Source organism: Peromyscus eremicus, chromosome 12, assembly GCF_949786415.1.
Source record: "Peromyscus eremicus chromosome 12, PerEre_H2_v1, whole genome shotgun sequence".
NCBI lineage: Eukaryota > Metazoa > Chordata > Mammalia > Rodentia > Cricetidae > Peromyscus > Peromyscus eremicus.
In genome coordinates, this window is record NC_081428.1 from 28,928,376 (window position 1) to 29,000,464 (window position 72,089).

Sequence of the window (72,089 nt, forward strand, 5' to 3'; positions counted from 1 at the left end):
AAAATCTATCAGAAACATCAGCATTATTAAAAGAACTCATGGCAAATACAGCTTTAAAAAATTAAGAAGAGGGAAATTTGTACCTTCAGAAACTTGCTGGTTGCCTGGGTTTAGAAAAGAGGAATATTGGTCCCAATGAAGCTCACCCAGAAGAACAAGAGTAAAGAAGCAGCTAAACCAACGTTTGTATACTGAGGTCCCATCTTGCAGTCTGGGGATAGTAGGAGAGTAAGGGGGCCTCCAGATTGCTGAGAAATTTGGGATGAAGTTTCAGCAATGTTTTTGGTACACAGGGGAACCTGCTGAAAGCTGCAGGTCTGAAACCCCACTCCAAATAAAACAATTATCTTCTCCTGATGGGAAATTGACTGCTGTGGAATTGCCAGCTGAGCAACTCAAAAACAGAATGTTCCTTAGGAGGTTTTTCTCCTCATCCTCTTTTCTTCCTTTTTGGGCTTGCTGTATACTGAGATAGCTCTTAATAGAGTTTTTATAAGAGATCTGGAACCCATAAAGTACCGTTTAGCAGCAGTACCATTTCTACTTTCTAAATGAAGTACAGAGAAAATTGCTATTCATCTGGTTGGAAGATAATGTAGTAAGTAGTTCAGTTAAGAAATCTCTTCTAGATATAAATTAAGAAATCTCTTCTAAATGTTAAGAAATATCTTCTAGATTGTTGCTAGTGTAAGTTTGTGCTGTTAAGAGATTCTTTCTAAATAAGTACATGTTGTATGTGAGTTTGTGAAATGTTGAATGTAAGTCTAAATTTTTAATGTAAGTTTATAAAATGTAAATATGTATAGTGATGATAGTTTAGATGTTACAGTTTATAAAGCAGTCCTATATAATGTAAGTTTAAATATGTATAGTGATGTAGGGTTGTATAAAGTGTAAAAACAGCCAGGCAGTGGTGGAGCGTGCCTTTAATTCCAGCACTTGGGAGGCAGAGTCAGGAGGACCTCTATGAGTTCGAAGCCAGCCTGGTCTACAGAGTGAGATCCAGCAGGAGAGACACCAAAACTACAGAGAGAAACCCTATCTTGAAAAACCAAAAAAATAAAAGGAGTGTAAATACATATAGTAAATAGTCATGATAGCTGGAAATATGTAATGTTTATACTAGAATTGCATTGATGTTAATGAATCAGAGTTTGGTAAAAAAAAAAAAAAAGCCTTGGGAATCTTTAAATTTGATGTAACTTATCTGATGCAGTTTGCATCAAGAGTTTATTGATTTCAAAAAGGACTTAGCACAGCTAAGTCTGTTATAGACATCTTAAGACCCATTCCAAAAAAGATATGTCATCTCTATCATTCTCTACTCCTGTACTGGGAGGTATGGAGATTGCTGTGGATGGGTGTCAGCTCAATAGGAACCAGGCTCATAGCTGATTTAAGTAAGCTCAGTACTCCCTCCTGCTGGAGGCTGAGAGTCAAAAATTGGCAACTTTCTTCTTGACAACTTCCAGCCTAAGACAGAGTATGCTTGATGGAAAGCATATCTCTATGACGGGTAATGGAAGAAATGGAGAACGACTTAAGATAGACCTCAGTCTATCTGATGGGACCTGAGGAGCTCTTTTAAAAAATTATGAGGTGGGACCTGTGGGAGTCCACAGAGATTTTCTAGTGAGATCTGAGCTTGCTTTACACAGCAGAGCTGCATTAAGGGTTGCTTGACGATGTGCATGGTTATCAGGTATTTGGGATGGTCTGCACTTGGCTGTGCTTCGGGCGGGGGGAGTCTTTTGCTCCACCCCTTTGCATTCCTTTAAAAGCCCTTTAGAAGAGACAGAAGGGGCTGGTGGGTTTTGACTTAGGCCCTCCTGAGGCTATCCTGTGTTTCTGTTTCTCTCCTCTATATTTCTATCTAAATCTCTTATCCCTCACTCCTCTAGAGTCCCTGGGGTAAATAAATGTGGAAGCTGGCCACCCCTACAGTTGACTTCCTGTTTCCTGCAAGATGTAGCTATCTCAGCCCCAACACTACATCTGTTTGCACTCTGCCATGCTCCCTTTCATGATCATAATGGACTGAACCTCTGAAACTGTAAGCAACCCATCCTCAATTAAAATTTATAATAAATAGAATATATAAAAGAGACTATGGTCATGGGGTCACTTAGCAGCAATAATAAACCCTGACTAAGACAGGCAGGCACTTTGGTAAATGAATCATTTCCTCAGCCTTGACATGGTAAATTTTGTAAGCAAGATAACTATGACTAGCTTTAAAAACAAATTTTAGACTTAAAATAATTTTAAAGAGCAACATTTTCAGGTTTGAAATGCAGTTAATCAGCATTAATATTTTTTTTCTGAAAATAAATGTGGTTAAGTTAAACATTATTTATACTTTGAATTTTTACACGAGATGCCACTTTATCATCATGATATATTTGTCATAGAAAATTATGGATTCAATTCACATGATGACGTGAATGAATGAGGAGATCTGTCCAAAGGTTGATGTTTAAAATCATTGAGGAATTTAGCCAGCGATTCTAAAAGCTGCAATTTGAACCTTTCCCAATTTGTTTAAACTACTGTCTAATTATAATTTAATTGTATTTGATTCTCTGCAAAATATAATAGGAAACACATCTGTTGCCACGTAGGTAAAATTATTGTTTACATGTTGCATTGAATAAGGTCTCTAATTTCTGAAATGCACTTAAGGTAGTAAAACTGTCCCTCCTAAATACAGGACTCTAGTCCATTTGTATATATACATTTTGAAATCTTACTTCTGCCTTTTGCCATTATTGGACGTTCTGTTCACTTACAAAATGCCTGAACTCAAAAAGAGACAGCAGTCAAAACATCGTAACTTTAAAGGATTCTAATTGAACAACAGCAGCCTGAGCCCTCTTCCAAATTATCAAGTTTATCAGCCACACTGTCAATAACTTCATTGTGCTCTCTTTTTCAGTTTCTGTACTTGAGAATGAAAGACATTTCTTTGTGTTAAAGCGAGTCGGGGATTATATTCTGTAAGAACCACTATGGGTGATGGACGCCTAAGTGATCTCCTGCTGCTGGCCTTGGACTGTGAAGCAGCTGAGAATACTAATGGCAGCAGAGCAGGAGCAGTTTTGGCTCCTTTAAAACCACACCAGCCTCTATTGATGTACACAGGGATTTGATGGATGCAGTGATCTGTCTGCTTTCTACAAGCAGCACATAAAACTTAGTTTAAACTGTTTATCCTTATAGATTTCATCTGCAACTCAGGATGGACTGTGGCTGAACTGTGCTAATATTGGAATATGACTTTTGAGGCATGCAATTAAACTAGCATACAGCTTCTTTCCTCACTATGTCTTTTTGCTTCCTGTCAGTTCCCATCCCCACTGAATTTACTGAAAGCACAATGAAATTTTAAAAGAGAAAAATGATGCTCAGGGAAGACCTACCTACTGGTTCAAATCAGGGATGAAGGGAGAATCTAGCAGTTTGGGCTGTGGAAGCAACATTTAGGCCCCTCACATAACTGCTGATTTTCACACCACCTTCTCTCGGCGTGTACGTGTCTGGGATATACAGTACCTTGCCGTGACTGTCTCTCCTACAGAGAAAACCTGTTTTAAGATTTCCTTCTCTGCAGAGCCTTCCTCTCCAGAATGCACAAAATGCACTCGTAGTTCCAGACTCAGCATTAATTTCTCCTGTTCTTGGTTACTGAACAATAATGTATTTGGAGTAAATCACTGTAAAGGCAAATAATGTGAAATGTTGGCTCTCATAGTTTCCTGTATCAAATACTGTTTCCTGGCACAATCTAAGACTATTCCTTCCATCATCAAAATAGAAAGAAATGACATTTTCAGATACTAAACACTAAAACCATTAATTCGGGCATGGAATACACTCTAAAACAACAGCATTTATCTTTTGAGCTATGTGACTGACTCCACTTAGCATCAACTGAGTGGCATCATGCCCGCATGGTGTATATCACATATGACTTTATAATGGCTAACTTGATTTTCAACTTGACACATCTGGAAAGGGGGAAATTCAACTGAGGAATTGCCTCCATCAGACTGACCTGTGAGTGTGTATATAAGGCTACATTAGTGAGTGCTAATTGATGTAGGAAGGCTTAGCCCACTTCAGGCAGTATATCCATAGGCAAGTATGCCTGGATTAACTAAGGAAGCTATATAAGTAAGTCATAGAAGCAAATCAATAAGCAGTGTATCTCTGTGGCTTATGCTTCAGACTCCAGAAGGAATGTGTTTTAGCTCCACCTTCACCAGCCTGTCTGTGTCTGTCTGTCTGTAGGGCAGATATGTGACTACATTTGCATGGCCCATGGGCTTTCTGTGGCACCTATAGATATCAGTGTGAATTAGGGTGCCAATTGTTGGTGTGTTCCTGCCTAGCAGACTGTGTGCCAGTGAGTAAGGTGTGTTGCAATACCTTCAACCTCCTGAATTCCTGTGACTCCTCTCCTTTCCTTGTGTGTAGTTAAACTTTACTCTTCAAGAGGACTATCTAAACATGAGTGTATGGTACCCATAGACATTTCATGGGAAGAAGAACCCTCCCCAAGAAGTCTTAAATTGTATCCCTAAAGGACTGATTAAGGAACACTGTGTTCCTGGTAGGTGGTAGTACATTGTATCAGAATGAAGGTGATTCACAAGTTGAATTTTCTTGCCAATTTAAATCAAAGTATTGGTAATTTTCCCTATCCAAATACAATACTGATTAAAGCACCACCTTGTTATAGGTTCCACATTTTTTAAAAATCTCTACTGGGATTATTCCTAACCATTTTCATTTGTATGAGGTGCTGGTAAGTGGTGCCAGTTTTTGAACAACAAAATGATAGATGGAAATTCTAAAGCCTGGGTTGTTTCTCAATTAATCCTGAATCACTAGCCTCATGTGTCATGACAGTGGGGAATGGATGCCTGCAATTTCTCTCTGTTGCCTCTGAAAACCACAAAGGACACGGTCCTTAAACAAATGTCTCAGAGACAGAGAACTATCAATACAAAACTAACTTTAATGCTTGCAGTGAAAATAGTTTTACTTCACCTTAAGCAAACATGGAAAATGATACTAACTGTAATAACCAACAGCATAATGTCATCCATTTGCATAGTACTGTATTTCTGAAAGACTTGTGTGCTTATTCTTACCACAACTCCATGGCATTAATACATTTACAAATAACAAAGGTCACTGGGCTATAGGACAAAGAAAATTTTGTGGAGTTAATATACAGAAACATATTTCCGCATGAACATTTTATCGTCAGATTTCATTTCAACATTTTATTATATTTCATAATATATGAATATATTACTACTTAATGAAAAGGTAAAGATAACACTAGAGAATAGAATTTTCTAAATCCTTCCTCAAGAGTTCATTAGTCTGCTCTATGTGCTCTGTGCCAAGATACTCCAACCTTTAATTAAAACTAGCAATCCCCAGCATCCATTTGGTACCAAAAGCTGCCAATATTGCCACTCTTTGATATCTGTGCCAAAAGGTATCAATGACTGTGGATTTGGACATGTGGCCTCCTGAATTACCATAAACTATTCATGGAGCTCCCATTGTGTTCAATGGCAGAATGTTAAGTCCTACTGAGGAAAATGCACTTCTCCCTGCTAGGAAGGACTCATCAAAACTCATGACCATTCAGTCTTTATTAACATTGAATCTGTAATAGGAAAATAGACTATTAAGGCTAATAAAGGAAGAAGATAATGAAGAAACTAGATATGAAGCAAACGGTTTCATTAGATTTCTTAATGAATTCATTTCATATAAAGAATTTTGTGGTTTTATTAGTAATCTGGTCTTCGTTTATCTGGTTATTCTTTCCTGAAGAATAAAACACATCTCTCCATATATAATAGCAGATGATATATATTTGGTTAATATGACATTTACATTTCTCAAAAATGTATTTGGAATTTTTATTCTTTTTTTCTTTTTTTTAATTAAGAATTTTTTTCATTCATTTTACATACCAATCAATCCCCCTCTTCCCTCCTCCAAACCCCCAGTCTCCACCTCCCAACCCACTTTCCACTCTCCCCAACAAGAAGGCAAGGCCTCCCATGGGGAGACACATCCAGTACAGACAAGTCCAAGCCCTTCTGCCTGCCTCAAGGCTGCACAAGGTTTCCCATCATAGGTAGTGGCCTCCAAAAAGTCCCCTCATGCACCAGGGATGGATTCTGATTCTACTGCCAGGGGTCCCCCAAACAGATCAAGCTACACAATTGACTCACCATGCAGAGGGCCTAGTCCAGTCCCATGCAGGCTCCACAGCCATTGATCCAACTTTCATGAGTTCCCACTAGTTTGGTTTGTTCATCTCTGCAGGTTTCCCCATCATGATCCTGATGCTCTTGCTCATGGAATCCCTCTTCTCTCTCTTTGACTGGACTCCTGGGGCTCTGCCTGGTGTTTGGCTGTGGATCTCTGCATCTGTTTTCAACAGTCATTGGAGGAAAGCTCTGTGATAACAGGTAGGGTACAGACACTAAGAGACCATGGATGCCAGCCTAGACTAATATACCCAGCAAAAGTTTCAATCACCATAGATGGAGTGAACAAGACATTCCAAGACAAAACCAGACTTAAACAATACCTATCCACAAATCCAGCCCTACAGAAAGAACTAGAAGGAAAATTCCAACCTAAGGAAGTCAGATACACCCACAAAAACACAGGCAATAGATAACCCCACAGCAGTAAATCCCAAAGAAGAGAAATACACACACACTATCATTAAAAGATAACAAGAATTAACAATCATTGGTCAATAATATCTCTTAATATCAATGGACGTAATGCACCTATAAAAAGACATAGGCTATCAGAGTGGATACGAAATCAGGACCCATCCTTCTGCTGAATACAAGAAACACACCTCAACTTCAAAGACAGAGTAAAAGGCTGGGAAAAGACTTTCCATTCAAATGGACTTAAGAAGCAAACTGGTGTAGCTGTCCTAATATCTAGCAAAATAGACTTCAAACTAAAATCAACCAAAAGAGATAGAAAAGGATAGTACATACTCATTGCAGGAAAGATCCACCTCGTTTTCAATTTTGAACATTTATGCCCTAAATACAAGGGCACCCACATATGTAAAAGAAACATTACTAAGGGGATTTTTATTCTTCATGTTTATTTAATGCTATAATTGAGTTACTGTATGTATAACAGTTTCCCAGATGAAGGCAAAAGTTGGAGTCTGACAACCTCTCAACACCAAGACAAGATCAGAGGAAACTAAAAAAACTGAATCTTCATTCTCAAATATATGTTATAAAAACATTTTGAAATGCATAGTATTTGACTGTTTTTGCTGTTGGCTCCAGACAATTGTCTATTTATAGAATAATGTAGTAAATGAAGAAAAATAAAGCCAAAACATTTAAAAGATATAATAACCAGGAATGTATAATAATAAACTGGAAAACCAGTAGACATTGCTTATTCTTTTCTTGTACCTCACTCCCAAGAATTACTCTTATTCCCTCTGTCACACAGCCGATAAAACTGACTCATTTTTAAAAATCTGTGAAAATGGCTTGTTTTAGTGGTTTTTGTTGTTGTTGTTTTGTTTTTGTTTTTCAAGACAGGGTTTCTCTGGGTACTTTTGGGGCCTGTCCTAGATCTTTCTCTAGACCAGGCTGGCCTCAAACTCACAAAGATACACGTGGCTCTGCCTCCCGAGTGCTGGGATTAAAGGCGTGTGCCACCACCACTGGCATAGTGTGGTTTTAATTAAGCCATTAATAGATGGGGTTTGTGTGTGTGTGTGTGTGTGTGTGTGTGTTTCTGTGGTAGTGGGCATAACTGGGTGCAGACACATATGGTACAGGAAGTATGTGGAGGTCAGAGGTCAGTGTCAAATTCTCAGATGTCTTCCACCTTTGTTTTAAACAAATATTTCAATTGGCTTAAAGCTTCACCATACAGGCCAGGCTATCTGGCTCAAGAACTTCTAGGGATCTTTAGTTTGTGTCCCATGTTGGTATCACTAATATCATAAGCATGTGTCACCTCATCACGGGTCCCTTGGGATCCAGGCATCTAAAACAGTTGCTGATTCTTGCAGGGCAAATGCTTTACCATCTGAGCCACCTCCCCAGCCCAGTGGAAAAGTTATTTCTCTAAGGTGCATTCTGAGTATGTTCTTAAGTGATTATTAAAATAAATTAAATATGCTGAAATTTTAATTTGCAATGTGTTTATACAGATACCAATTAATTTTTTATTTACTTCATAAAAATCTAAAAGCGAATTTTCCTTTACAAACAAATAAGTGAATGGATAGGTACCCAGTAGCATAACTGAACTTTAGCAAAAACATATTTAAAATATGAGAGGTGTCCTAAATAAGTCACTTTACATATTCAGTTTTAATAGAATCAAGAAATTCTAAAGAAGGTGGGTTAATATAAGAAACAGTAGGATTTTGACATTTTAGTTATGGAAGCAGAGTACTTAACCAATTCAACACAAGGATGATTTTATTTATGGTTTATTTATGGTTAATTATTTATTTATTTATAGAAATTATTTTCCTTTCAGGTTTACTCACTGTCTTATAAAATATATAGTTTATAGGGTGAGGACATTACAATATGAAACAATAGAGATTGTGAAAAACATTTGGCAAAAATATAAACTGTATTCCCAAATTTACAACAATAAATCAAGGATGGAAAGAAGGAGCTAAGATATAGCTACCAATATAAACATACACAAACATACTCTCTCTCTCTTTCTCTCTCTCTCTCTCTCTCTCTCTCTCTCTCTCTCTCTCTCTCTCTCTCTCTCTCACACACACACACACACACACACACACACACGCACAAACACACAAACACATACACACACAAACACACATGCATGCACAAACACACATAAATAAGTTTTCTTGATTTTTCCCCCCTAAGTTTCCTAACCAGGTAAAAATGAGGTGAGAGTTACAATGTATACTCAAAATCTAAGATATAAAATGACATTTGACTGATTTTATCACTTGTCACTTCTCGATCTCTATCTATGATTAAAATATTTACAAACTAAGTTAAGCTGTGTATCCTGTCTAGTCCTTAACTGCCATTGTTGCATTGTTGATTTATGTGTTATATATGACAGTAAAAAGATGCAAATTAGCATAGTTCCAAAATAGCATTCTGTAGTCTGAGGCTAGAAAATAGACACTGACAATTTCATTTCGCCTGCAGTACTTGTTGCTGATCCAATTCATTTATGATGAATCAGAAGAAAATCTCATCACAATCATCCTTTTGGAATCACGTTTCACATGGTTCCTTATAGTATATCTCTTTATTTTCAGCAGTATGAGAAGGAAGAACATGTCAGATATGGTGGTGGAGAATATCTTCATCACATGAATGTGACATCAGTAATTTCCATCAGAATTTCTCTATGCAGAAATAAGTTGCAACATCTCATATGTATACAGGAGACTGAGAAATGAACTTATATACATATTATGTATCTATACTATATTTAATTTTATGTGTAGTAGTATTGTCCTGCAAGCATTATGTATGTGTACCACATGCATTCCTGTTGCCTCTACATGGTGCCAATTAAAGTCAAAAGAGAGAATTGGATCTCCTAGAACTGGAGATACAGATGATCATAAGCCACTATGGTGGTACTAGTAACGAAACCTGTTTCTTCTCCAAAGGCAGGTAATGCTCTTGACTACAAAGTCACCTCTCTTGCTTGCTGATATTAAATAATAAATCTGATTCTGTCAATCCTAAATAGCAAACTCAAAATTTATGCAGAAATTTTTATCAATACCACGGTCAATGAAGATATCAGTTTTGGTGGAACTTTAGAATTTATGTGTCTTAGAGATATTATTTAATTTTAAGAGAAGATGGCAAGAGAAAAATAAATGACACAGCAAGCTAGACAATTATTAAAATAATAATTAAGAGTTATTGAAGGAAATGTCATTAGGAAATTGACCTTATTTTTATTAGTTCTTTGAGAATTTCCTACTTTTTTGGATCATATTTATTCCTCCCCCAACTCTTCTAAGATTCAACACCCTATCCTTCCCGTCACATATTGTGTCCTTTTTTTCCCCCTCATTATGGCCAATTTGTGCTACACAAAAGCTCTTGGTTGTGTGGTCTTTTTTTTTTTTTTTTTTTTTTTTTTTTTTAGAATGAGGTTGATTTATCAAGGCTGCATTCATAGAGAACCAACCCTTTCTCTCCCAGCAGCTTTCATTTAACAATAGCTCCTTGGCTATTGGTGGAATTTTGTACCTAATTCTCCTCTCCATGCAGAGGTTGAATCTTGCTTGGGTTTGGGAGTGTACTGTTTATACTTTTTTAACCACTAGGAGTTCATATGTGCGGTTGCCCTGCTGTGACCGGAAGACACTATTTTCTTGTTGTCATCCTCGGCCTCTGGCTCTTACACATATTCCACCTTCCATTCCACAATGATCCTTGGACCTTTGAAGAGAATATGAGCCACATGTGCTCCATTAAGATTGCACATTCTGAAATTTCTTATCTGTTTCTTGGTCAGTTGTAGGTCTCTGTGTTAGTCATTTACAGCAAATATAACTTTTTCCTGATTAAGGTCAAGAGATGTGTTAATCTATGGGTATAATGCTATGTCATTAGGAATTATTTAATGCTATATCTACTTACTAGAATAATAGTAGTATATTTTCTCCTAAGGTCTCTGACCAATATTTCTTGGTCTAGTAATGGGGCCATGTATGGCCAGTCAATATTGTAGCACACATATATGTAGATTCATATATAAGTAAACTTGATTATGGTTTTCTCCTCTAGTTTTATTCATAAAAATTTCCATAGGTCAATAAAAGACAGTCACTAAAGATAAGCATGCCAACACTAGCTTGATTTCTCGATATTGTATGGCTCAAGTATATGGTGTTAACAATAGAATCATGGATCGAGTTCTACATAGTAGCCAAGAGCGTTGCTAATGGTCTATGATGTTTGGGGTCTTTGAGGACTTACTATATTACAACTCCAAAAGAAGTACTGCATTTATTTATGAGATAGTGCTTTTTTTATTTGATAGATTCTGTGTTTAGTGGAGGCATTATTGTTATAGGGTAACTCAACTGTAACTCGTGTGTGTGTGTGTGTGTGTGTGTGTGTGTGTGTGTGTGTGTGTGTGTATGTGTCTGTGTCTGTGTAGATATATTTTAGAAGTTTCAACAGCAGTACGTTTCCACATTTTTGAAAATTGTTTAGGGTTACCATGGCTTTAAAAGAATTAATTTCATGTCTTCATGGCTGAAAACTGCTTTTTAGGTAGTCAATAGCATTTTTATCCCTGGGAGATGCTAATTCTTCTTCTCCCAGTAGACAATAGTTGTTTTTAGTTTTTTTTTTCTGGTAATGAGACCCCCAAATTTTTCCATCTTCCATGTTAGCTTGCCTGTAAATGTTGACATTGTTCTGCTTATGCAGCCATTTTTAGAAGAAACTATTTCACAGCAAATGTCCTGGTATTCTCTCTCTTACACACTTTGTGCCCCTTTTCCATGATATTCACTGACACATACATACAGGATCTATGGTGTACATGTAAGCACATAAACACTAAAAACAAATACATAAATAAAATCTGCTGGATTCAGGATATATATATATATATATATATATATATATATATATATATATATAGTGTTCATATATACATGCACATATATGCATTTAACAACAATAATAATAAAAAAAAGAGTGAGGGCCATATAATGGTTCTGAGGAAGAGTACATAGGGGATTTGAAAGAAAGAAAAGGGGGGCAGTTTTTAATACTTTTCTAATTTAAAATGTATTAAAACTGTTAAAGGAGTAAGTTCATTAATGAAAATAAATGCTTGAGTTGAGTAGGGAAGAAGTAATTATCTGCTCTCTACAAGAGGGTGGCTTTAGCTTTTGAGTCAAACATAAGCTGAAATTGAGGAAGAAGAAGAAGAAGAAGAAGAAGAAGAAGAAGAAGAAGAAGAAGAAGGGGAAGAAGAAGGGGAAGGAGAGGGAGAGGGAGATGGAGAAGGAGAAGTTGAGGGAGAGGGAGAAGAAGAAGGAGGAGGAAAAGGAGAAGGCGAGGGAGAAGGAGGAGGAAGGAGAAGGAGGAGATGAAGAAGAAGAAGAAGAAGAAGAAGAAGAAGAAGAAGAAGAAGAAGAAGAAGAAGAAGAGGTCTTCAAAATGTAAACCAAAATAGAGCAAAAGTAATTAAATTGATCTTGATAAAACAAGGTGGTGGAGGCTTGAAAGAAAATAACTCCCAAAGGAAGTGAAACTATTAGGAAGTGTGGCTTTACTGGAGTAGGCGTGGCTTTGTTGGAAGAAGTTTGTCACTGTGGGGGTGGGCTTTAAGACTCCTTTGCTTGCTTAGTGTGATACACATCTCACTTCCTGTTGCCTGTGGATCAAGATGTAGATCTCTCAGCTTCTTCTCCAGCACCATGTCTACCTGCATGCCACTATATCCCATCATGATGATAATGGATTAAACCTCTAAAACTGCAAACCACTCCCATTTAATATGTTCCTTTATAAGATTTGCTATGGACTGGCTACAACTAGGCCTCAGCTACAGCTGAGGGCCATGTCAGGTTCTATGGCCCCACTGCAGCTAGGGTCTCTGCTCTTGTTACTGTCGAAGGTGGCCTAAGTTAGGGCCTCTGGGCCATGCTGCCACTGAGGGCAATGGTGACATCCAGACCCTCCTGCTGTTTAAGACAATGTTGAGGTCCATGGTCCTACCGTGGATAGGGGTCTAACCTGAGGCCAGGGTCCTGAATTGCCACTAATGGTCATACGGAGACCCAGCATTGGGTTAGAGTGGCAGTTGAGGTCTGTGTTGGTGTCTGGAGCCAATTAGGCCTTAGTAATCAGGCAAGATGAAATCAGAGGGCTATACTGAGGCTATACTGCCCTTCACTAACCTGAGAAAGCTGGCCTAGCCTCTTGGGGGCTACTACAGAAAGAGACCTGGCCCCTCTACTTGGGACAGAGGGCCCTCACCCCTCACTACAGGCAAGGATGAACTTACCTTAAGGGCATGCAGGTAGAGGAGCTGACTCCACAACCACACTCGAGGCTGGTGGCCTCAATGGCTCAATGTGACCTACCTGGCTAACACCCAGGATCACAACTGAGTCTTGGGTTGACCCACCCTATCATCTACCCCATCTAGGCCCTGTTGGAGCTAGTGAAGGGACTGGTCCAGCAGAATGATACCTGCCAGACCTCCAAGACACAGGATACCCCAGAAGACATCTGGTGAGGATCCAGTGAGGATGGTGTTCCAAAAACCAGAGGTCTTGAACCAGACCAATGACTCATTGCAATGAACAATTGCCAGTCAAGCTTGTGGGACAAATGGGTATACTATAAAACACATCGAAGCCTACAACGCAATCAGGATGGATGAAGAGATGAAGGAGAGTCAGGAGAGAAAGAGAAGCAAAGATTTTTCTGTTTCTGATATTTTTGTTCTGTTATAGTTTATTTTTTTTTTGTTTTTTTGTTTTTGTTCTTGCTTTTCTTTGCTTACTTGCTTACTTTGTTTTGCTTTCTTTAGTAGAAGGGGGATGCAACAGGGATGAGGGGGGATATGGAGGGACCCAGAAAGGAACAGAATTGGGGTACATGATGTGAAACCCCCAAAGATTCGGTAAAGAAGTTTTTTTTTTTTTTTTAAAGAGTTTCTACGGTCATGATATCTCTTCACAGCAATAGAAACTCTACATAAGACAAGGGTTAAAATGGAAATTGGTGATAAAACAGAAAGGTCATCATATAATTTGAAAAGGTCCAATTCACCAAGAAGAGGTAACAGTTTTAATTACATGACACCAGAAACTTAGGTGTAAACAGTATTAGAACTCGCAGATACATGCAGTGAATACTAACATGCAGGAAGAAGCAAGGAGACAACAACAGAACCTTCAGGGATTTTAATGCCCTGTTTTCAGAACTGGATAGTTCAAACAAACAGAAAATACCTCAGGAAAGACTTCACTACAATTGCACTTTTGAGCAAACGGTCATAAAATACAAATGCTCGTATTTCCATATCAATATTAAAGGGCACATTATTCATCAGTATGTACAAAACATGCTGAGGGTTATGCCATACGCTGGGCAGCAAAACAAATCTTTCCAAATTTATAAAAATAATTTATGCAGAGGACCATAGTATTAAAATGGTGATCAAAGAGAAGAGAAAAGTTGAAAACTACAACTATGTAGAAAAAAAGCAATCAATAGATCAATAGAGAAATTTAAAAAGAAGTAAATATAAATGAGGTACGCAGAAACGGGAAGATAACAAAATCACAAAAGATATAGTGAGCGGTTTTAATTGGGAATGTCTTAACAATAAGTAACTAGATTAATAAGAAAATACTCAACTTGAATGTGTATTTCAAGAAACTAGCAAATAATAAAAAATGGCCTTGGAGTTATTAGGAAGCAACAAAAATGATAAAATAGGATAGAGTTGAGTAATATTAGGGAAGCAATAGAAGAGAATAATGAAACTGAAATTACGCTGTTGAAAGGACAAAATTTCAGAAACTCTAATAAGATTAATAATAATAGTGATTATATAAATAAATTTAATCAGCAGTAAAATGAAACATTACAGCTATTAGCCCAGAAATATAAACAAATTTAAAAGGATATATTTAATATTCACATGCCAACAAATTGGATATCTAAGAAGGACTAATCATTAAATTTCTAGAAAAAAAGCAACCAGCCAAGAATTGAGTAATGAAGAAACAGACAAATTGAAAAGATGAATAGTAATTAAGGAATATGAATTAGTAATAAAACACTAATGAATGATAATAACCCAGAATCTGATAGTTTTGTTAGTGATGAATTCTACCAAACTTTTAAATAATTAATATCAATCCTGTTAAAACTTTAGTGAAAACAATGAAGTAGAGTGAACATCTTCCAGCTTATTTTCAGGAAACCAGCGTTACCCTCATTGTAAAGTTAATGAGAACACTGTGAGGAAAAGATCATGCATGGGCTAGTGATCCTGATATATGTAAATAAAGAAGCTTTGAGACTAGAGATCAGAGGATAAAGTGTTTGCTGCACATCCATGACTGCCTGCGTTCAACTCTCCAGTACTGCTGCAAAGTCTGGGCATTGCGTGTTTAATACTGGGATCAGCAAAAGGTAGAAAGAGAGAGAAAGAAAGGAAGAAAGAAAGAAAGGAAGAAAGAAAGAAAGAAAGGAAGGAAGGAAGGAAGGAAGGAAGGAAGGAAGGAAGGAAAGAAGAAGGGAGAGATGGAGGGAAGGAGGGAGGGAGAAACTGAGGGAGGGAGGGACAGAAGGACAAAGGGAGGGTAGGACGGACAAAAAGAAAAATTAAACGGGAGAATGATCGAGGAAGACATCCCAACATAATAAGTTTCTGGCTTCCATACACATAGATATAGAAGAGAACAAGTGTTTCCAAGCATAGATACATACATGCATAAAACACACACACACACACACACACACACACACACACAGAATCATACAAAATAAATAACAAGTAAAGGTAATAGCATTTTCCTTTGAGATTTATTCTTGGAATCTAAGGATGGCTCAAAACAGAAATATACATTAATGTGATAAAAACACATTAAAAATATTAAGGGTAAAATCATAGTCATAAAATTGTCATTTTATGTTTAATACTGGGAAAATTTACACTTCAACAATAAAAATTCTCCACAGATTAAGTATAAGAATAATATACCTTAATATAATTAAAGTTGTAAGTGAGAAGCAGGACCTACCATGGTAATTATATGTTCTAAAGAATTTGCTCTTAGATAAGAAACTGTGCAAGGAAGTCTACCCCATTTCACTGCAATAAAGTAAGTGAAATATTATACAATCAAGCAAAATAATAAATGCACAGTTAATAAATCGATTTTATATAAAAATAGTCTTATATATAAAATAAACTAGGACTGCATTAAATATGCTAAAACTAATATATACTTTTAATAATGTTGAATTGCATAAAATTAACATATGATAATATTAATATTTTATCCACTATTAGGAAAATAAATAAGGCAAACTCATTACCAGTAGCATCAAAAAGAATGATGGAATTTGATAATAGATTTAACTTGGGATATGAAAGTATATAAACCAGAAAATATAAAACTTTGGTGAAATAAATTGAAATCATATAAATGGACATATATTTTTGTCCTTGTTAATTTTTTGTCAACTTGAGACAGCTAGGGTCATCTGGGAAAAGGGAATCTCAGTTGAGCAAATGATGGCATCACATGACCTGAAGGAAGGTATGGGACATTGTCATGGTTTATGATTGTTGTAGAAGGGCCAAACACACTCTGGGCAGTGCCATCTCTGTGTAGCTAGTTCCAGGACATATCAGAAAGAAAACCGAACAAGTCAAGAGGAGCAAGCCACAGCAGTGTCCCTCCATGGTCTCACTCACAACCATCTTTCAGGTCTCGATAATGTGAACCTGTCATTGTTACAACCCTACTCTTTCTACAAACAGATTCTTATAACTGGCCTCATCTTGTTGGAGACAGAGCAAATTCTAGTATCTGTAATTTGTCTGTTCCTAAAATAGCTCATACAGAGATCACTAGAATTTCATTTTTGTTATTTTTAAATGAAGTTTTATGTAACGTGTGGTTTTAAAAAATATTAAAGTCATTTGATTTTTCTTCTGAAATTACACTCAATATCTGAACTAAAGCATTTCTCTTTGTATGATTACTCTTTTTGCCAAAGTATATTGTACTACTCATGCCAAATACTGCAAAAAACCGAGCTTGTATCATAATAGTTATAAAATACAATGTGTCTACTTTGTATTCAAGTGTCCTTACAACTCTGCAAGTCAATATAATGTCCCCAAAGTGAACCCCTAAATTTGAAGTACGAATTACTCCAGCATAGTAAGGTACAGTTTATAAACTGCCCAACAGAAGAGAACTGCCAATCCCAGCACACGTACATTCCCTGAGGAAGTTTACCTTGGGCAGACATCTACCCTTGTTGCTGCTGTTACAGCAACGCTCATCTCTCTGGATCTAGGATTTATAATGATCATGTGACTGGTGTATAAAGCAAAAAGGCACCTTTTCTGTAAGCACAATGTTTCCTTTTTGCTTTATGTTTTATTTTCATCCTCCAATTATTGATCTTTTTTTAATAGGAGCTCAAATCCTTTCACAACATAATCTCTTAGAATGTATTTAATGGAAGGTTGAAGCAGGATTTCCCAACTTTGTGACAAGTTCATTTAGAATGTCTTCAGAGTTGAATAAAAGTGTTTATATACAAAATCTAGCTTCTTATATGGAATTTGTTTGGATACACAGGAAATGAAAGCACCTCTTTTTCTCTCATATAGAGTGTTTCATTTAATATATCTTTTATAATACTAGATAATTTAATAGGTAGCATATAATCTCATATATATTATATGTACTACTCAATTCCCCTAGCACAATCTATTTTGTCATTTAAACTCATCTATTTGATTCACAGGGTGCCGGGGAATCAGGACCTGCTCTGCTCTCTGTGTTTCAAGGCGGGACCTGTGGGCTGGGAGAACTCCCAGAAACAGTACAGGCTGATGTAAACCCCAGGCTCAAATGCTTGGTTAGTGTGGCATAGCAGGGAGATGGGAAAGGGATCCACTCCCAGGAAAACAACAGGAGACAATTTCTGGCACAGTTCTTTCTTAGCTCATTGGTAGATCAAGAGGTAGCACTTGGCATATTCTAAGGTCTTGGAAATATATGGATTGCCAAGGACACACGGCTCTGGCTATGTTGCACTTGGGAAGGTAGCTATACCAGAAAAGAGGGGCAGAGCATACTGGAAAGCCTGGATACCACGCTGGAGCAGTGATTCCTAGGAAAGGACAATTAGTATCTGTAGGCTTCAAGGAAGATGGAAGAAGCTGAGATGTAGTGCCTTTCAAGGGAGTCTAGGTGCCGCAACTCCAGATCTGACATTTCTTTCTCCTTTGCTCATTCCGATATCCAGGCTCTGGCTTCCTACTTGTCTCTTTCAAGCATATTGACCCTTATCACAAAGTATTTACATTTACTGCTTAAATATTGTTTCTCTTTCCCCAATTACAACTAACAAAGCCTATGCATTCTACAGCTCTGGACTATACTTGGTCATGAAGAAGAAATCTTTCTTTGGCCAGTAAGAAGACTTGGTAGGTAAATGGACTCTACACTGAGCCCTAAGGTTTTGAGTTTACTCATGTGGTGGAGAGAACCCACTCTCCTAGTTTCTCCTATCTCCTAGTTTCTAGTATCAGTGTGTGCTCTTTAGTATGTGTACACCTTCCTCCAAACACACAGATAAATAAATAAATATATTTTAAGAGAATTCTTACTTGACTAGCTGTGAAATCACATTCATATCTACTGCCCTTTTCACCTGTTATGCAACACATGTCAACATTTCAGTCAAAGACAGACCACATACATGATGGTATATGCTATATAGGCTACGAGTATAATAGACTGTATCATCAAGATTCCTGTAAGTAAAGTCTGTAGTGTTCCCACAATGATAAAATTAACTAATGGTGCATTTCTCAGAATGGTTCCCTGTCAGAAAGTGACATATGACTGAAATAATATCTATTACATATACTTTTGTGATATCTACTAAATTCCAAATTCCAGAAAGGGAAAAATTGGCAAGTTTTTGAGACTAAAATGCACAGAACCTATTGTAATACCTACCACATAATAAAATTGTAGTATTTATTTCATTTAAATATTAGAATACCATGCAAGAAATTGAGAGCATTTACAAATTAATTTTAATTATTTATGCTTTTATTTTTACTAAATCTTTAATCCAGTTGTAAGGAAAAGGAATAATAAATGAGATGCAACAAATTAGAGACAAATTTGTAATTGGTCCCACATTAGCTCACCTGAAAGTCTTGTACTGCCCTGTTCTGTTCCTCTTACTCTTACTTTGAAGAAAGAAAACAATAAACAGAAATACTGATTTATGGTAATGTGTGACAGGCTAAGTATTCTCTATGTCCTTCCAGCAAATCATATCAGGACCATGGTGACATCCGGGCCTGGGCTGCTACCTAGGACCATGTCCGGGTCCAGAAATCGACCACAGCTGGGGTCTGTAGTGATGTTTGTGGCCCATATTGCCACCAAAGACCACACAGATGCCAGGGATCTGGGCTGCCACCTGCGGCCAGCAGCCATGAGGGTGTCCTGGGTCATGATGCTGCCAGAGCCATGCTTATCTGAGTGGCCTGCACTGTCACCAGAGGCCATGGTGTCCTCCATGCCAGGGCTGCTGCAAAGGGCCCTGTTTGGTTTCACGGTCCTACAGCAGTCAGGGTCTTTGTTGATGTTCATGGCTCCTGTTACCACCGAGGCCTCTGAGGATACACGGGTTTGGTCACAACCTGAGACTATGTTGGTGTGCAAGGACCATGCTGCTGACTGAGTCATACTGATCTGGGTGGCTAGTTCTGTTACCTGGGGCCATGGAGACTTCCAGGCTCTGGACCTCTGCCAAGGGCCATATTTTGTTCTGTGTCTCTGCAGTGGCCGGGGTCTCGGGTGATGAGACCTACTGTTACCACCAAAGGCTGTACAAATGCCTACAGTCTGGCCAGACTGAGAACATGTTGGTGCCTGAGGGCCATGCTGCCATTGGGGTTATGCTGATATGGGTGGCCTGTGGTGTCTCCAGGGCCTTAGTGATATTTGGCTATAGTCAGAAGATTTTCTGTGTCCCACCTGGCCTGAGGTCAGGAAAAATTTGTCACCTACAATCTCACAGCCTTTTATTAAAATAATCACACAGAGACTTAATATTATTTATAACTGCTTGACCATTAACTCAGGCTTATTACTGACTAGCTCTTACACTTAAATTAACCCGTAATTCTTATTTTTGTTTAGCCATGTGGCTTGATACCTTTTCTCAGTTCTGCCTTGTCATCTTGCCTCCTTCTTGTCTGGTGACTCCTGACTTAGCCTCCCTCTTCCCAGAATTCTCCTTGTCTGTTTATCCTGCCTATGCTTCCTGCCTGGCTACTGGCCAATCAGCGTTTTATTTATCAACCAATCAGAGCAGCACACATTCATAGCATACAGAATGATATTCCACAGCATCTGCCCTTGAGCTGCTGCCAGAGGCCATGTCTGGGTCCATGCTGCAACTGGAATATGTGGTGATGTGTGTGGCTCGTGTTAGCACAGGGGTCATTGGGATCATGCTGCACTGGTCATCCTGGCCCATTGTTGGCCCTGAAATGGCTGTCCCTGCCCTTCGCAGGATACAAGGGGTGAGGAAACTGCCCCTTGGGATAGAGCTGTCTCATGCACATTGGAAAGATGGCTGCACACCTTACCACAGGTTACATTGTTTTGTTTTGTTTTTGGTTTTTCTTTTAAATTTGATTTTGGTTTTATTTGGGGGGCTGGGGTTGCAGCAACAGAGGGTGAATGCAGGGGACAGGGAGATAAGTGGGATCAGAATGTATGATGTGGAATCCACAAAGAATCAATAAAAAAATACTGAAAGCTAGAAGAATCAAAGCAGGATGATTTTTTTGATCATTCAGAACTGATATCACTATGAAAATAAATGCACAATAAATCATTGTGCTTCATCCTTCATTCTGTCTCTGTATTTAAATTTTTGTGCTAGAGAAATCCCACAATGATAATTTGTACTTCAAAGACAGCCATGTAGTACTTCTTATTGATTATATTAGGAAACATTAATACAGGTAATAAGGTAGCACAATGACTTTTAATAAAATGCTAATTTGTATTATGCATATATATATAATACAATAATACATATGCGTTATATGTAATATATATATTGTATATGTGAAATTAGTCATAAAACTTTATTCCTTCAGCCCCATCTAAGTCATTAATGCCTAGTGACTAACCTAGAATTACCACATAGATGATTTTAATATCATACTGAAATCCATCAAATTCATTGATATTTTGTTTTATTGAAATCTCTAAGGAGAGGCTAGGTTTTTCTAAAGCTTTTATTACAAGGAATTAAAACAAGTCATTGTGTGTCATATATGCAGTGATATCAAGCCAGAAATTCTACCATTCACATGTCATGATGAAGACACTCATCTTACAGTGAAGAATACCTCATGAACAAGAAGAATGGAAGAGTAAAGGTTGTGTAAGCTGTTCATGTTGTGGTTTAAGACTTTGTGTAAGAGAAGCATCAAAATGGGTAGCATCAATATTTATACCTGCTAAAGTTCCCACTTCATATTAAGCTATCATTTCTCATGGAAAAATAGACTCCTATAAACTAGGGAACATGTTTTCTTCTTCCATTGATCTGGATATCCATGCTCTGCAATCCTTTGCTACAGTCATACAATCTCTAAAAGAGTTATTACATCAGCTCAATTGTTCTCAAATCACTGAATAATTCCTCATTATAACATCAAGAGGGTATATTTTCACTTACAAAATATTTGTTATACAACACAAATTCTACTTGTTGGTACTTAAATGTACATACATATCTTTAATCCAGTCCGACTTGAAGAGAGTTACAAGATTCCTGAGTACAAACTGACTAGTTTTTCATGTGTGGCACACGTTGAAAACTTCTGCTGAAACAGAACAAATATATCTTGATGAATTTGACTGCCACACAAATGAAAACCTATTACTGTAAGTGAATGAAATGTGTTAGAAACATAATCTTCATTTTTGTACCACAGAAGGAATATTATTGCCATCTATACCTAGAAATCCACATAATGGCCACAGTACATTTATTAAAGTCTTAGGAAATCAAATGACAAGGCATGGAAGGAAAAAAATGCTACAAATTATGAATTCATATTCAGCACATATATTTAAATTATTTTGTTTGTGTAATATTAGAATGACTATTATAATAATATAAAGTTCCAATGCTTCTGCTGTCAAGGCAAATTGCTCATACTCCCTGTCAAGTTAAGGCCTGTTGAGATAGTCACTGCTAAATTCTATTTGTAATTTGGTTGAAGTCATTACTGTGATGCTTCAATGCTTACACTTGCTTAAATATAGTTAGTTTAAGTTGAAGCCTCCTGTAACCACTGCTGACAGGAATTGTCATTGTGCTAGTCAACTGCATCCCTGGTTCAAATCCCAACATCAGATTAACCCTGTCTTTCCAAGACCAAAATCAAGACAACCAACTAGCAGCATAGTGAAAGTAGATATGTTTATGTATGTACTCAGTTCCAATTCTTCAGAGGTATGTAATGAAAGGAAGTCCAGAAGGGAAGCCTTAGCAAAAGACATCCATGTATTGTGTTATCAGATGAAACGTTTTCCTTGACATATGATGTAAAAAAAATGAAACATACCTTCCCTTCCTTCTCAGTCCTTTTGAGTGAAAGCATGGTTTGGGGAATATAAGTGTTTGTATCCCAGCAGAGCTTGTTAGAAGCACTAATTATCAGGTCTCATCCACACAGAGAAAGGGAGATTTTACTCTTGTTAGTAGCTCTAAACCAGTGTATGTGGAGAACTCTGGGACGCACTGGTCTAGAATATCATCACACACATGAATAAATATGTAATATACACAATTGTATACTTATTTCAATGAACTTAGGAGTTAGAACTGCATATTCATTCCTAGTTAAAAACTTTTCACTACTACAAAAGTTTGCATGAAGCAAAACTCATGACACATTCACATTAAACCTTAAGAATTTAAAGAGATTATAATCTAGATAGGTCAAACTAATTTAAACTGAATTAAAAAAAAGTTTGATATCTAAACTGTTTCAAGACCAGTGTGCATGTTTCTTTAATGATACCAGAAACCTAAGAATGATGTGCATCAGTCTTGAAATTTCAAAAAAAGTTTTAAAATATACTTAACTTAAATTATACTTAATATATAACATAAAACTATGATTTACAATCCCAGTAAAACTTCACACTACTTAAAATAATTCATTGCACCAAAGCTCCAAGATAAAGAAAAATCCATTTAAAGCAATCAATTTGCTATTTTTAAGACCATGTAGCAAAATATAGTGATAGGCTTCGATTATACAATGCTAAGTAAAATTATAAATCTACAGTGACATATGTGGGTGAATGCTTAATTTCTTCCCTCATGTTACCTCTCAAGTAATTTGCAAATATTAAGGCTAAAAATAGAACTTTTTTCTTAGACATGTCATTTCAATTTAGGCAAAGATAGATGGCAACATCCTAAAAACTCAAAAAAAAGTACATTCTGGCAAATACCTGGATTTGAAGTAGAAGAAAGAAGAGACTATTAATGGGGTGCACAGAGACTAAAAGGAAGCATTAATTGTATAATCAGGTCTATCATTTCTCATAAATTGAGTGAATGAACAATATCAGCTCACTTTGCAGATAAGTCAGAAATTGGCCAGCATACTCCTCATTTTTCTCTCTTTCACTTACATATTTGTCTTCTCCCTAAATCAAATGAATGATCAATATGTGGTAGCTATGAGGTTATTGACTCATTTCTCCTGAATCTCAGAAAGTTAGTCTTCCTGATGCTTCAATTGTATATAACTCTTTCTTAAAATAATACTACCAAAGATGGTAATCTGTCATTTTCAAGTGTATGATAATTCTACTAAAAATAGATTTTAATGAGAGTTAATAGTTCTCTAAATTATAACACACTCTCCTAAGTAATTAAATCCCTAAGATGCTGGAAAACAATGCACTTCTTATTAAATTCATCATTAAATAACTAGCTCTCTCTATTTACATTACTTTCAAAGTTAAGTAGATGGTGTGAACTGCTTGCAAATACATCTAACTTTTAGTCTTGTGGCCAGTGGGATGTATCTTTTGTTTGGGTTTTTTCCTTAAGTCCATCCTGCTTTACCTGCCTTTTAAATCTTTCTTTGTTAAAACACTGATATAGATCACTTTTTGAGTCAAATCAATAAATTATTGAAAACTCATTTTTTTTTAATCTGAGGCAATTTATTTAGTCTTCTATCTCTTTATCTCTTCAGTACCAAGCACCATGGCTTGTGATTGACAGGCTGAATAAAAAGGCTTAGTCATTTTATTTTCAGAACAGGACTGCATAAAATTGTTGACAAAAATAAATTTGCACACTAGACAACCCAGAACCCAGGTCCCATTTTGTTGTATTCTTTTTCCTCTCTCCTGTATCTAAATTTCAGTTCAAGGTAATAAAGTAGAGTAATGTACAAGAAAAGAATATTATATGTGTGTGTGTGTGTGTGTGTGTGTGTGTGTGTGTGTGTGTGTGTGTATGCCATGTATTGAATATAAAAGTTTTCAACACAAAGTAAGAGCAGAAACATATTGCTTCAGGCAAAATCTCATATATGCCAGATTTGCCATGAATTCATTACGTATTCTTTGACTCCATCTCCTGCCTTTGCCTCCTAAAGGCTGAGAATACAGTCCTATACAATCATGATCCATCTATGTGATGCTAGGGATTGAACGCAGGCTTCTTGTATGGTAAGCAAATACCTTAATGACTGAGCTACATCCTCACATCTGAAAGCAGTGATGTATCATTCCTTATCTTCCAGTAGTGTGAAGAAGAACATCGGTGAACAGAAGTGACAGAACATGTGTGGAGGACGTAGAGCAAGTGGAAAACTCCTCCATTGCTGGTAGGAGTGCAAACTTGTGCAACCACTTTGGATATCAATATGGCAGTTTCCCAGAAAACTGGGAATCTACCGCAAGACCCAGCTTTACACTTGGACATATAACCAAAGGATGCCCAATCATACTACAAGGTCACTTGCTCAAATATGTTTATAGCAGCTTTATTTGTAATATCCACAACCTAGAAGCAACCTAGATGTCCCTCAACTGAGGAATGGATAAAGAAAATGTGGTACATTTACAATAGAGTAGTACTCAGTTGTTAAAAAACGACATTATGAAAACTGAAGGTAAATGAATGGAATTAGAAAAACTCATCCTGATTGAGGTAACTTGGACACAGAAAGACAAGCATGGTATGTACTCACTCCTAAAGTGGATATTAGCTGTAGAGTAAAGGATAGCCATGCTACAATCCACAGACCCAGAGAGACTAGGTAACAAGGAGGGTTCATGGGGAGGGGCAGACACCCAGATCTCCCTAGGAAAGGGAAATAAAAGAGATTTTGTGAGTAGACTGCAGGTGGGTGGGGATGAGAACATGAATGGTCAGGTTTCGGGGGGAGTACTTAAAGAGATTACTGGAAAGGGGGGGCATTTCAGGGTCAGATAAAAATTTGACACAAGGGTATCTCTGAGGAATGCACAAGGATGACCCTAGCTAAGACTCCCAGCAATAGCAGATTCATAGTCTGACCTGGCTGTCCACTGTAATCAGATTGGTGCCTAGCCCAATTGTCATCAGAGGCTTCACCTAGCAACTGATAGAAACAGATGCAGACCCACAGCTAAACAGTCGACCAACTCAGAGAATCCTGCAGAAAAAGAGAAAGGATTGTAGGAGCCAGATAGGTCATGGACACCACGAGAAAAACCGGAGAATGGACTAACTAGCTTGAGCTCAGGGGTTCACAGAGATTGAATCCACAACCAGGGAGCCTGCATGGGACTGACCAAGGCACTATACATATATGTTGCAGTTGAGAAGCTTGGTCTTTTTATGAGACTGCCACGGACTGTTTCTGACTCTTTTACTGGATTTTGGGACCCTACTCCTTATGCTGAATTAGTTGCCTTGCCCAGCGTAAATACAGGGGAAGGTGCTTAGTCTTACTGTAACTTGATATGCTATGTTTTTGGGTTTTTTTTTTTTTTTTTTTTTTTTTGGTTTTTCGAGACAGGGTTTCTCTGTGTAGCTTTGCGCCTTTTCCTGGAACTCACTTGGTAGCCCAGGCTGGCCTCGAACTCACAAAGATCCACCTGGCTCTGCCTCCCGAGTGCTGGGATTAAAGGCGTGCGCCACCAACGCCCAGCTATATGCTATGTTTTGTTGATACCCTTGGGAGACCTGTTCTTCCTGAACAGAAACGGAGGTGGAATGGATTGGGTGGTGGGAACAGAAGGTGGGTAGGAGAGGAGAAAAGCTGGGAGGAAAAGAGGGAGGGGAAATGTAAAGAGGAGGAAGGGAGTGTAAAATAAATTAATTAGGGGTTGGGTAGAATGCTTGCCTAGCAAGTGCAAGGCCCTGGGTTCAGTCCTCAGCTCCAAATTAAAAAAAAATTAATTAAAAAAAATTACTAGTTGTAGAAACAAAAATAATAAAAATATTAGTCTACACAAAATCAAAGACACAATGTTTACTACGTATCTAAGTGTGTATATGTGTATATATGCATGTATGTATGAATGTACATAGTTATATATGCATACACATACATGAACATATACAGATATAGTTGTCCATATATCCATGTGTATATACACATACACATATATGATATACCATATGTATAGTTAGTAGTTAAGCCCTTTGATGTAAAACTGTCAAAATCTGATATATGAAATGAAATGTTACTTTTAAACTTTGAGGAAGAAATCTATACTCTTTTACATGGTAAAAATCTGTATTAACATCCATTGGGATGACTTAGATTATCAGAAGTCCTACTTGAGTGGAGGACTGAGAAAGGACCTAAATTTGAATCCAGATGTTGCCTCATACTAAGCAAGATAATATTAATAAGATAAACATAAAGTGAGGGTATCTCCTCTCTCTCTCTCTCTCTCTCTCTCTCTCTCTCTCTCTCTCTCTCTCTCTCTCTCAGCTCTCTTTTAAGTAGTAGATACAGATACAGACATAAGTTATAACAAATACAATACCTATGCAAAAACAACAAAGGACCACTGCCATATCCATATTCTCAATTGCATCTAAACACCTCATCCACTATTTTTTTCTCTCTTCAGAAATTGATATGCAGAAGATAAAGTCTAGATGTTAGGGATTCTTTCCTTTTAAGATTCACTGCTACAACTTAGCATTTCAAAGTGAGGCCTATTTAACAAATCTCCAGTTACCTAAACACAATTAAAACCCATAATCACTGATCAAAAAATTTGCATAGTTTGTTTGAGAACATCACACAAAACATCAGGCCTCTCTAGGAGCATCACCCGCAGAGCTGTTAATGAACATGCCTGGGAGAACATGCTTTGACCTTGTTTCTCTGTGTAGAGGGGAAAGAGTACATCATAAAAAGGACAGTAGGGGAGTGAACCAAGCCAGGACAGATTTAGAAGTGTTACATATAAATGTAGTTTTTCAAAAAGGAGTGGATGATGGCAGGGTCAAATCTCAGAGTTCATAGTTATTGTTCTAGCAAAGAACCTTGAGAACTCTGTCACTGCAGAGATCCAGAGTACATAGCAACAGTTCCCCCTTCCCTCTGTATGTGTGTGTCTGGGGTGGGGGGAGATATCGCCTTCCTCAGATAGCTATATAGTCATGGGCAAGGCTCAGAATTCATGAGTACTACAAAGCTGTGTTTCTTAGCCTAGAACTTGAAAAAACACAGCTGCCGTAGTGTGTTACTAATCAAATACTAATGAAAATGTTGTCCAGAGAAATGGTCTATAATTTATTTCATTGCTCTGATAGAGAGTTTGTGCTAGAAGTACAGATGGTGTCTCGTTTTTGTCAACTGAACACAGCCAGAGTACTTTAGAAGAGGGAGCCTCAATTGACCCACTAGCTAGGACTTTGGGCCTGCTTATGCTGTATTTTCTTGGTTAGTGATTGATGCCAGAGAGTTCAGCTCACTGTGGGCAGTGCCACTCTTTTGAAGTTGTCCTAGGTGTTGTGAACTGATAACCTGTGTGGTAAGAAAAATCAGGTTGAGCAGGCCATGGGGTACATGCCCAAGCCAGTAAACAGCACTCCTTCAAGGCCACTGGCTTCAGTTCCGGTCTCTAAGTCCCATCCTAAATTCCCTCAGTGAATGCCCTGTGGTGTGGAACTGTAAGCTGAAAGAAACCCTTTCCTCCCCAAGTTGCTTTGGTCCTGCTATTCTATCACAACAACAGAAACCTTCAGTAAGACAGAATAGTAAGTGAAAAATTGAGACAGTGAAGATCGCTGTGAAAAAAGACAATTGGGCTGCGGAGATAGCTCAATTGGAAAAGTGCTTGACTTATAAGCATGGAGATCTGAGTTCAATTCCAATAAACAATGTAAACAGAACAAAAAATAAATAAACAGAAAGACTGGTGTACTGGTGTAATTGATGTACTAAGAGTGGCAGAGAAAGATGGAGCCAGGGGCTGCCTGATGAGGCCATCTCACCTAGCAGTGGATCTCCATGTCAGTGAGAGACTCTGACTCAAAAGCAATGACTCCTGATTGTCCTGTGGCCTCATTCATACATGCTCACATCTGGAAACAACACATGTACAGCCTGACATTTACGTATACCCTCACACAATCACACACAAGGAATAAGTGAATAAAATAAACTATAAACTAATAATGCAGCATATGTCTGAAAACATGTATAACACACACACAATAAGGATTTTTTTTTTTTAAGATAACTGTGTATTAGTATACAGACTCAGTTCTCAGGTGATACTTGCTATTTGGTGAAATACCTGTTTCTGAGGCACACATTTTAAAAACATATTCTCTTAACTGTTCTTCATCTGCTATAAATTAATTATCACCATCTTAGTTCAGAGCACTGTGCTTTGAACAAAACTATGGATTTTCTGCCTCATGCTTACCGAATACCAATGATAGTAGACAGGAAAATTTATGCCATGTGTTTCTCTTAATTAAGCTTCCTTGCTTATAAACCATTGCAAGAATTAAAAGGAAATCTCAGTTCTGGAGTCTATAAGTATATCTAACTCATGGTTAAATCATTTTCATTAATCTCAGAAATATGTTTTTTTTTTAAATTTGTAAGTGACTTTTGTTTAAGAGAATGATTAACATGTACAATAGAATTTCCTTGGTATTAATACTCAAACAGGGGCCTGAAGAATTTTGACTAATCTACATATGGAATTTTAGCTTATTGTACCAAAGTTCTGTTCTTGCATTCCACACAATCGTGTGTAATTAATTGTTTCTGTCTCTGAATATTTGAATATTATTATGAATAGATCAACATTATTAAAATTCTAAGTTCTGTTGATTGTTAATTTTATATCATCTTGCTAGGAAATTGAGCAGTATTGGCTACTTAAACTAAATGAACTGCCCCTTGGCCTTAGGTTTCTCTTTCTTTTGTTGAGTTCAGTGCGCTCCCTATGTGGTACCATGAATTTGGTAGATTGGCAGCAAACCCCTACTTGCCACCTTCACTGTGGCTCAGTCAAGTCTTAAGTGGGCCAGAACCACCTTGATTCTGATGGTCAGTGCAAAGCTAAGCTAAGATGAATGTGAGACTTACTGAATGAGTTATCCATTCAATGTCTTCTTTATTACTAGGCAAATCTGTTTGACATGACCTTATTTTATCCTGTAGCTGTGGCAGAAATGAATGCCAGGCTGAAGATTTTACTACAGCCACACATTTTAATGAATGTCTGAAAAATTAAAATTGCCACTTTTTAAAAAAAAAAAAAACATTATAATTGAAACAGAATTGCATCACTTTCTCATCCCCTTTTGCAACCTTCAGCCTGTTCTAGACACTTTTCTCTCACATCTTCTATGCCCCCACTCCCAAGCTGAGAGCCTTTTTTTCTGTTTAATTTCTGCTTACACACACACACACACACACACACACACACACACACACACACACACGTGTATGTACATACATATATAAATACCATTTCAATTATATTTTTAACATTTCAACAGTTAATGGAATAAAATTTCCTTTAAGTGATTATCTTGTGCCTGTGCCGGGCAGTGGTGGCACACGCCTTTAATCCCAGCACTCAGGAGGCAGAGGCAGGCGGATCTCTTTGAGTTTGAGGCCAGCCTGGGCTATAGAGTGAGTTCCAAGAAAGGAGCAAAGTTACACAGAGAAACCCTGTCTCAAAAAACCAAAAAAAAAAAAAAAAAATCTTGTAATGATTGAAAGTTCTTTTGAACATATGTTCTAATTCACCACCAGACTCTACCTGGGACCCCACCTGGCTTGAACCAGTGCATGCCCTGTGCATGCTGCCAATTTCTGTAAGCTGATATGTTCATCAGCACTGTTTTGTCTGTAAGATACAGGTCCCTTAGAGTCATCTGTCTCCTCTGGCTTTTATAATTTTTTTTCAGCCTCATCTTCAACGTACACACCTCCCTGATCCCTGAAGGCAGGGATTTGTTGAAGACATCACATTTAGAACTGATAGTTTTAAAGGCTCTCACTTTCTGAACACTGTCCTGTTGTGGGTCTGTGGGTTTGTTCCCATCTAATGCAGAAGGAAGCTTCTCTGAGGATAGCTGAATAAGGAACTGATCTATGAGCATAGTAGAATGATGTCATTAGTAGAGTGTCGTTAGTCGTCATTTTACACTTACTTTCCTTTAGCAGCGTGGTGGTTTTCTGCTAGGTCCGCTATCTATCTAGTCTCAGGTTCTTGGCCACCTGAGCAGTTTCAAACTGGGTTCCATGGAGGGTAGGCCTTAAATCCAGAGTATTTGATTAGGCCAGAAAGGTAACCACCAACCTAACTACAAATCCTGTATCTTTGTTTTTTTTTTTTTTTTAATTATTTAAGGAATTTTTCTAATTCATTTTTTCATATATATATTATTTTATAATTAACTTAATTTCACATATCAGCCACAGATTCCCCCATCCTCCCTCCTCCCACCCTCCAGCCCTCCCCCCCAAATCCACCCCTGATTCCCACCGTCTCCAAGGCAAGGTCTCCCCTGGGGAGTCAGACCAGCCTGGTAGACTCAACCAACACAGGTCCAGTCCCCTCCTCCCTACACCAAGGCTAGATTCCCTCTCATCTCTACTACTACTCCCCTCCCAACCAACCCCCCAAACCACCCCATTCCCTCCTCCAAAAGGGTAAGGGCTCCCATGGGGAGTCAGCAAAGCCTGGTACATTCAGTAGAGGCAGGTCCAAGCCCCTCCCCACTGCATCAAGACTGAGAAAGGTAACCCACCATAGGTAATGAATTCCAGAAAGCCAGCTCATACACCAGCAACAGATCCTGATCCCACTGCCAGGGGCGCCTCAAACAGACCAAGCCACATAACTGTGTCTTTGATTTTAATCTTTGGAATTTCATATTTATCTGCGATCATATAAAAATGTACAACCAGTTTCCCCCTACAACTCACCTGGAATGCTCTCCCCAGTACAAGACTTTTATGCTTCATGTCATTTTGTTTTTTTGATAAGAGCAATCACAATTTCGCATATTTGCATACATCTAGGGCCATCCACTGGAACATAGCCAACCTAATGACTCTATTAGAAAAGCCTTTCTTGAGGTATATATCAACCAAAATTGTAATAGCTTCTGAATTTTAAAATATCATAGTACTCTAAAAATTAAAATTATGATTAATAATAATACATCTGTAATGTCAAATAAATTTATTCCCCTCTACTGAATTGTGAATCTTCAAATTTAACAATGATTAACTCTTGAATAATAACATAATGGGCATAAATACCTAAATATTTATATTTAAAGATGATTAAAAGAAGTTACTGTTGGTTATTCTAATATTTCAAGGTAAACATCTAATAAAATGACTGTATTTTGGGGAGCTTAAATAGGATTAGCTTTGGATTAGGAGCTCGTTATAGGAAATTATCCTGCAGAAATTTTTTATTTAATTTATGTTAGGATTTCATACATTGATACATTGTATATGTATTCTTCCTACCTCCTCCTCCAAATCATATTGTGTCCCCTAAGCACACCTTCTGCAATTTATTACATTTTCCATATATATTTGTTACATATTTACACACATATGTGCATATATATATATATATAATCTCACCTATTAAGTCTAATTAATTCTGCTCTTATTTGATTATGTTTAGGGTTGAACCTAAGCTTTATCAGTCATAATAATCATTAACTCAATGGAGCTTTACATTACTCCAATTGCCAGATCTGTCAGATATTTCCAGTCTTACCAAATACTTCCATTCATGAAAACATTCTTTTTCTTCAGTTTAAGAAAGAGTTTCCAATTCAATATTTATTCAACCATGTGACACTGTGTTAAAACTGTAAACATTAACATCACTAGCATCTGTTGGTATTTTCAAATACCAGCATTTTGTCAAGGTCAACTAGAAAGCTGGCATTCCAGCTATCAGTTGGTTGAGGCTTTCCTAACTACATGATATAAATTTCATGTTCATACATTTCAAAGATGATGAGATTAGTACATTTGAAGCAAAAAACATTGTGTAAACAAATTTTATTTCCTCTTTATTAGACATTTGTATATATTTCACAGAAGAGACTTTTCTTTTTGATTCATTGAGAACTTATTTACCAAATCTTTATAGATTCTGTAAATTATAAAGCATTAGGCTAGTACTAGAGATTGAGAGAATAAATAATCAATAATAGATGTACTTTGATATAATGTTAGTATTACAACAAATGAAGATATTCAAGCATCATTTTTTACTTAAATACAGTAGCTATGACAAAAGTACACAGGATACTATTTGTATGTATCTCATATCTCTGACGGGAAAAAAAAGATTTGGAAAGTACCTTGAGATCAAGGACCATAATCTGTACATCTGTACAAAGTGTAAAGCCATTACCCAAAGGTTTCTCAAAATATGATAATAGAACTACCATATGACCCAGCTGTACCACATTTGGGCATATATCCCAAAGATTCCTCAGGTGATTATATTTATAAAATTAAAGGCATGCTTATTTATACAAGAACTTTATTTGATCTAATTCCACTGAATTAGAACAGTTATTCAAGAAGAATTACTTAATATGTTAACTTGTCAAACTATAAAATAGATAATAAACTTTAACATTTTTGCACAAAATACATAAAAGTTTGCTGTGTTATTTAATGCAGAAAACTTACTTTAGACTTACTCTGTGTGCACTGATTTCTTTTGTAGTTATCTTTTATCTCCATATTTGTTTAAGTAATGTTTTTCATCATTTTAAATTCATCAAGCTGTGTCTCAAATGGTTTAGTAAAGAGAGGTTGATCACAGACAGAACAGTTAAATGAAAGCACAAACTTTCTCAGCTGCTCTAAAGTGCCTTGGGCAGAGTGCAGAAACTTAGAATAGCCTGAGGACCCTCGTTCAGGAATTGTTCTTTGTACAAACAGTTCAAACAGAAGATTCTTACTTTCCCTTGATTCTTTGGGAAATCTCACTTTCTCCTTTGCCATATCTATAGCAGAGTCCAAGTACAATCTAAAACATCTTCCTTAGCAACCCACACCTCCTACAGATCTAAACTTCCTGGGACACTTCCAATAGAGAAATCATGCAATCCTCCAAGTTCTGATGAAGATGCTGGACAAATGAATCAAGACACAAAGGCAACATTCCTTTATCTAACCTACTTCCCATCTCACCTTAATGACCTGTTTTTTGTTTCTCTTTTACCATCATGAAACCATCAGAGAGGCTGAGTAAAGATACTGAGCAAGAGCACATAGTTCAAGTTCCTCTGCCAGGTGAACAACCCACAACCTCCTTTCCAAAGCATCAAAGATCAGGTTTTCCCTGGATCAGTTCACAGGATCGTAGCTAGTACCCTGCTGTGAACACTGAGAAAATTCAAGGACTACTTCTAAAAGTTCTATATTAGAATCAGATAACATAATCTGTAAACATTACTTAGACAAATTTTGACCACAGTTTTTATTGAACTTTGCAATCTTTAGATTGAAGACCTAGAGATCCAAGATGAAGTATTCCTATTTGTGCTTAGATTTGGTGAGGCATTTGCTGCTGTGTATAAATGTGATTGGATAAAACAGACATGTCCGTCTCATAACAGCCTGAGGCACAAAGCCTAGCATGGCCTGTACGTTTGAAGTCTTTGTATATCACTGATGTTTGGAGGTATGGGGAAGGATTTTATTTTAGTTTTTTTTTTTTTTTTTTTTTTTTTTTTTTTTTTTTTTCCTAGAATGGGGGTCTTGAGAGCTCTAAGCAAAGAAGTTAGGTCATAAATTTTATTTTTGGCCTGCTCCAACATAGAAAGGTGAGAAGAGATAAACATGGTATTTTTAGGCTGTAATGGCTATCCTAGGGCAAAGGAATTTGAGTTTTGATGACCTAATTTTAGGATTATGCTATGCCTTACCTCAAAGGAAGATGAAGGTGAGAGACCAGAGGTCAAAAGATCAGAGAGAACTTTGTTCACCTTATGTTGCTATTTTCTGAGTCCATCGTGTTTAGAATCTAGTGCATACCTGTTTATGATTTAATTGAAATGCAAGATTCAAACTGATATGCCTATATTTCCTGACCAAGAAAAGAGAACTATCAAAATTTCAGGAGAGATCACTTCCACACTAACTTTTGTAAATACTAACTATAAAAATCACTGACTTCAATCAGTGAAGTGTTAACTAAATTATTTTGGACCAAAACAGCATAAAGCAACATAGATTAAAATGTGCACGAATAGCCGGGCGGTGGTGGCGCACGCCTTTAATCCCAGCACTCGGGAGGCAGAGCCAGGCGGATCTCTGTGAGTTCGAGGCCAGCCTGGGCTACCAAGTGAGTTCCAGGAAAAGGCGCAAAGCTACACAGAGAAACCCTGTCTCGAAAAACCAAAAAAAAAAAAAAAAAAAAAAAAAAATGTGCACGAATAACTAGAAGTCCACTGTTCAAAGTGTATACTTGCCAAATCCTTAAACACCAATTAAAAAGTAAAAGCAGTAGAAGAAATGTACTTTACCCCAACTGTATGATGATAGCCACAATACAGCAGTCCTTCTGTGATGATTAATACTGATTTCAGATCAATAGCATATAAAATCATTGAGGAAACAAACATCTAAGCATGCATATCACAGATTAGCTAGTTTGAATTAACTGAGATGAGAAGACCAACTCTAAGTGTGAACAACAAGATATGGTATGTTGAGGACCTAGGTGAAACATGAATCAAAATAAGAACTGAGCACAAGCATTTATTTACTATAACTATGAATAAAAAGTGGTCACTCTTGAACTTTCTTTCCCTTCAATGGCTTCCCCACCATGACAGAGGTACTCTGGAATTGTAAATCAAAATCAACCCTCACAACCAACAGATAAGGAAGGAGATCACACAGAGCTAAAAATCTGTGCAGAAAAGGACACCATCATTCGAACAATGTAGAAACCTACAGAATGGGAAAACATCTTCATCAATTACATATCTGACAGGGATAATACCACCCTGTCCTGCATACCAAAGTTTTCCAAACGTGCTTACTTTGGGAGTTACTAACAGCTGAATGCAAGGTGCTATAAATACAGTAAGAAAAACAGTATTCTACAAATTGGACCTTGAGAAATATGAATGCTTGTTAAAATTCTTCCCAGAGTAACAAGCAGAAGCAGCATTTAAAAGTTGCAAATGTAATGAAACTAATATGGAGAACCCAAAGGAATTTCAAAAAGGAAAGAGTGATGCAGCATCAAATCCAGCAAAGAGCTCCTCAGAGAAAACAGGGAGGCTTCCCATTAAATTTAACATTTTCAGATCTAATTGTCTTAAGAAATGGCATTTGATTCACTTTAGACATTTAGAAAGAAATCCCTTGAATAATGAATTTGGATGAATGTTTAGTACTATGCATCGTTTATGTAGGAAGGATGACAATATTTAAGATAAACGTCAACTGAAAAATCAAACAAATGAGAAGACTTCTTTGCCTAAACTTTTACATGATCTCAGCTGAAAATTAAGACAATAGCAGAACATTTAATTAGAAAAATTGCAACTAGCTAAACTAGTGGAAACACATGAACTGTGAGCCAATAGCCAAGGAGCCCCCATGGTACTGGACTAGGCCCTCTGGATAAGTGAGACAGTTGTTTAGCTTGAACTGTTTAGAGGGCCCCCAGGCAGTGGGACCAGGACCTGTCCCTAGTGCATGAGCTGGCTCTTTGGAACCGAGTGCCTATGGTAAGACACTTTGCACAGCCTTGGTTTAGAAAGGAGGGGGTTGGACCTACCTCAACTGAATGAACCAGGCTCTTCTGACTCCCCATAGGAGACCTTGCCTTGGAGGAGATGGGAATGGGGGGTGGGTTGGTGGGAAGGCTGGAGGATGGGAGGAGGGAGGACAGGGGAATCTGTGGTTGGATTGTAAAATGAATAGGAAAATGTCTTAATACAAAAAGGAAAAAATGCATAATTACTAAAGTAAACAGTTGTGACCTAGCCCGTGAATTTTGGCATGCTTTGTTGATTTCAAGAAATCTATGAGAACTACTACTACAAGAACATTCCAGGCCTTGGAACTGGCTGGGACTGAAGTTGGAAAAGCATTATTTCTCCATCTCAGATCTGAATTTTATAATTGAGTCTTTATGTTTTGCTGTTCTAATAAATTGTCTTAATAGTCTAATAATATTAAATATACAATCATTATATTAACCCATTAAGAGATGATATTTTAAAATACATTAATATATTAAATATTATTATATGCAATATAATAACATTCACAACTTCTATACAGCACAGGCCATATATTTCTATATCCCTATTTTACACCTAAGAAGTTTAATAACCTTGATAAGCAATTTGTGTTCTTTAAATCATAATTTTCACCCATAATATTCAGGGACACTATAGTTGCTTCATATTATTATGAGGGGGGGTAAAGAAAAGATAGCATGCAAAATATTCATAGAAATGACTAAGAAAATTATTTAATAAATATGTATTACAGTAAAATTAAACATAACTAATGAATAATATATGGATTTATAAAACATATGTGAGTATCTGTATGTATGCATATACTTATGAAGAGTTATAAACATATTTATAGTCTCATTCACTACATGTTAACATAGATTTCTTTAAAAATATTTAATAAATCTGAGCCTTATAAAATTACAACACATAAGATTCAAATGTGTAGATGAGATGCTATAAAAATAGAATTCAAGTTGTCAAGTATTCCCCACAAGAAAAGAATAGGTTTCTTTCATGACTGGAAAAATTCAGTGCTTTTACGCAAACATGTACTAGAAATTCTAATCCACTTTCTTCCTACCATTGCACCAAGAGCTTTAGGAACCAGAGAATTGTTTGAGCAGCCACAGATAAGGAATGACAAATCTGGAGGTTCACGAGTCATATAAAGCAGATGTAAGGTTAATTTGCATGGTTTAGTTGGCTCCTTCTTTTTTTCAATGTATTCCAACAGCTTGAAACTCTGAAAAACTGATAGCAAATAAAAAGATTTCTATAGGCGGCCTGACTTCGTGCTGACTAAGCTGTCGGAAGGAAAAGCCAATTACTACAGCATGCATTTCCTTGTGCAGAAAGCAGAACATACTCATTGTTAAATAGAGCCATTAAATATTTAGGAGAAGAAAAAGTCCTATGAATTGAGATGAAAACCATGCAATACTACCTATGGATCTATTCCTCTTAAACAATAAGAAAACAGTTTTCTAAGAGAACCTAGGAAAATCTCAAGCGTGAAATATGATTTGATTTAGTGTAATTCAGTGGTCTTTTAAAATGTTGATTTTTAAGTTGGCATACAAAGAAGAGGGGGAAAATTACTGATATAAAGCTAAGTTTTCACCTCAGAGTAATAAAAGGACCAATATGGTCACTTGAACAAAGAACTAGCTGAAGAATTGGGATTCTATTTTTGGACTCACCAATGACTTGCTCAGTGACCTTGGACATATCACTTAAATGGCTTTGTGCCTCAAGAATTCCAGCTGCAATCCAGAGATTATAATGCCTGGCCCTACTTAGCAGGACTCCAGAAAGCTTTTAGTTGAGTTGTTTTTTAAAAAAAAAATCTTGAAAATTTTTGGAACTCTCAAATTTTACTATTAAATCCAAATATCTTATTACTTTCTTTACTGTTTGGTGGTGTTTTCTTTTAGCCTTTCATAATCATTTACTAAACTAAATCAGCAGAATAAAATTAACAGGTGAATAGTTTTCTTTGGTTCTAAGAAGCATTCTACCAGTGAGTCAAAATTAATCATATACATTTACTGGGTTAAGAGGATGGTTCAGTGTTTAAGAAAAATAACTTGCTGCTTTTCCAGAGTTCCTAAGGTTAGTTCTGGTGCCTACATTGGGCACTTCCCACCTTCTTTTAATACCAGATGCAAGGTATCCGACATCTTCTGTTTTCTCTAGGCATCTGCATTCACATTCACAGACCGCCCCCCCACATATACATATACATATACATAATTAAAAATAAAATGATCTATTAAGAATATGCATTTGTGATCAACTGGTGTAATTTATGTTCTTAAACACATTTTAAAGAAATAACAGAAAAGAATCATATTAATTCCATTAAATCTATAATTGGAATAAATGTCTTATTTCTTTGGATTTTCCCATCATTTCTCTCAACAATTTCTTTCAAGCACTTGTGTGGCTATAGCCTGTCCAAATGTACCTTGTATTCTTCTCCAAATCCAGAAAACTCATCAATGTTCCTGAAAAAGCCTTGCTCTTCTGCATTGTTTCCTTCTGTCTCTAGCTTCAGGCCCCACACCCCAAGAAGAGTTTTGAAATAGTTGAAAGACTTCTCTAAAGGTTTCTTTTTGTTGATTATTAGGTCCTTTCATAACATTTTAGTATTTCTACAATTATTATTTATTCAGGATTAAAGTTTTTATACGCTGGTCTATTCAAACTCGAAACTAAAATTTTACATGCTAAACATGGAGACGTTCTGTTTACCAATTTTCCCCAATATTTCTGAATTTTGATTTTTATCGAAACCCCTAAATCTTCCAAATTTAAGAACACATTTCTCGCTGGGCAGTGGTGGCGCATGCCTTTAATCTCAGCACTCGGGAGGCAGAGCCAGGCAGATTTCCATGAGTTCGAGGCTAGCCTGGGCAACAGAGTTCCAGGAAAGGCGCAAAGCTACACAGAGAAACCCTGTCTCGAAAAACCAAAAAAAAAAAAAAAAAAAAGAACACATTTCTCACCTCCAAGTTAGAATGACCAGAAAAAAAACAGCCTTCTTCATGTCATCTGCTCAAACATTTAACTTCATAAAGAATGAATATATATATATATATATATATATATATATATATATATATATAATAAACACACACATATATAGTTATTAAAGCAGAAACTTTACTACTTTAACAATGTTGCAGAGGGGACTATTGTGGTATACACACATGTGTCAACGCAGGTGTGCATGACTATGCATTCAGGTAAAGATCACAAGATGGTGTATGATGTCTTTCTCTATCACTATCTGCCTTATTCTCATGAGACAGTCTTACACTGATCAACGTGAACCTCCTGTGTCTACTCCTCTATAGCACAGGGATTATAAGTGTTCATGGGTCCATTCTAGGCTTTGTACATGAGTTCTGGTATCAAACTCAGCACCATGCTTCAGCAGCAAGCATCCTTACCCACTGACCAATCAATCTCTTGTGCATCTACTTATAGGATTTAATGATCTATCTCTTATTATTAGGTATATATTTTTAATAAGACATTTTTATCTATATCTGGCTGTTTCCTACATCTCAGAGTGCTTTCAAACCTCCTGTAGCAGGAATCTTAGAGAGTCTTATTAATAAAATCAAACCTGAGCCAGGTATTGGTGTGAACTGGAAGATCAAAGAACCAGAACAAGCCACAGCTCCCTCACCTCGCCGGATTCTCAGCTGGTCTTGTTTTCTCAGACTGGAGGCCTCTGAGTGTTCATCCAGAATGGGTCTCAGCTGAACTGTTGCTAGAAGCCTGAAAGCTTAACCAAGCAAATGCTTAACCGGGCCAAATGCTTCTAGTTTCTGGTCCTCACGCCTTATACACCTTTCTGCTTTCTACCACCACTCCCTGGGATTAAAGGCTCGCTTTCTGGGATTAAAGGCATGAGTCACCATGCCTGGCTGTTTCCAATGTGGCCTTGAACTCACAGAGATCCAGAGGGATTTCTACCTCTGGAGTGCTAGGATTAAAGGTGTGAGTGCCACCATTTTCTAGCCTTTGTATCTAGCGGCTGTTCTGTCTCTGACCCCAGATAAGTTTATTAGGGTGCACAATATTTTGAGGAACACAATACCACCACAACCTCCAAACTACTAAACTGTATTTTTACATATTTGTTATTTGTTTATGAAATATATATGCCATATATTTCAAACTCATTTAAAAAACATTTATCATCGTGATTGTCACACAGCTAAGAAATGGTTAGGATTCGATTCACACCTCTTCAAATAAATCGGCCTCCTTAGTCTCCAATAGTACTCTCTAGGCTATAAATTCCATCTTCATGATGTCCTTAGTAGAACATGCTTCTAGAAAGCACATCAGAGTATTTAATTTATTGATATGTTTATACACAATTCTTATGACTCCTAAAAATCACTATTTACTGATCTTTCTACATTCTCCAGTTGATGCGTGGTCCCCAATTCATAAATTATAAAATTGTCATGATCAATTTTATACAATCAAAGAAGAGCAAGATGGAGAATGTCTCAGTGTGTTAATAAATGAGAGGAAACAGCCAGATGTTACGTCTAGTTCTTTAAATAACGTATTGTAAACAAGGATACTGACCACATGCTTTGCGTAATATTTTTAAAAATATGTGTACATTTTGTGTTCACATTGCCATTAAGAATGACCTCCAAGAATAATTTTGAAGTAGTGTCTGATGTTCAAAGGCCAGTTTTTGTTTTTAGAGCAAAAATGCATGTGTTAGGTGAGCTGCATTTAGCATGACCTAGAATGCCATTGGTCATTACTTTTAAAATCAAACTCACATCAAACAGAATGTGTATTGACTTTTTTAAAAAAAAAGTCATGACCAAAAGTTCTTTGTAACCTAATTTTATATTCTTCTTGGAAGCTGTTAGTCAATATTGGCTATTTGAATTTTACAGTGACATTCTAAAGCACAATTATAAAAAAAATAGAATGCATAGCATTCATTTTATTGATAAATAAATATTTCCTTCAGTTATATTTTAATCCCCCTTTACATTTCATATTTTATGCAGATTTTTACACTTGAAATTCACTTGTATACCCCTGTTTAGCAACACTTACAATTTCAATCCAATGTGTACTTTCGGGGGTCACTTATTTCTTTGTTAGAGCTAGCAAGATGTTTACCCCAAAAGTGGGAGTGAAGCCATCTTCTTTCCTCTTCTTTTCTCATATTCTAGCTTTCATTACCTCTGCTTCAATGAAAAATGACATGTAGTTACTCATCTAAGATGCTGTCGTTCTCTCTTCTTTATCCCTGCAGCTCTTGCTGAGACTAAGTGGCCATTCATGCTCTCATCATGGCAGGCATCCAAACACTGACTGTTTTTGTACCCAGCCTTGCACTCTGCATGCAACTGTATCAGTGCGCTAGAAGTTAATGAATGGTTTCTTCAATAACTGTCATGTCTTTCTTCTTTTAATCACTTTATTCTTTCTGGCTCATATACATGCTCTTCTATTATATGTCCTTTAAATAGTTACCATGGTAATGATTACTGTTATTCTTGGGGTTTTGATTCTCTTCTTTTCAAAGAAATTGTACGATTACTTTTTGCTAAATTGGGCGTTATATCAAGTCACATTTTGATTTTTAGAATAGAAACTACTAGTAAATAAAGCATAATTGTCCATGTTTCCTTTGTAAAATTCCATTGGTCATTGAATCTCCCTCAAACTACTCACATGAGAGAAGACAATATGGAGAACTCTGTTCAAAACATCAAAGTACAATTCTGCTTTAAAAATAAATCATATGTCATTGGCTTCTAAATTCAGCAGATTTAAAATAAAACATTCATTACAAGCTAAAAATGTCATTGGTAAAATATTTCACAAAATTATTACTTTAATAATTTAGAAGAATTGAATATCTAAGAAATTTATATAGAAATACGACTTTGAAGATAATGTTTCTATTATTGGTAGTTCCTTTAAGAAAGGCATTAAAAGATATAAAGCTCAGGAAAAGAAATAAACAGACATTTTGTGAACATACACAACAGATAAATAACAATGATGAAAATAATTTTGATTTACCAGTGAGATGCTATGATGTCCAGTTCTAGAATAATACACATAAATGAATTTCATGGATGCCTATCTGCTGACTCTAGCATGCCCCTGTTTTTCAACCTCCAAGAGGCTGTCTCTTCAGAATAGTGACCTTTTTTCAAGAAAAATGGCATAATCATTTATTGAAAGGGAAATTCAAGAAGCAGCATACCCTCATTTCCTTGTGTTTCTTTTCCTAGAACATGATGCAGTAATAACATAGAATCAAGACAGTTAAAGGAGACTGAAGATAATAGAAGTTGCTGGAAAGTAGTATTAAAATGAATTTGCTAAATCTATGATAAATACTAACATTAACAGTGAAGAGAAGCATTTAAACTAAGATGATTGTGGTCATTGGTTGTATTTTGTCACAGAATTCGAAGATGCAAAAATATGCATTTCCCAAAAACTATGAACAATGTTGGTATTTAGACAATGTGTTCCAGCTATTGTGTATCTCTCAAATATTATATTAGTTGGTGTTTTTGTTTTGCATATGTGTGTGTATATGTGCATGTGTGCATTTATGAGTGCATATTGACTGTTGAAAATAGAGGAGAACTTGCAAGAGTTGGCTTTCTCTTTCCATCATGAAAGTTCTGAGGATCAAACTCCAGCTATCAGCCTGAGAGGCAAGTTCTTTAAACAATGAACAATTTTACCAGCACAAACTTCATTGTATCACTGTTCTTGTATTTTGAAAAATCTTAGAAGACTGCATCAGTCTGTGTTACTGTGAATAACAAATAGCTCCAAATCTTCAGTGGCACAAACAGTATTTTCCAGAGTATTTGTAATTACATCACCTACTCCTCTCTTTGTGGTTCTTTCCATTCTGGAGTACAGCTAAAAGAACAAACTCTACTTGAAACACTTTTTCTTTTGTATGAGGGAAAATCACAGTAACAGATTAAAAAATCCAATTATTATAGCTAGTCTGATATCATATAACCCAAAGCTTCTCACATTCAATGAGAGAAACACATTAAATGGCCACATGAGAGTTAATATGGTATAGTAGTAGACTTACATCATATTGGGTGAGACATCAAAATTCCAATAGAAATGAGAAAGAAGATATTATGACTTATTGGAAGTTCATAATCAGAGCAGTCAAATCTCTGCCACACTCTGAACCATTCAACCTCAAATATTTCTACAAGTATTCTGTTATTCTTTTTATTCAGTTCAAAGTGCAGAATTTTGTAGTCTTCACTGTCTAGATGTGATCTATATCTGGAAATCCATTTTCTAAAATCATAAAAGTACCAATTAAACATGCAAACTTCTGTTTCTTCCTCAGCACATACTAAACCACAGATGAATATGTATAAGAACAAACGACAACCAAACTTTTGATACTGCTTAAAGGAGGGGAGGAGAAGCCTGCTCTTTTATAACAGTTAACTTTTGAGATTAACCTTACTATGTTCCCCTTCCTCCCTTTTGGAATGGCAGTGTCTATTCTGTGTGACTGTATGTTGGGATGTGATTGGTTTTTGAAATTGATTATACACAGGGTTACAGTTAAGAGATGGCTATGAGTCTCAAAAGTGACTTTGAAATTTGAATTTTAAAACAATGTTGAGATTTTGATAGACTATGGAGACTTTTCACATTGTTCTTGATGCATTTTGCATTATGATATGGTTACATGTCTATGGGAGGAAGGAAATGGAATTTGGTGGTTTGAATAAGAATGCTTCCCCAATAGACTCATATATTTGAATGCTTAGTCACCTATGACTGGAATTCTTTGATAGGATTAGAATGATTAGGAGGTATGGCTGTATTTAGAGGAACTTTTATTATGGAGGTATTTTTGGAGGAATTTTGTCAATGGGTATGGGTTCTGAGGTTTTCCCAAAAGGCTACACCTGGGCCAGTCCCTCTCCCTCTCCCTCTCCCTCTCCCTCTCCCTCTCTCTCTCCGCCTCTCCCCAGCCCCTCTCCATCTCCTATCACCAAATAAAGCTTCTAATACCAGGATTGGGTTACATCTAAGTGAGCTGTCGGACAAAAGGAATAATGGGAATCCCTGAACAACCCAGGCTGTTTTGAAGACTGTAAGTTGTTCTTCACAAACTGAGGGAGAGTCCCATTGCTGAAGACAACAGTTATACAACTCATTGAATGTGGAGTCCAGGTGGTATCTATACAGATCACCCCAACATTCCAGTATTTTTTGCTATAGGAACATACTCTACAAGCTACCAAAGGGGAAGTGCAAATGCCAATCAAGCCACCAACTCTTTGATCTACTTTGGTGTTCTTCCTTCAAGACATGCTGCACAATGGTGGCATAATACTTGTTGAAGTAATCAACTAATATAATTCTTTGGAATTAAGTTTCCAAGAGACGGAACCTATACCTTACACCACTTGCATGACCAAGCACCTGTGACTAGATAGCCCGGGGACCTAGGGTAAAATCAAATGTTCCCTATTTTGCTGTTGCTTTTCATTTGTTTGCTTGTTTGTTGAAAACGGGGCCTTGAACTTGTTATGTAGCCACAGATTATCTTGAATATCCAATCAGCTCTCTTTTTTTTTTTTTTTTTTAGTTCTTTCTGAATATAACTTGGAACTTTTCTAGATTCTGTTTATCACATAATATAGCTACTCCTGCCATACTTTTGCAAATAGTTTTGTTGATCCTAGTGTCTTAATTGAAACTAATATATCTCTCAAACCAGAGGTTGTCCATTCACTTTTCCATTTATATGAGGAATTGAGTGAAAAAATTATGTGAGATGTTAAATGGCAATATCAATAAAGTTAAGTGGAAGACAATTGAGGAATTCTAATTAACAGGGATAGAATTTCTGTTTTACAAAATAAAAAATGTTTTGAAGAGGGATGATGATGAATTCAGAACAATATGAAAGATTTGACAATATAAAATTGTTAGGGTGGAAATTTAAATTATGTGTTTCTTCAAACAATTTTGAGTAGAAAGATAATTATTTAAACAAAAAAATAGAATATAGAATGTACAACAAAAACATAATGACTAGAACTAGAAGAAATGGAAGTAAAATTTATTTATTGTATTTTTAAGTGTGAAATACTATGGCAGCCTATGAAGCTTTAGAAAGTTAAAAGTATGTTGACAAATTTTCATGCATTCAAATAACAAAATAAATCTTTATAGGTAATCAATCACAGTGATATGTGAATTTATAATTAGTATTCAATTAATGTAAGATGAAAAGAAAATAAATGGTAACAAAGAACACATGAGAAAATAGAAAAACAATATCAAGTTGAAAAACTTAAACTTTTAATTAAAACACTCATTACGCCAGGATCCAATACACCCAAGAGAACATACACCCTTATAAGAACATACTAAATAATAGTCATAGAGGCTTTATTCATAAAACACTAAACCTATAAATACAGAAAAATATCCACAAGGAAGTGGGTTTGTTCATAAATAATGTAATATCCTTACAATGAAATATAGCTTAGCTTTCACCAAAATATGCACAAACAAACAAACAAATAAATGTCATGGTAGCTCAAGGAGAAGGAAAAAATTTGGCACATGCAACTAAATAGATGTAAGTCAAAGTAAACTTGTCTTGGAAAAGAAAAACATCATAAAGAGAACCTACTACCTAAATATATTTTATTAAATATTCCGAGACAGTCCAGCTAAGCAATGATAACACAAATAAAGTCAGTCTTGTGGGGAAGCCAAAAGTAATGGTGGAAGACAGAAGATTATGATCATGAAAGGAAACAGGAACTTTCATAGATTGTAGATATAAAGATACTTGATTGTGTTGATTATTTTACTGCTCCTTACACTGTTAATTTATGAGTCATGTATACCCATTTACTTTCAACTCCTCTGTTCTCATGTAAACACATGGTGATCTTCCATGGAAAAGTTATCAATGACTACAATGTAAGGCCCTTCAGAATTTGGATTTTAATGAATAAAAAAATTCTCTCTTTGTTTCACAAAGTGGCAATTCTCACCACTTTGACAATCACTTCATTCTCAGATACTCAGAAATATCTTATGGCTCTGCATTTTTCTATTACTTTTGTAAATACCTATTTTGTAGATTTACCAGTAAATCTGTATCCTTGTGTAAATGAGCATATAATACAATGTAACATAATAAATATAATAGACAATATAATATGATAAAAATCATACAAAACAGCATATTCTGGCATAAACAAAAAGATATTTCACTTTGCATAAAATATACTATTGACAATAGTTTTAATCATCTTGTGTTTCTTTTCTTTTTATTTTATTTATTTTAATTAATTAATTAATTTATTTATTTATTTATTATTTTTGGCTTTTGAAGACAGAGTTTCCTGTGTATCTCTGGCTGTGCTGGAACTCACTTGCAGAGCAAGCTGGTTTTGAATTCCAAAACCCACCTCCAAAGAGCTGGGGTTAAAGGCCTGGGCCACTACCTCTGGCTCTTGCTTTTCTTTAAGCTCTGTGTTTATGTAGGTGGTAGAGATATGAAATATGTTTTTTCTACACTTGCACCAAATTTCAGCTGATTTTATATAGATCTGGTTTTTCATTTTTAAACCTAATATACTGTACTATATTAAATTTATTTTTACTGCAAAAAACTAGGTAATCATACAAACCCTATACTGGGAGTGGCCATATTTTAGTTTGAGGGCGGACAGTACATCTTTTCCTCTTATGATGCCAGTACATGGAGCACATTTCCCTACCCTGTTCCTGCTAATATTAGCACACTTGCATTAAAACCTAGCTGGTGACAATCGCACTACATAAAATGTTTCTCCTAATTATGATATTAGAAGAGGATATGTTGTGAAAACTGTTGGCTTGCTTTGCTAAAACTTGCAAAATGTGAGTCTTGTTGCATTAGCTACAAGTTGTTGAAAAAAAAATAGAGTGCAAAATTTAGATTTTGTTTTTTAATGAAAACGAATTGAGTCATAAGTGATATACACAAACATACATATATACATACACATATATATGTATGTGTTTGTGTATCACCTTTTAAATATTCATTCTGAAAGATTTATTTTCCACTAGAAAAGTTAAAATATATGTTCATAAACGTGAAGTGATTTTCATAGTCTTTCTTTTCACATAACTGAAAATTAATTTTGTTTTTCTGACTGTACACTCCCATTTTGAGTTCGAGCCAGACCTACAGAAAGCACTGACTGCTGGAGGATTTCGTCAAATGGACAAAACTGTAACCAATTCATTATTCTCCTAGAATCACTTCCAGACACTATCAATCCTGCAAACATGTCACTAGGTAGAACAACCTTTGTCATCAATTTTCTTGGCCTCCATGTTTTCCTGCATATAGAGGACATACACGCATCTGCATCACTCATATTACTATAAATTTATTTCTCTTCCAGAACCACGATGGCTTTTAAACTATGTAGAAATAGAAGTATTTCTATTTCTCAGTACCAAATACCATCTTTGACCATTTGTGCTTCCTTGGCAAATTCTCTACATAAGCCACAGCAGACTAGACACCTGCTTTGACCTACTCCAGGAACTGAAGCAAGTCATTAATTTTCTTTCTTAGCAGAAAGGTTACCTGAATATTGTTCTAATTTTGCCTCTTAAAAGTTTCTACTACCCCATATCTCCTGTGGATCCCAGAGACCATCTCCTCCTAATCTAACTTCCCTGACTTGTGGTTGTATCAATGCCCCAATGCCAGCAGGTATCCCCTGCTTTAGCATATACAGGCCACACCTAGCAGAAAACCAGATAGGCTGCCTACATTAAAATAAAATAAAATAAATAAATGGAGAGATCTCATACTACCATCTTAACAGCACACCTGAAAGATCTAGAACAAAAAGAAGAAAGCACATTCAAGAGGAGTAGATGGTAAAAAAAAAAAATAATCAAAATAAGGGCTGAAATCAATAAAAATAGAAACTAAAAAACAATACAAAGAATCAATGAAACAAGGACATACTTTAAAAATCTCTATTACGTCAAATTGGAAAAATCTAAAATAAATGATATTTTTCTCAATAAGTACCACAATACCAAAGTTAAAGAAATGACACTAAAATAATTTCAATAGGCCAATAACCCTTGGTGAGAGAGGAGAAGTCATTAAAAGTCTCATGAAAACAACAACAACAAAAGTATAGGGCCGGATGCTTTTAGCACAGAATTCTATCAGACTTTCAAAGAATCATCAACTCCAATACTCCTCAAATTATTCCATAAAATACCTACTGAAGGGACATTGTCCAATTAACTTTATATGGCTACAGTTACCCTGATACCCACCCCATACAAAGACTCAACAAAGAAAGGGAATTACAAACCATTTCCTTCAAATAACACAGATCCAAAACACTCAATAAATTCTTGAAAACTGAATCTAAGAAAACATCAAAAAGTTTATCTACAACAATCAAGTAGGCTTCGTTTCAGAGATGAAGGGATGATTTAAAGCATGAAAATCTGTAATTTAATGCATGAAACAAGGTGCATATGAGTTCACAGAGACTGAAGCAGCATGCCCAGAGCCTACATGAGTTCACACTAGGTTCTCCACCTATATTGTATAGCTATTTTTATGGGGCTCACGGCCGTGAGTATGTGTGTCTCTGACTCTTTTGCCTGCACATGGATCTCATTTCCTGCTGTTTGGTGTCTGTGTCCAGCTTTCATATTATACTTTTTGTCTTATCTTATTCTATTTTGCAATGTTTGGTTGTTATCTCTTAGAAACCCATTCTTTTCTAATGAGAGACAAAGGGAGTGGATCCAGAACAGAGGGGAGCTAGAGAGGAACTGGGAGGAGTAGAGAGAAGTGAAACTATAATCAGGATATACTGTAAGACAGAAGAATCTGTTTTCAATAGAAGAAAAAATGTAAGAAAAAAATAGTACTAAAAATATTTACCACTTAGCATGTGGTTGGCTAAAAAGTGATCCTCTTTCCTAATGTATACACACCTTAATCTCCAGACACAGTAGATAGGTTGAGATGATCCTAGACTACCCTGCTCCTGGTGTGTTCACCGGGATCACTATAAGAAAGATGTAAGACAGCTGCACAGAGGAAGGCACTGTGAATGTTGAAAACCTCTATGAAGGAAATTTACTAATGTGAGCCTTCCAGATACAGAGCTGCAGAAAACATCAGAAGGCAAAAAGTATGTTCCTTCTCAGAGTATCAACCTGCTTACACTTTGCCTTTTATGTAGTGAAACAGATGCTGGACTTCCAACTTCAAAACTTCTGCGTGTTTGAAAATTTTAAGGGTGTTGAAATTTGCCACAGCAGATTTTACAGTAAAGTTTTCTAGCATCAGATATGAAAATGATTCTTTGCTTTGTAAGCATGTATAAGGACTATCTATCCTGAAGCTTATTCACAACAGGGTCTGCCTCAGAAGATCTAGGATGAACATAGCACTTCTAACAAATGCACAGATACAGTTTCTAAAGTTATTCAGTAGTAAAACTAGAATATGAGTCATCTTGTCAATAAAAGGAAGATGTGGGTATTTTTTTTGTCATGCTATTGGACATTAGATGCAGGTTGTTACCTTAGCATTTCATTATTCAGAGTTTCCAGGTGGTTTTCAAGGTAGATTCTTATGGAAAAGCAATCAAATTGATGTCTGAATCAGTAAGGCTTCTAAATACATGGAATAATGTGTGATGAAGGGATATGGATTGATACATGTGTAACATATTTTATAACTTGCACTGTATTTTATTACTTCTTACATTACATGTACAGTTGTAAATAAGTTTAAGGGGGTATGATTGGTAAAAACTGTCATTAGATGATTTCCCCTTTTACAGACATCATAGAGTGTATTTAATTACAGCTTAATGGTATAACTCATAAAACATAATACAGTCTTCATATTGGAAGCCTATCAATCCAGGAGCTATGTAAATGAAATCTCTAAGATGACATTGAGTGTTAGGGTCTAGGTAGGGCCAAAGGCCCTTCAGGATCCTGTGAATGGACCAAGGAGTGCTGGGCATTTGTTCCTAGAGAGGGTCATGCATGGAAAGACTAGCATATGACTTTACTCAGAGCTCCAGGGGCTCAAGGTTGGGGCTTGGAGCTTTGGAATTTCCCCCATAAAGGTATGGTCAAATATTTCAGACACTGTGCTATGAAACATTTTGCTTTCTGTACTAGTTTACTGTACTGTGCCAACATAGTTCTTATAACTAGGATAATACCATAATCAACATATCATAGAAAATGCATAAAACCCTGGAACTGCTTTTGTTATCATTAGCAAGTATTATGTATTGTGGGTGATGTCACGTGCTGTGCCTTAGAACAATTGAAAGTGCAGGAGGCCTTACTCCCAGTGTCACCATAGTAATGGAGTGTGCTAAGTTTTCAATAACTCAAACAAAGCAAATTGACATTTCATAACATTTTAGCTTCATAATTGTCTGAAGGGACAATTGCTACACATATAGTTCATTTTCTTATCTGCAACACCACTGTGCAGATCATGACTATACACGGTGAAGAATACATGTTTATTGTAAAAACTGAGCTCACCATCATACCCAACCATTTTTGTTAGTGATCACATCTGAATTAATAGAAAAACCTACAGTCCACTTTCATATACCTTTTTTGACTTTTTTTCATATCATTGTGATTGTAGTATTTCCCAGATACTCATTGCTTAAAATTGACTAGTATTTCTTATTTATGAGCAACTTTTAATGCTGGCTACTTCAGGTTATTTAATATTATATTATACCTCCATACTATATAAGCTTGTTTTCTAATAGCTTTCTCTAACAATTTTTACATTTTAAATACAATACCTTTTAAATAACACACCACCACATTTCTTATTTTCCTTAGCTATAATGATTTCTAAGATGTACTTTTTTTAAATGAAAGAATAAATTAAATGATTCTCACCATAAGACCAAGAACTATGATCTTCCCAAAGGAGGAAAAGGGAGCTTATGCCAATAAACAAAAACAAGAGGTTGCAAGCATCCAGCGTCAGAAAGCATGATGGACAGGGATTGAACCTTGCAGCTGAATGAGCAGGATAAATGATAACAAGCTTTAGTGATAGCAACATTAAACAGGCTTTGACTAAGGAAAAGTACAATCTGAACATTGTATGTCAGCAACACACAAAACCTCAAAGCAGATTATCCAAGAATGTAACAAAGATGAAATTAGCATTGGTATCTCTAGAGCTTACAAACATCATAAACCAAGATAAGAAATTTTGTTATGCACATATACAAGCAATCAAAGCAAAAAAACACTCCTAGAATTTTAAAAATAAGAGAGTTTTTTTTTTGAAGCAAGGGCTAAATTCAACGCTATTCCTAAAATATGTTGGTTGTGTGTGTGTGTGTGTGTGTGTGTGTGTGTGTGTGTGTGTGTGTATGTATGTATGTTTCTATGTAGGATAAAATTATGCCTTTGTAAGACTTCAACTAATTATTTGGTTGCATTGCATTTGTAGTAAATATTTAAGCTATATGCTAACATAAGAAATAAAAGCTTTTGAGTTTCAAAATTCAGCATTATCATATTAAACTTTTAACTCACAAGATATATAATGTCTTAAATTTCTAATCATTCTATGGTCATTGATAAAATTACTTAAACTAAATCAACTTATACATGATTCTTATTTTGTCAAATCTAAGTTTTAAATATATTTAATGAAGACAAAAGAAAAGTGAGCAGAAAAATAGGGTTTTTTTTTTACAAAATATTCATTTTATACTTATTATGTTATTTTTTCTTTAATATTTTTGTTAATTCTCTTAATTTAAGATTTTTTTTATTCATCTTACATACCAACCACAGACCCCCACTCATTTCTCTTCTAGCTCCCCTCCAGCCTTCCTCCCACCCCCTCATCCCCTCCTCCAAAATGGTAAAGGCTCCCATGGGGAGTCAGCAAAGCTTGGTACATTCAGTTGAGGTAGGACCAAGCCCCTTCCCTCTGCATCTAGGCTGAGCAAGGCATCCCACCATAGGCTATAGGCTCCAAAAAAAAAAAAACCAGCTCATGCACCAGGGGTAGATCCTGATCACTTTGCCAGTGTGCCCTCAAACAGACCACAGTATAAAACTGTCTCCCTTATGCTGAGGGCCTAGTCCTGTCTCACACAGGTTCCACTGCTGTCAGTCTAAAGTAGATTCCTGGGTATTTCCCTAGCACCAGGTTTCTCCCTAACCCCATAATATCTCCCTCTATTGGTATGTCTTTCATTGATCTTCCACTCAATCCCTCCTCCAGCTTGACTACATTGTTCTCTCATGTTCTCATCCTCCATGCCCTCCTCTTTATTGCCCTCTTTTGTCCTCTGTTTACTCATGGATATCTCATCTATTTCCCCTTCCCAAGGACATCCATGTCCCTCTCAGAGTCCTCCTTGCTACCTAGATTCTCTGGAGCTGTGGATCATAGTCTGGTTACCCTTTGATTTACATCTACTATCCACTTATGAGTGAGTACATACCATGTTTCTCTTTCTGAGTCTTGGTTACCTCACTCAAGATGATTTTTTCTAGTTCCATCCATTTGCTTGTAAATTTCATGATGTCACTGTTTTTTACAGCTGAGTAATATTCAATTGTGTGTATGGACGCCATTTTCATTATCCATTCTTCAGTTGAGGGACATCTAGGTTGTTTCCAGATTGTGGCTATTATGAATAATGCTGCCATGAACATCATTGAGCAAGTGTGCCTGTGGCATGATTAAGCATGACTTGGGTATATGCCCAAGAGTGGTATCATTGGGTCTTGAGGTAGACTGACTCTCAATTTTCTGAGAAGTTGCCATACTGATTTCCAAAGTGGCTGTACAAGTTTGCACTTCCATCAATAGTGGAGGAGTGTTCACCTTGTTCTACATAAGCTGTCATCAGTGTTTTTGATCTTAGCCATTTTGACAGGTGTAAGATGATATCTCAGAGTTATTTTGATTTGTATTTGCCTGATGACTAAGGATGTTGAGCAATTTCTTAAATGTCTTTCAGCCATTTGAGTTTTTCTGTTGAGAATTCTCTGTTTTGATCTCTAGCCCATTTTTTAATTGGATTTGTTCGGTATTTTGATGTCTAGATTCTTGAGTTCTTTATATATTTTGGAGATCAGCCTTCAGTCAGATGTAGGGTTGGTGAAGATCTCTTCCCATTCTATAGGCTGTCATTTTGTCTTATTTACCGTGTCTTTTGCCTTACAGAATCTTCTCAGTTTTAGCAGGTCCCATTTATTGATTGTTGCTCTCAGTGTCTGTGCTCCTTGTGTTATATCTAGGAAGTAGTTGCCTGTGCCAACATGTTCAAGGCTGCCTCCTACTTACGCTTCTATCAGGTTCAGTGTATCTGGATATATGTTCGGAGCTTTGATCCACTTGGACTCAAGTTTTCTGCATGATGATACATATGGATCTATTTAATCTTTAATGTGTTGAAATCCAGTTATGATATCATCATTTGATGAAGACGCTTTCTTTTTTCCATTGTACAGTTTTGGCTTCTTTGTCAAAGATCAGGTGTTCATAGGTGTATGGATTAATGTCAGGGTCTTCAATTCAATTTCATTGGTCCGCACATTGGTTTTATTCTAATATGAAGCTGTTTTTATTACTATAGCTCTATAGTACAGCTTGAAGTCAGAGATGTTGATGTACCCTGAAGTTGCTTTATTTTAAAAGATTGTTTAAGCTATCCTGGTTTTTCCATGTGAAGTGGAGTATTGTTCTTTCCAAGTCTGTGATGAATTGTGTTGGGATTTTGATGGGGATTGCATTGCATCTATAGATTGCTTTTGGTAAGATTGCCATATTTTTTATGTTGACTACCTATTTATAAGCATGGGAGAGCTTTCCATTTTCTCATATCTTCAATTTCTTTCTTCAAAGACTTAAAGTTCTTGTCATACAGGTCTTTCACTTGTTTGTTTAGAGTGACCCCAAGGTATTTTATACTATTTGTGGCTATTGTAAAGGATAATGTTTCTCTAATATCTTTCTTGACCCATTTATCATTTGTAAATAGGAGGGCTACTGATTTTTTTTTTTTAGTTAGTCTTGTATCCCACCACTTTACTGAAGGTATTTATCAGTTGTAAAAGTTCCCTGATAGAATTTTTGAGATCACTTACATACACTATCATATCGTTTGAAAGTAGCTGAAGTTTGACTTCTTCTTTTCTAATTTGTATCCTCTTGATCACTTTTTGCTGTCTTACTGCTCTCACTAGAACTTTGAGTACTATATTATATTGCTATGGGGAGAGTGACTTTATTGGAACTGCTTTGAATTTCTCTCAATTTAATTTAATGTTGGCTGTCAGCTTGCTGTAAATTACCTTTATTATGTTCAGGAATGTTCCTTGTATTCCTGCTCTCTCCAAGATCTTTATCAAGAAAAGGTGTTGGATTTTGTTAAAGGCTTTTTTCATCATCTAATGAGATGATCATGTTTTTTTTTTTCAATTTGTTTATATGATGGATTACATTGATAGACTTTCATATATTTCATATGTTTCATCTCTGGGATGCCACCTACTTGATCATAGTGGATGACTTTTTTTTCATGTATTCTTAGATTTGGTTCGTCAGTGTTTTATGTCAATGTTTATGAGAGAGATTGTTCTATAATCCTCTTTCTTTGTTGCATCTTAGTGTGTTTTGTGCATTAGGGTAACTATAGCCTCATAAAAAGCATTTGGCAGTGTTCCTTCTGTTTCTATTGTGTGGAACAATTTGAGGAGCATTGGTATTAGCTCTTCTTTGAAATTCTTTTAGAATTCTGCGCTGAAACCATCTGGCCCTGGACATTTTTAATTGGAAGATTTTAATGACAGCTTCTATTTCCTTAGAGGTTCCAGGTCTATTTAAATTGTTTATCTGCTCTTTATTTAATTTGGGTATGTAGAACCTATCCAGAAAATTGTCCATTTCTTTTAGATTTTTCCAATTTTGTGGAGTACAGGTCTTTGAAGTATGACCTGATGATTCTCTGGATTTCCTCCGTCTTCTGTTATGTCTCCCTTTTCATTTCTGATTTTGTTAATTTGGATATTCTATCTCTGCCTTTTGGTTAGTTTGGATAAGGGTTTTTGTTGTTAGAGTTTTTCCCCAGTCCTGTTTGACCCACGGTCAGGACAAATCTCTCTCACTTGCCAGGCCTGCAGCTGTTCAAACCCAATCAAGTAAACACAGAGACTTATATTTTTATAAACTGTATGGCTGTGGCAGGATTCTTGCTAACTGTTTTTATATCTTAAATCAAGCCATTTTTATTAATCTATAAGTTGCCACATAGCTTGTGGCTTATCGGTATCTTAACATCTTCTCATGGCGGTGGCTGGCAGCGTCTCTCTGCCTCAGCCTTTTACTTTCCAGAATTTTCCTTTCTCCTTGTCCCACCTATACTTTTTGCCTGGCTATTGGCCAATCAGTGTTTTATTTATTAACCAATCAGAGCAACACATTTGACATACAGAACATCTCACAGCAGGTTTGTCTAACTTGTTGGTTTTCTCAAAGAACCAACTCTTTGTGCCATTGATTCTTTGTACTGCTCTCTTTGTTTCTATTTTATTGATTTAAGCCCTCAATTTGATATTCCCTGGTGTATTCTCCTCCTGGGTGAGTTAATTTCTTTTTCTTCTAGAGCTTTCAGGTGTGCTGTTAGGGCACTAGTGTGAGATTTTTCCAACTTCTTTATGTGGGCATTTAGAGCTATGAACTTTCCTCTTACTACTGCTTTCCTACTGTCCCATAAGTTTGGGTATGTTGTACATTCATTTTTATTGAATTCTAGAAAGTCTTTAATTTCTTTCTTTGTTTCTTCCTTGACCCGGTAGTAATTCAATTGAGCATTCAGTTTCCATGAGTTTGTATGCCTTCTGTGTAGACAAATTTCTAAACAGTCTTATTAAATAAGTAAGAAAGACAGAGCCAAATACAGAGGTGCAAGCTGTAGAGATCTGAGCAATAGCCGCCAACTAACCTTAGCTTACCACTTCGCCATAGCTTCCCACTAAAGCCTCTTCCTGTCTAACCTGTGACTTTATTGCCTTCCTGTTCTGCTTTCTCACTGGCTCTAAACCCAGCCATATCACTTCCTCATCACTGCCTGTCTATACAGACCTTCAGGTACTGGGATTAAAAGTGTGTGGAATGGGTGAGACAGTTGATTGGCTTGATCTGTTTGGGAGGCATCCAGGCAGTGGGACCGGGTCCTGTGCTCATTGCATGAGTTGAAACTCAGGTTGTTTGAAACCTGGGGCCTATGCAGGATCGCTTGGCTCGGCCTGGGAGGAGGGGACTGGACCTACCTGGACTGAGTCTACCAGGTTGATCTCAGTCCGCAGGGGAGGCTTTGCCCTGGAGGAGGTGGGAATGGGGGGTGGGCTGGGGGGAAGGTGAGGGGGGCCAGAGGGGGGAGAACAAGGGAATCCGTGGCTGATATGTAGAACTGAATTGTATTGCAAAATAAAAATTAAAAATTAAAAAAAAAAGTGTGTATCACCAGAGTTGGTACTGGGATTAAAGGCATGTGTCATTATGCTTGGTTGTGTCCTTGAACACACAGAGACTCTGCCTGCCATGTGATCAGATTAAGGGAGTGTGCTACCACTGCCTAACTTCTGATCTCCAGGCAAACTTTATTTATTAACATGCAAATAAAATATCACATTTCAGCACAAATAAAATATCACCACATTTCTGTAATTTGTGCCATTGTTGAATTCTAAGTTTATGCCATGATGGTCTGATAAAATACAGGAGGATATTCCATTTTTTTTTTGTATCTGTTGAGATTTGCTTTGTGACAGAATACGTGGCCAGTTTTAGAGAAGGTTCCATGGGGTGCTGAGAAGAAGGCATATTCTTTTGTGTTTGGGTGAAATGTTCTGTAGACATCTATTAAGTCCATTTGAGTCATAATATCTGTTAGTTCCCTTATTTCTCTGTTAAGTTTATGTCTGACAGACCTGTCCATTGGTAAGAGTGGGGAGTTGAAGTCTCCCACTATTAGTGTATGGGGTTTGATGTGTGATTTAAGCTTTAGCAGTGTTTCTTTTACAAATGTAGGTGCCCTTGTATTTGGGGTATAAATGTAGGCAACTGAGACTTCATCTTTACGGATTTTTCCTGTGATGAATATGTAACGTCCTTCTCTATCTCTTTTGATTAATTTTAGCTTGAAATCTGTTTTGTTATATATTAGGATAGCTACACAAGCCTGCTTCTTAAGTCCATTAGATTGGAAAATCTTTTCCCAACCTCTGAGATAGTGTCTGTATCTGAAGGTGAGGTGTGTTTCTTGTATGCAGCAGAAGAATGGATCCCATTTTCACACCCATTCTGTTAGCCTGTGTCTTTTTATAGATGAATTGAGTCCTATACCTTAAGAAATTATCAATGCAGCTCATTCCTGAAGAAGACTAATTCTCCCATTCTCAGTGGTCTTCAGGTACCTGTTGCCAGAATTTTTTGTTTGTGTTTGTTTCTTGAGACAGAATTTCTCTGTGAAACAGTCCTGGCTGTCCTGGAACTCACTTTGCAGTCCAAACTGCTCTCAAACTCACAGAGATCTACCTGTCTCTGACTCTCAAATTCTGGGATTAAAGGTGTGCACCGCCACCACCTGGCTTGTGTTCAGAATATTTGTTTACAGTGTAAAGTTGTATCTCTGCCTAAGGTGCCTTCTGATTGGTTTAATAAAGAGCTAAATGTCCAAAGCTAAGCAGGAGATATAGATGGGACTTCTGGACAGAGTGAGAATGCTGGGAGGAAGAAAGGGAGGTGCCAAGCTGACAAGGAGGAAGCAGGATGGACAGACAGAGTAATGTAATCAAGCCACATAAAAGAAGGATGTAGATTAAAAGATATGTGTTAATTTAAGTTATAAGAACTAGTGAGAAACAAACCTAAGCTAAGGCTGAGTTTTCATAATAAATAATAAATCTTCATGTCCTTATTTGCAGGCTGGGGGGTCCTCACAAGAAAATACAAGTATAAATTGTACCCAATACGGGGTATATAAATCCACATAGGGAGTGAGAAAGCTGGGGAAAAAAAGTTCTGAACAGGCCTGATAATTTGCAGCATGTGGAGTCTTGGCTTCTTTAAGAGGCCCTGCTGCTTAGCCCAGCCAAACACTGTAGCAGCCAGCATGCTACTTACTTCTCAGCACTAGGTTCATGAGCCTGCAGCAACACAGACCAGAGATGGGATGGTTAGGTGCTGCTCTCACGACTGCCTGAAGACCTGAAGTGGGTGAAGCCAGCTGCCCATGCCACCCTGTGGCAGTAGCCTCATAGTTTAAGATCTGTATCCTGCAGTAAGGGAATGCTGCAAGCACACAGCTTGAATTTTGTAAATGCTAATGAACAAAAACAATAGTTGCTGAGAGACATTAGATTATGGAAACTGCTAAATTATTCCAACCTACGTGTTTTAAGAATGTCTTAACTTCAGAATGGAAGTCAAAAAATAAGTTTCACTGGGAGAGATGTGCTTTTGTTTCGATGGGAAACAAAAAGCTATGGATTTCTTCAAAATTCATAAAGACCAGATTTGAATGGGGTGAGGGACCTCCTGAAAATCTTGGCAGCAAACATGAAGGAAGAAACCAAGGAAAACTACAAGATAAGTGATATATATGCTGATCCCTCTACTATGATAACAGCTCTAACTGGATGAGACATGATAAATCTTGTTGACTACAGAGTCCTCATGACTTATTATTACATGCCATGGCATGTATTATTCTTCTATATGACATGGATGTAGATTTATGTTACAGTTTGATTATGTAGTCCAAACAGATATATAAAGTTGACAGGTATCTGCTGTGGGATAATGCTTTTGTATACTGGTTTAATAAAATGCTGATTGACCAGTAGCCAGGTAGGAAGTATAGGCGAGATAAGCAGATAAAGAGAATTCTGGGAAGAGAAAGGCTGAATCAGGAGATGCCAGCCCATTGTCCAGGCAGCAGCATGTAATGGCACACAGGTAAAGCCACGGAAAATGTGGCAATATATAGATTAACAGAAATGGGCTGAGTTTAAGTGTGAGAACTAGTCAGTAGTAAGCCTGACCTAATGGCCAAGCAGTTTTAATTAACATGAGCTTCTGAGTGATTATTTTATAAGGGGGCCACAGAACTGTGGGGGCATGGCAGGACCCAGAGAAAACTCCCAGCTGTAAATGGCACCCACATGTGATGGCAAGCGTTTCACCTAAAACCTGAGAGAGCTTAAAAAAGGATTATAAACGCAGGTAAGAGCACCTTCTTAGTACATGTTGCTCATGGTGGGCCTAGGTACAATTATATGTTCCCTGGCTATAGCGGGTACACAGCATGGGGGCTGGAGCTACAGCATGCTGGATTCCTGCCAAGTTACACAGAGATTTCTGCAAGGCTAGCAACATGGTGTGGGATGAATATAGCTTTTGCTACTTAAAAAAAATGTTTCTGGGCTACACACTGCTGGATGGAAGCATAGACCCACTGCTTCCCAGAGTCCAGCAGTGACCATGGTTCCCCTAAAGCTGGCAGTAAACATAGTTCCTCCATGTTGGAAAACTGAGATGGGTGATGCCAGTAGCCAAAGTTGCCATTTCAGTCCTAGTACTGTTGCAGTTTAAAGCAATAGATTCACAATAAAAACAGATTCAGATGGGATAAATCCTAAACAGGAATATAGACAGTTATATATAAAGAAAGAGAAAGTTTAAAAAAAATAAAAATCTTTAAAAAGTAAAAGTAATATAAAAAATAAGCCACATAAAGATGGAAATCACACAGAGAGTCTGGATTGTATTGTCTTTGGGATTTTTAACTGCAGAGAGACATTTGATTGTAAAAGATGCTGCGTTAAACCAATATGCATATTTTAAAGGTATCTTGACTTCAAAATTTGGATCTAAGGGTATGTTGCTTTGGAAAAGAGGCTCGATTTTTGTTTCCATAGGAAGCAAGAGGCTATGGATTTGTTCCAGGTTAAGATGGATCAGATTTGATAAAGCCAGACCTCCTGAGCCTTAACAGATGGTACCTAACAACAAAGGTTATAGCCACTCTTCCCAGGACTTAACCATTATCTCAAAATTTCCAAGGATCCCCATAAGACTACCAGCAACCCCTAATAGAAGGAAGTAGCCTAGAATACTATGCCCACATTCCCAAAATATGGATTATGGATGTTTGTCTTTGTTGAGGTTGTTGGTTACAAATTGTTATTGATCATAGTCAATTTTTTTCTAAAAGAAGAAAAGGGGCTATGATATGAAAATATAGGATATAGATATGATAAGATAAAAGGGTAGATTGTTGAACCTACTTTTAAAGAGAAACTTGCTTAAAATGTTTTACATTGGTATCGATTGTACAAATTTAAAGTTAATTCTGTTATACTGTATGTATATTTATATTCTTATTTAAGGTATTATGTTTATGTAACTCATTTAAATTGCAATGGATAATTAAGAAATACAGATTAATAATTAGTCATCTATGATAATTACATTTATAGTCATGTTAGTTAAGTTTTATGGGTATACATAGATATATTTCAATTAGGTAGGTGATATTCAAACACTTCAAAGACCTACAGAATATGGCATTTAAAATGTTTTAAAAAATTAGATTTTCCTGGACAGTGATACATATTGGTTCCTGGCAGCACCAATTTACTTAAAGGAAGAAGATGGACATCAAAGACACTCCATATAGAGATTATCTTCTTCTTGGTAAATCTATCCATTTGCTCAAGAAACTGTTCTTGCCTAGACTGCTTGACAAAATGTATCAACTAGACATGCAGAACCCATAGGAAGGTAACCACTGCACTTTGCAAGGTGAGCTGGTCCTTCAGGTTCCTATTTCTCAGAGTAAAGTGCCAGACATTGTACAGGAAACACAGTGAAGCAACTAAGAGACTCTAGGCCTATAGGCTGAAGAAGGATGCCCCAACATTGCAGAGAAACTTTGGGTAACTGTCTAGGTAGCCAACTGTCCCTGTCATTCTAGATTTTTGGAAGTTGCTTACGATGTATTTCCTTCTTACTTAGGTAATGTTATATTCTTCTGTGGTCTTTGATGTAGTTGAAGACTAGATAGTTATAATTATAATTTTCCTTGATTATGATAAAAGACAAGTTAGATATGAAACCTTAGACTCACAAGTATAGGATAAATAGAATATTTTCTTTAATTTTGCTGAATACAAATAGACTAGATATTGTAACTGTAATTCTAGCTTGATAACTGTTCTATTATATGTAATTTTACTATGTTAAAGCTAAAAGTATTCCTTTTTGTTTAAACACAAAAGGGGAAATGCTGTGGGATAATGCTTCTGTACACTGGTTTAATAAAACACGGATTGGCCAGTAGCCATGCAGGAATTATAGGCTAGATAAGCAGACAAGAAAAATTCTGGGAAGAGGAAGGCTGAGTCAGGAGATACCAGCCCACCATCCAGGGAGCATCATGTAATGGCACTCACATAAAGCCACAGAAAATGTGGAGACATAGATTAACAAAAATGGGCTGAGTTTAAATGTAAGAGATAGTCAGTAGTAAGCCTGAGCTAATGGCCAAGCAGTTTTAATTAATATAAGCCTCTGTGTGTTTACGTGGATTTGAGGAGCTGCAGACCAGGCTGGACACAGGAAAACTCCAGCTACAGGTGTCTTCTACCTCAAACATACAACAGAGAATCATCTTAGCTGGTTTGTGCATGCCCCACATTCCATACTTGTGTTAATACAGATATGTATGTTACCTTTAAAAGTTTGTGTGTTTTCAGAACAAAAGGACAAGAAAATAATAAAAACAAGTAGCTCAGGTGATCCTTCCTCTCAGAATGCCTTTGTTACAGTTTCCTCAAAATTCTACATCCAGAACAATTTCAAAGCTGTTTGCAGAGATGGTCCAGCCTCATAGACTACTCTAGCCAAGACTTCAGATAAGCTCTATGCTTTCCCATCTCGTAGAGACTAAACAAAAAATAATACAGCTAGCTTTCCCAGGACTTGACCATTATCTCAATTATATCAGGGTCCCCTAAAAGATGTCTAGCCCCCAGATAACAGAAAGCAGTCTAGAGAACATGATATCCACATTCCCAAGATATGGGGTGGGTGTTTTTTTTGTCATTCAATGGGTTATGAATGTTTGTTTGTGGGAGTTAGTTACAAGTTGTTATTGGCCATGGTTAGTTAGGAAACCAGCAAGGGAGGTTGAATTCAAACATTTCTTTCTGAAAAAGAAAAAAAAAGGTGCAAGATATGGGAATCAAAGGATAAAAGGGTAGATTACTGAATCTATTTTAAACTAAAAAGCAACAATCTCAAATATTTTATATTGGTATGGATGTTTGTGTATTGATACAAATTTAAGGTTATTTTTGTTAGAACATACTCTATGTTTTTACTCTTGTTTAAGTTTTTTGTGTATTGATACAAATCTAAGGTCAAATTTTTGTTTTATTGTATTATATGTTTCTATTATTGTTTAAGGTATTGTACCAATGCAGATGATTTCAAAATGTAATGTAAAGTTCTAGTCCTTGAATGTTATTAAGGATAATAAAGAAAGACAGGTTAATAGTCATCTATAACAACAAAACTTATAGTCATGTTAGGTATGTTTTCAAGGTCAAAAAAAGATGTATTTGAAATAAATAGTTGACTTCAAATACTTCAGAGACCTACAGTATCTAGCATTTAAATTGTTTTAACAACAAGGCTTTTCATGACAGTGAGATATGTCTGCTCCTGGCAGCACCAATCTATTTCAAAAAAAGATGATAGGCATTGAAGAACCTCCATACAGAGTTTGCTTTCTTTGTGACAAAGACACCTGTTGATCTTGGTTTAGTGACGAGACCACATGCTATTTCCCTACAGCATATTATCATGTCCATGGGCATTGTCATTGGTTAGGTCTTTTTTATGCATCTGTAATGTTGTTGGACAATGGGTCTAACTTCCCAGACATTTCTAGGAGAGAGAGAGTAAGATGGAGAGTGAAAAAACAGAGTGGAAGGAGGAAATGCAGATGAGAAAATGATGGAATTAAAGCATGCTATTTTTTAAACAGGAAAGAAACAGAAGTAGCTAAAGAGTTCCTCAGAGTATTCAAGGTCAGGATGTACTAGAATCTAAGAATACAGGAAAGTGTCATGGGGAAAAGAAAATACAAACAACTTGAAACTGTGTTTGATGGGAGTCTGGAAAGAGGTGAAAGTGGGAGATGAGAATATCATGTAAGCCTAGATTACTTAATTTTGAGAGAACTTCCTAACCCGCAGAGTTCAAGCACTGAACCTGGATCTATGTTTGGCATTCTAAACTCTGTACATTGAATACTTAAAAAAATGCCTCTCTGGACTAAATTCTCAGAGTCCTAATCCTGTGGCTCTCACAGGTTATAGGTGCAAGCTTTTAGAATGGGAAGCTAAGCTCAGATCCCAGAGCTGTCAACACCAAGAAAACTGCCTCTTTGTCTATAGAGACAAAGTGAAGAACCTCCAGCTACTCCTTCACAATGGTACCACACTCATAGTTCTTGTAATTACAATGAGGACATCCTTGGGGAAAATTATTCTCTCTGCTATACCAGCTATTTTCTTTCATATAATACCAAAATATTTATACAATGTAATCAACTTGTTTTTCAAAGCATAGAATTAACGAGGAATATTTTTTAAATCTGTCTAATATTTGCATACATAATCTCTTTCAACCTACCAAACAGAAATAGTATAATGATAGCAATTCCTTTGTTTTACATAATAAACAATGCATTCAAACTTCAAAATAATTAAAACTGGGAAAATGATTTATTAATCTTACATGCCATGACCTATTGTTCCATTTCAGTTTTTCTTTTTTCTCTCCATTTTTCAGTCACTAATTTCTCACTGATTCGTATCTACTGTATAAAAATGTATAAGTCTGAAATTCTTGGTAGAATTCCATTTTACTACACATTACAAAAATATATGTGCATAATGCAGTGTAGATATGCTATCAATGTACTATTTACTTTAAAATACTGACATGTTTAACCAGGATCTAATTTTAAAGATTTACTTTTATTATTTATAAATAAATGCTTATTTATTTATAAATGTGTGTGTATGTGTGTGTGTCATGAGTGTGGGTTTGTTTGTGTGTGTGTGTGTGTGTGTGTGTGTCTGTCTGTCTGTCTGTCTCTCTGTCTATGAGTATGTGCATGAAAGCCAGAAGTAGAAGGTGTTAGATACCCTGGAAATGGAGTTATAATTTGTAAACTGCTCAAACTGAGGCCTGGGAGCATAACTCTGGCCCTTTGTAATGATAGTATTCTTGATCACTGAACCGTCTCCCCTGCCTCAGAACTTCATTTTAAATAAAATGTTTCAGAAAAATATAATACTATTATAAAATACTAATTCTAAATTAGTAAATGGTATCAGAGGAATGAGTTCAGTCTAAGTAATAAGAATAGTAGCATTTTATAAAAACACAAAGCACAACAAAAAATGTTAAAAAAATAAAAAGTAAATCTAACCATTGAAAATATTATCAAACATTATAAAAGCTTTATTTTATCTTGGCATTTTTGCTAAATTTGTTATTACCTAAAGTTTACTTTAATTACTGTTCAGTGAATTAAATATTCAAATATTAGAGATAATAATTTGACAGAATAAGTGATTTAAAGTACAAGAATCCAAAGAAACAGCAAAAAAAAAATTAAAGGACCCCTCTGTTTGAACTTCAGATTCTCATCTTTCATATTTGAAGATATTTTTTGTTTGTGCATGTGTGGCGTTGAAAAGCCAAATTGTGGCTTATGTTTCTTTCCGCCCATTCTTTTCAAAACCTGTCACCATCCTGGGCTCTGCTTCTCAATTTAATGGGTAGCTTGATGCCTATTTTTAAAAAGATCCACCCCATCCCCAGCTCTGCAGTCCCATCTGGTCGATCTGCTGCTCCTAATGTTGCAGGCAGTCAGAATATCTGCCACAGTTACTCTCTCGGTTGCTGAGGAGTTTTGTGCACTCTCTGTTGATCATGCTCTGACGATCTCAGCTACCTGAAGCAGCACTTACATCTTCAAACCACTGCCCTTTGTCACCTGCAAGCCCTGACTCCTGATATTATCCTAATGTGGTTTTCTCACACCCTTTCTGTTTATCTAAATCTTACTTATTTCTTATGACCCAGAATGAATCCCATCTACTTCATTGCAGACTTCTTTTGATTACTTTTGCTGACACTGACCTTTCTTTTCTTTTCTTCTATTGTATATATAATCCAACTTCACAGCCTAGCCCACGCATGTTTTGTAATTATTCTACATGCTTTCCTCTTTGTACAAAACATTATTAGCCTCTTGAAGGTAAGGGTCATACTCTACATTACTTTATATTTTTCATATCCATAACAGTATCTCACAGTTCAGGAAGAACATTTAATGTGTTCCAAAGGGGTAAGTTGAACTGCTGTTTGCTTATGAATCATCCACTAAATTCTTCAAGTAATTTACTATATAAAGTATCATGCAAATATTATAATAGTAAGAGATTAATTGTGTACTTAGCACATGCTGAAGTTATTGTCTTTTCCCCTATACCTCCATCCTTCCTAAAATCTCCCCCTCCACTCCTCCCTTCCTTTTTTCTAATTTGTTGTATAGCTCATTGATTGAGACCAGTAATATTATACTTTGTATCTAAATACCTCAATATTTATTCTCAATGGCATCTCTCCTGCAAAGTGACATTCATATAATATGTCATAGATAGACATAAAAACAATTATTAAGTTCTTCTAGGTGTAAATTATTTTTTGTTTGTGCAATTATTTTGATGGCATGAACCCCATTCCTCCTTCTGAAATTTGAGTGACAATCAGGTATTTTTTCTCTTTTAGTATTGATAATTTTTGTTTGAACAATATTTTAAGAACAATTCATCATTCTTTGATCTCTTGATCTCCCTATGTCTTATATTTCCTTACATGATAATTCTACCAGAAAAAAAGTTTCACAGGTTTTATTGATTCTCTCTCTCTCTCTCTCTCTCTCTCTCTCTCTCTCTCTCTCTCTCTCTCTCTCTCTCTCTCTCTCTCTCTTGTTTTTCTTTTGTTTTTCGAGACAGGGTTTCTCTGTGTTGTTTTGGTGCCTGGCCTGGATCTCACTCTGTAGATCTGTAGACCAGGCTGGCTTCAAACTCACAGAGATTGGCTCTGACTCCCAAGTACTGGGATTAAAGGCATGTGCCACCACTGCCTGACCACAGGCTTTATTGATTATTCTTCTTAGTTCTGCGTGCCTTGCCATCTATAAATTTATTATACTCACCCACAATATGTTCCTTTTATTTCCTTTCAGCTTGTTGATATTTTAATATGATGTTTATTCATCAAATACATAGTCCCTAAAACCCTCCAGGATTTCACAGGACAACTGCTTTTTTTCCATTTCAAAAACTACTAACAAGAATGAAACTTTTCCATTTGGTTACAGCATAAACATATGTTCAAATTTTGCAATGAAGCTACCACTGACAATCATCTTCTCATAAAGATTCCTTTAATCTCTATTTAAAATTCTTTGAAGCATAGTACATTTTCACTTTCTGCTCTGATTTCTTTCCAATTTACTTATCAACCCATAAAAGTCATGGAATATGAGAAGCACAATAGCTTCACCAATGGGAAGGAATTTCATCTCAACTCGGTGCTTCCTCAACAAGGATATATGAACTCTCTTTCCCTCTGTTGTTGAATGACTTGCGATAGAAATAATAGCAACCTTATAGCAATGTCTTGAGGATTGAGTCAGATATTACAGGCAAATCAATTAACAGCAGCCGACACACAGAAAACAATTTCTTCTTTGTTTCTTATTCTTGTTTTTGTGATTTTCTATGGTCTACTTGCAACTGCCTTAATAAGAAATCCAATGTTCTGCAACTTTTAAAAGATACTGGAGAACTCTCCGTTTTGATATTGACCTCTTACTCTACTCTATTCTTTAATTTAGGCAAGAAATTAGCAAGTAAGTCTGTTAGAAAGGAAAGTAAGTTTGCAACATAGAGTGTTGTATAAAATGAAGAAGTACGAATCTCTGCATAATTATTCAACCTTGAGGAAAAAATGATGAAAATGTACAAGGTAATGTATAACAAAAAAAGGAATAAATTTATAAGCTTTACTGTGGTAGAAAATGGTTTAAATATAAAGAACCAATTAATTAAAGGACACAATAGGAATGTAATTGAACTTGATAAGTCCAGAGGGTTCTCTGTGAATATTTCATTTAAACACAGACTGGGTGCCAGCTCTGGCACTCATCTATCAGATCAATATTCAAAAAAAGTAAGATAAGAGTACTACCACAAGACTGCCAGAAAATATTTTATAGTGAGAATCAGACCAGCTGGAGATAAACAGTAAGAATTGGAGATAAATAGTAGTAGATAAACAGAGAAGACTCCTTACCAACTATCCAACAAATGACCAAAATTCCCTAAACACAGAGGTCATTATCACCAAGTGTGAAGGAGGCTTTAGACACTCAGGCATGGGGAACAGGGGTATTCAAGTTTCAATACCACTGTCAGAAAACATTAACACAACTTCTAGCTATGCTTTAGTTTCCTACCTGTTGCTGTGAAAAACATCATCTTACATCTATCATCCATGGAATCCTGGGAAGGAAATTGAGGCAAAAACTGGGAGATAGCAAAGTTCTTGATGCAACTCTAACAGACTTGCTCCTCCTGCCTAGCTTGCTCAGCCATTTTTCTTGTACAAGCCACGTTGAACTGCACAGAGATGGCACCACTCCCAGTAGTCTTAGTCCTAGTACATTAATTAGCAGTTAAAGAATTGACTAACAGGCCAATCTGATGTAGGCAATTCCTCAGCTGAGATTCCTTCTTCAGAGATATGTACAGGTTTGTGTCAAATTGAATAAAGCCAACCATGACAACCTGAAGCACCATAAATTGATATATATTCCTGTTCTCTTTCATAACCCTTAATGCTCTTTTAATTCTTTTTCCAGATTTGTGTTGCTTTCTTTAAATGCACATTTAATGTGTCTGGGTGTTAAGATTTGATCTTGATATTATCTTGTATTTCTGTCTGTGTTCTTTCTGAGTCTTTTCACATCTCATGCTTTAGATATTATAGTAAGTAGCAGTTTTCTGATTATCTGTAACTTCCAATTCTAGTTGCATCCCTGGATATCTCAGTGTCTCCTCTAAAACAAAAGTGGAACTTCTTCATCAATGATTTTGATTCCCAGGAAATCCTTTTATGAATGGTCTACAGTTATTGATAGCAAAACCATCCACACAGACACTCAAATTACAAGTATAATTCTTTCTTCATTCACATCTCTCTTCCATTAATGAATTTGTTTTATTTTTCTTTTTCATTGCATATGTGATTTTATTTAGCTCTTCATCTATACAAACAGCTTGTTTGAGTGTCTTTCATTGTTTTTTGTTGTTGTTCCTAATTCTTTTCCAGTTATCTATCACAGAGTAAAGGGCTTGAGCTGATTGTAGATTTACATTTTCATATTAAACAAATCAGAATATAACTTAACAAATTGGTAAAAATTATGGCCCCGAGTGAAAATCTTTTGAAGATTGAGCTTTTGGCTAAATCTGCATTGCTAGAATAATATATGATATCTAACATATAATTTAACCATCCTGGTTAGAGATGAATTGAGGAGTTTTCACAGGAGAAGAACAATTCAGCAAGAAAAGATCCACTCAGGCATAACAATGTTTGGTAGTACAGAAACGTTGGTAGAAACCTTCCTAAACTTGAGAGTGTAGTGATTGCCCTTCCTCAGCATCTGTGGTAATAACAACAAAAACAGAATCAGCATTCTAAATGCAAACACAAAACCACATTTTTTATGAAAATACAGAAACTCACTTGGAGAGGTGACTCAGTACTCAAAAGCATGAGTTACTCTTCCAAAAGTCCAGAGTTCAGTCTCCAGCACCCACCTCAGGAGGCTCAAAATCACCCGTAACCCCTGCCCCAATGGATCCAAATTCCTCTTCTTATTCCCGTGAACACCTGCGCCTCTGTGCACATATCCACACATACATATACACTCATAATTAAAAGTAAAGTGTGTTTTAAAAGTGTAAAAACTATGTTTCTCTATGTTTCTTACCCAATAATAGTTTGAAAATAGAAGTGCTTTTAATTAACCCCATGAATATTTATAATGACTCTCAATTTTCTCTTATATGGGTAAGAAAAATTATAAATTATAATAATAGTAAAATAATTGTTATTGGTTTGAATAATATTGGCAGAATTTTTTCTTTTTTCTTTTCTTTTTTTTTTTTTTGAGACAGGGTTTCTCTGTGTAGCTTTGCGCCTTTCCTGGAACTCACTTTGTAGACCAGGCTGGCCTTGAACTCACAGAGATCCGCCTGGCTCTGCCTCTCAAGTGCTGGGATTAAAGGCGTGCAACACCACCGCCTGGCATAGCGTTAACTTTTAGGTATAAGAGGCAGTCTCAAGGGCCTAAATCAGGAAATATAATGTATAAATGCAAGACAATGTGAGAGAATGTGATACTTGAAGCCATCAAAATGGAAGACAAAAATGTAACTTCTATCTCTTCATTTTACATCATCTACCTGTCTCTGCAAAATAATTACTGTACTACACAGAGATTAAATGCAACTTCAAGACAAACAGTCCTATATTTTATAATTTCTGAAGAGAGTATAAATTATCATTAGGTATAAGGTAAGTTTTCCCAATTATTTAACTTCATACAGTCCATCAGTATAGGAAATGTAGGTGTGTGTTCGCATGATTATATGTGCATGTGGGAGCAGATGCACAGATCTCTGCATGTGCTGAGGACAGAATAGGACATTGGAGCCCTTGTATCCGGGGTTACAGGTGTTTTGGTGACAGGAGGCTTTCTTTGTGAGAGGCAGGATCTGAATTTTGGACCTGACAATTGCAGCAAGTGCTCTTATTGGCTGATCCATGAGGACGTTATTGTTTGCCTCCTCCTCTGAATGGTAGCCTGAGACATGCTATCTATCCATCCTGAACTGCCTAAACTTCAGCAAGCATAGGATCAACTGAGATATGGGTATCAACCTCTAAAACATCATTTTCTGTTTCCATAACCAACTAAGAGTCTGTAGAAATATTATAATATTTTTATATGATTCTGTGCAGTGTACAAAAGAAGATATGCATGGAAGATAAATGCATCAGTCTGTTGCTTAGCATATGAACAAATACATGAGAGTTCTTATCTTAGCAGCTTATTTGGCTAAAATTTTCAGTTAGAGAAAAATTCTATTATTCTTTAATTTTAATTTTTGCATGTGCTTAGCTAAAGTTGTGTTAGAGAAGGATAATTGATGATTATGTTTTAACCAAGGTAGAGGTTGTTTTACTATTTTTTTTCTTTCTATCCTTCTCACTATCACACAGTATTTTTAAAAAACATTCAGTTGGTATTCAGTAATTTATTTTATGTTAAATTCTTAGGCTGTGCACATAAATTGAATTATTTTTATTTTTATTTTGCTCTTGATTAGGGGTATTGTTTTGTGTGTTTGTTTTGTTTTGATTTACTTCCAGTAAACAGAAGTAATCTTATGAATGGTTACAATTTTAATCCTCTTTCACATAGTGACTTTTCAGAAGGTGACTTGTTTATATAATCAAAGCCAAATTAGTTTGTTTTCCAATTGTCATACAATCTGAACGTTGGCTGTGAAGGCAACATAGACAGAAATCTCCTCTAACTGTGAGTGTTACTTGTTGCGGAATGTTTCTTTAACTATGTAAAGATGTGTTGCAGCCGGGCAGTGGTGGCACACACCTTTAATCCCAGCACTCGGGAGGCAGAGGCAGGTGGATCTCAGTGAGTTCAAGGCCAGCCTGGTCTACAGAGGGAGTTCCAGGAAAGGCGCAAAGCTACACAGGGAAACCCTGTCTCAAAAAACCAAAACAAACAAACAAACAAACAAAAAAAAACAAAAAAAACAAAACAAAAAAGATGTGTTGCATTTGTTCATACTGTATTTGTTTAACTGTGTAAATATATGTTGCTGTTTTGCCTTGCCTGCCTAAGGCACCTGATTAGTGTAATATAAAACTGAAAGGCCAATAGGTAAGCAGTAAAGGGATAGGTGCGCTGGCAGTCAGAGAGAATAAGCAAGGGAAGGAATCTAGGCTTGAGAGAAGATTGGACAGAAAGAAAGGGAGATGCTGGGGCCTTCCAGACAGGCAGCTGCCAGACAGACAGACATAGAAGAATCGGAAAAAGGACATACAGAATGAAAGAAAAGTAAAAAGCCCCAAGGCAAAATGTAGATGAAGAGAAACAGGTTAAATTAAGTTATAAGAGCTAGTGAGACAAGCATAAGATAAGGCCAAACATTCATAACTATTAATAAGTCTCCATGTCATGATTTGAGAGCTGGAAGTTCGCAAAAGCCTGCTACAGTTACTGACTCTTAAAATGTTGAGTTCTATAACAATAATGTTATCAAACTTAGAAAAATAACTTTGTGATAGGTTTAGAAATTATCAAGTCATCCAAAAGCCAAGTCAGGACAAATAGTGCTAATGCTCTAATACGTAGAATCCTGAAGCATGAACAAAGACAAACACACTTTAGTTTTTCAACAACAATTCCCCACATAATTCACTTTTGAATAAAAGACCCTGGCATAACATTCTCTCCTCCAAATGTGCCATGGGTAGAGGACCTT